The 72089-nt window shown below is 36.4% G+C and overlaps 1 protein-coding gene across 1 annotated transcript; it reads left to right on the top strand.

Moving 5' to 3' along the window:
• The first annotated feature begins 12913 nt into the window (after positions 1-12913).
• CRISP2 (cysteine rich secretory protein 2) lies at positions 12914-41922 on the top strand. The gene is made up of 10 exons (XM_059176372.1): positions 12914-13037; positions 14118-14218; positions 16947-16977; positions 19072-19142; positions 30268-30384; positions 31432-31519; positions 35535-35680; positions 36099-36196; positions 38751-38839; positions 41350-41922. The coding sequence occupies exons 4-10, from the start codon at positions 19074-19076 to the stop codon at positions 41475-41477; spliced, it is 735 nt and encodes a 244-aa protein (XP_059032355.1). The 5' UTR covers positions 12914-13037; positions 14118-14218; positions 16947-16977; positions 19072-19073; the 3' UTR covers positions 41478-41922.
• The last annotated feature ends 30167 nt before the right edge of the window (positions 41923-72089 follow it).

The raw sequence follows: 72089 nt of genomic DNA, 5'->3' as shown, positions 1-72089 counted from the left end.
AGTTGATACTGACCCTTTACCTGATAAGGTATTTTGCAAATATCTTCTCCCATTCCGTAGATTACCTTTTAGTTTTGCTCTTTCCTTTTTCATGCAAAAGCTTTTGATCTTGATGAAGTTCCAATAATTCACTTTTGCTGCTTTCCCTTGCCTTTAGAGACATATGTAGCAAGAAGTTGCTGTGGCTGAAGGTCACAGAGGTTGCTGCCTGTGTTCTCTAGGATTTTTTTTTTTTTAATTCAATCCCTTTATTTCAATATATTGTTCTCCAGCATTTTGATGGATTCTTGTCTCACATTTAGGTCTTTCACCCATTTTGAGTCTATTTTTGTTTATGGTGAAAGGAGTTAGTCCAGTTTCATCCTTCCATATGTAGCCATCCAATTATCCCAGCACCATTTTTTTTAAAAGATTTTATTTATTTATTTGACAGAGATCACAAGTAGGCAGAAATGCAGGCAGAGAGAGAGAGAGGAGGAAACAGGCTCCCTGCTGAGCAGAGAGCCCGACGCGGGACTCGATCCCAGGACCCTGAGATCATGACCTGAGCCGAAGGCAGTGGCTTAACCCACTGAGCCATCCAGGCACCCCCCAGCACCATTTTTTGAAGAGACTTTCTTTTTTTCCATTGGATATTCTTTCCTGCTTTGTCAAAGATCAGCTAACCATAGAGTAGATGGTCCATTTCTGGGTTGTTTATTCAGTTTCATTGATCTAGGTGTGTGTTTCTGTGCCAGTACCATACTGTCTTGATGATTATAGCTTTGTAATAGACCTTAATGTTTGCCACTGTGATGCCACCAACTTTGGTTTTCTTTTTCAACATTTTTTTTTTTTTTTGGTTATTCAGGGCCTTTTCTCATTCCATACAAATTTTAAGATCATTTGTTCCAGCTCTGTGAACAATGTTGATAGTGTTTTCATAGGGATTGCATTGAATGTGTAGATTTTTCTGGGCAGTATAAATATTTTAAAAATATTTGTTCTTCTAATCCATGAGCACAGATTTTCTTTCATAAGTGTTCTATAGTTTTTAGAGTAAAGAAACTTTACCTCTTCAGTTAGGTTTATTCCCATGTGTTTTATGGTTTTTAGTGCAATTTTAAGTGAGATCGATTCCTTAATTTCTCTATCTTCTCTCTTATTGTTACTGTATAAACATGCAACTTATTTCTGTGCATTGATTTTATATATTGCCACTTTGCTGAATTCTTGTATGAGTTCTGACAATTTTAGGGTGGAGTCTTTTGGGGATTCCACATTCCTGAGGGTAGGACTTCTAGTAGTACTTGAACAACAGTGGTGGTGGTGGGCATGGCATCCCTGTCATGTTCCTGACCTTAGGGGAAAAGCTGTCAGTTTTTGTCCATTGAGCATGATATTCACTGTGAGCTTTTTATAGATGGCTTTTATGATATTGAGGTATGTGCCCTCTATCCCTACACTGTGGGGAGTTTTAAGCAGGGAATTATGCTGTATTTTATCAAATGTTTTTTCAACATGTATTGTATCGTATGGTTTTTGTCCTTTCTTTTATTAATGTGATGTGTTGTTTATTAATGTTGATTGATCTGTGAATGTTGAACAATCCTTGCAGCCAGGAATAAATCCCATTTGATCTTGGTGAATAATACTTTTAATGTACTGGTGGATACTATTGGCTACTCTCTTGGTGAGTATTCTGGCATCCATGTTCATCAGGGTTATTGGTCTGTAATTCTTCTTTTTGATGGGATCCATCTGGTTTTGGGATCATAGTGATTCTGGCTTCATAGAACAAGTTTGTTAACTTTCTATTCTATTTCTCTTTTTTGGAAATAGCTTCAGAATAATAGGTATTAGTTCTTCTTTAAATGTTTGGTAGAATTCCTCTGGGAAGACATCTGGCCCTGGATTGTTTTTTGGGCAGTTTATGATTACTGTTTCACTTTCCTTGCTGGTCATGAGTCTGTTCAGATTTTTTGTTTCTTCCTCTTTCAGTTTCGGTAGGCTATAAGCTTCCAGGCATGCATCCATTTTTTTTCTATATTGCCTAGTTTGTTGACAAATAGTTGTTCATAACATGTTCTGAAAATTGTTTGTATTTTCTTGGTGTTAGTCATGATCTCTCATTTTTCATTCATGATTTTATTGATTTGGGTCCTTTCTCTTTTCTTTTTCACAAGTCTGGCCAGGGATTTATTGATCTTATTAATTCTTTCAAAGAATGAGCTCCTAGTTTCATTGATCTGTTCTACTGTACTTCTGATTTCTATTTTATTGATTTCTGTTCTAATCTTCATTATTTCTCTTCACCTGCTTGGCTTGGGCTTTACTTGCTCTTCTTTCTCCAGCTCCTTTACGTGTAAGGTTAAGTTGTATATTTGAGATTTTTCTAATTTTTTGAGAGAGGGTTGTATTGCAATGCACTTCCCTCTTAGGACCACTTTTGCTGTATCCCAAAGGTTTTCAACAGTTGTGTTTTCATTTTCATTACTTTCCATGAATTTTTAAATTCTTTAATTTCATGATTAACCCATTCATTCTTTAGTGGGGTGTTTTTAAGTCCAAGTGTTTGAGTTCTTTCCAAATTTCCTCTTGTGACTGAGTTCAAATTTCAAAGTATTGCAGTCTAGAAATATGCAGGGAATAATCCCAATCTTTTGTTATTGGTTGAGACCTGATTTGAAACCCAGTATGTGATCTATTCTGGGGAAAGTTTGAAGTGCACCCAAGAAGAATATGTATTCTGTTGCTTTCGAATGGAATGCTCTCTATATATCTGTGAAGTCCTTCTGGTCCAGTGTGTTATTCAAAGCCCTTGTTTCCTTGCTGATCTTCTGCTTAGTTGATCTGTCCATTGGTGTGATTGGGGTTTTGAAGTCCCCTACTATTATTATAAATATGTTTCTTTAATTTGGTTATTAATTAGTTGAAAAAATTAGCTGCTCCCAAAAATAGGAGCACAAATACTTATAATTGTTAGATCTTCTAGTTGGGTAGACCCTTTAAGTACGATACAGTGGCCCTCTTCATTCCTTACTATAGTCTTTGGTTTAAAGTCTAATTTGTCTGATATAAGGATTTTTTTTAAAGATTTTATTTATTTATTGGACAGACAGAGATCACAAGTAGGCAGAGAGGCAGGTGGGGGTGGGGGGAAGCAAGCTCTCTGTGGAGCAGAGAGCCTAAAGTGGGGCTCAATCCCAGGACCCTGAGATCATGACCCAAGCAGAAGGCAGAGGCTTAACCCACTGAGCCGCCTAGGCATCCCTGATAAAAGGATTTCTACCCCAGCTTTCTTTGGATGTCCATTAGCATGATAAATATTTCCCCACCCCCACTTTCAGTCTGCAGATATCTTTAGGTCTAAAATGAGTTTCCTGAGAGTGCATATGGATCAGTCTTCCCTTTTTAACCAATCTGATATCCTGTGTCTTTTGGTTGGAACATTTAGTCAATTTACATTTAGAGTAACTATTGGAAGATATGAATCGAGTGCCATTATATTACCTGTTATGTCCCTTTTTCTGTAGATTATCTGTTTCTTTCTGCTCTCTGTTACTCTTGGGCTTTCCCTTTGCTTGCAGGACTCCCTTCATATTTTTTCCAAGTTTGGCATGGTGGTTGTATATTGTTTCAGGTACTCTGGTAGCTCTTTATCTCTCCTTCCATTCTGAATGACAACCTTGCTGCATGTTTTTCTCATTTAATACCCTGAATATATCATGCCAGCCTTTTTTGGCCTGCCAGGTCTCTGTGAATAGGTCTGATACCAGTCTGATGTTCCTGCCCCTGCAGGTTAGGAATATCTTATCTCAAGGTACTTTCAGGATTTTCTCTTTCTCTTTGAAATTTCCAAGCTTCACTATTATATGTCAGTAAGTTGATCTATTTTTATTGATTTGGGGAGCCTGTTTCCTTACCCAGATTAGGGAAATTCTCAGCTATGATTTTCTCAAATATACGTTCTGGCCCTCTAAACTTTCTTTTCCTTGGGTACCCCAATAATTCTGGTATTGTTTTGTTTTGTAGAATCGCTAATTTCTCAAAACATCCCCTCATGAACAATTAGAATTTTTCCTCTTCTCCTCAGTTTCCCTCCTTTCCATCAATTTGTCTTCTATGTCACTTATTCTCTCTTTTGCCTCATTTACCTGAGCTGTTAGAGCATCCAATTCAGACTGCATCTCAGTTAGAGCATTTTTAATTCTGACCTGATTAGATCTCTTTTCTGTACTAGGAGATTCTCTAGTGTCTTTTATGCTTTTTTCAAGCCCAGCTACTAACTTTATAATTGTTATCTAAATTCCAGCTCTGACATTTACTTATATCTATATTGCTTAGATCTGTAGCAGACAGTATTACCACTGTTTGCTGCTGTTGTTGTCGTTGTTGTTCTTAATTCCTCCTTCTAGTCATTTTTCCCAGAAAAGAATGGAATGAGTGAACAGAATCAAATAATATCAACCACGACCCAAAGATATACACAGTAGACAAGCCAAAGAGGTCAGAAACAAATAAACACAAACAAAAAACAAAGAAAAGAAAGAAAGTACGGAAAAGAAAAGAAAACAGAAAGAAAAAAAAAGAAAAAGAAAAAACAAAGAAAGAAAAAAAAAGGGGGGATGGAGAGAGAATATAATCTCACAGAGTGGATAAAATAGGGTGATCTGCTTGGTCCTGGATGTATTTTGGTCTCTGTGTTAGAAGACACTAAATCTCAAAGTTGTAAAGAAAGCAAAACCATATATATATATATATATATATATATATATATATATGCATATATAATAGAATAGAGTGCAAGTCACAAATGAAAACTATATCTATAAAATGTAAATGTAAAAAATGAAAGTTAAAAAAAGACTTAAAACCCAAGAGTTGATAGAGAAACTAGTTGAAAAGGGGAAAAAACGATGGAAAATTTTAAATTGGAAGGTAAACGAATCAGGAGAAAAAACATCAAACTATATAGATTATTTTCCCATAGTACTGGAATTTTGTAGTCCTGTGAGGTCCGTAAACTTGCTGTTCACCTCTTCTTCCAGCTGCTTTTCTGGGGATGGGGCCTGTTGTGCTGATTCTTAGGTGTTTTTGCCTGGGCAGAATTGCATCACCCTTGTTAGGCAGCCAGGCTCTGTGTAAACTCTTTCTGGTTGCTCTCTGTGGATTTTGTTCCTTGAGGGTTTTGTGCCACACCTCTTTAGAGGACCAAAATTTAAATGGCCATGCCCCCAATCTCCAGCCCCAGAGTTAAAAGATTGTTCTTCAACAAACCCTCAGGGATAAGCAGTCTTCCCTTTCATGAGTGCCAAACTCTGCAGGTTTCTGTGGTGCACAACCACTCCCTCCCTCCCTGGGAGAAAGTTGGGGGTCACAATATTCCTGTATTTTTGAAGGGCTCCCACACTGAGAGCTTTCTTCCAATGGTGTACGCAACTGCCCCATGTCTCCCAGGGGAAGTTGGAGGGTCCCCACATTCCTATCCTCTACTAGGTCCCCACACAGAGACTGGTCACCTTCGTCCCAGCTCACAGTTTATGGCAAACTGAGCTGAGATCGCCTCTTCCCAGTTTCACTAACCATAACCAGTTTCCCTGCTTCAATGTTTGGGAACTCCACCAGCTCAGACACCCATGTTCTTTCCATGATGCCAGGGATCCTGAGATAACACTGTCTCACCTAGAAATCCCCCCCATTTCACACCTGAACACCTTTTAGGCAAGAATGTCTCTGTCACTGGGCAGATTTCTGAGTGTTCACATTTTGGACTCTGGCTATATCACTTTCCAGTGCCACCTTTTGAAGCCTTCCTTCCCCCACAGCTTTTCTTCTGGTTTATCCCCTCAGATTCACAGCTCCACACTTCCTAACTTGCCAAAAAGTGGTCTCTTTTCTACTCGTAGTGTTCCAGATATTTTTCTTACATTTCAGGTTGAATTCATGGGTATTCAGAATAATTTGATAGTTATCTAACTAGATTCAAGGGACCAGATGAAACAAGGTCCCCTCCTATTCTTCCACCATCTTGTTCTCTTCCAAAATAGACTTTCATTTTTTTATTTTCTTAAAGATTTTATTATTGACTTATTTGGCAGAGAGAGAGAGACAGTGAGAGAGGGAACACAAGCAGGGGGAGTTGGAGAGGGAGAAGCAGGTTTCCTTCCAATCAGGAAGCCTGACACAGAGCTCAATCCCAGGACTCTGGGATCATGACCTCAGCCGAAGGCAGATGCTTACTGACTGAGCCCCCAGATGCCCCCAAAATAGACTTTTAAACAAAGAGTGTAACAAAAGACAAAGGACACTATACAATAATAAAAAGGACAATCCAAAAAAGGATATAACAATTGTAAATATTTATGCAGCAAACATGGAAAACCTACATTCATAAAATAGTTAATAATAAACATAAAGGAATGAGTTGGTAGTAGTATAATAATAATAAGGGATGATAACACCCCACTTGCATTGATAGAACATCCAAACAGAAAATCAACAAGGAAATCAGTGGCTTTGAATGACAACAAAATCCAGATGGATTTAACAGATATATTCAGAGCATTCTATCCTAAAACATCAGAATACACATTCTTTTCAAGTATAGATGGAATTTTTTTCAGAATAGATCACATATTAGTCCACAAAACATGTCTTAACAAATTCAAAAAGATCAAGCTCACAACATGTATCTTTTTTTACCACAACATTATTAAACTAGAAATTAACCACAAGAAAAAAAATCTGGAAAATCCACAAAGACATGCAGATTAAATAACATGCGACTAATGAATTGATAAACCAAGAAATCAAAGAAGAAAATCTTTGGGATGCAATAAAAGTGCTCCTAAGAAGGAAATTTATAAGAATACAGGCCTATCTCAAGAAGAAACAATAAAAATTTCAAATAAACAACATAACCTTACACCTAAAGGAGCTACAAAAGAAGAAGAACAACAACAACAACTAAAAACCATCAGAAGAAAGAAAATTAAAAATATCAGAGGAGAAATAAGTGATAGAGAATCCAGAAAAACTATTAAGCAGATCAAGGAAACTAGGAGGTATTTCTTTGAAAAAATCCAAAATTGATAAACTTGTAGCCAGATGTATCAAAAACACAGAAAGGACTCAAATAGATAAAATCACTAATGAAAGAGGAGAAATAACAACTAATACCATGGAAATGCAAATAACTGTAAGAAAGTATTATGAAAATCTATATGCCAACAAATTGTACAATCTATGAGGAACGACTAAATTCCTAGAAACATAAAACTTACAAAAACTAAAATTAGAATAAGTAGAAAATGTGAACAAACCAATAACCAGCAATGAAATTGAATCAGTAAGCAAAAAATCTCCCCCCAAAAAACAAAATCCAGGACCAAATTGCTTCACAGGAGAATTCTACCAAACAATTAGAGAGAAGTTAATACCTATTTTTCCCAAACTATTCCCAAAAACAGAAGAGGAAAGAAAACTTCTAAATTCATCCTATGAGACTAATATCACCCTGATACCAAAATTAGATAAAGACACCAGAAAGAAAGACAGAAGAAAGAAAGAGAGAGAAATAACTACAGGCCAATATCTCTTATGAATATATATGCAAAAATCCCCCAACAAATACTAACAAACCAAATCCAAAAATACATCTAAAAAACCATACACCATGAAAAAGTAGGATTTGAATCCAAGATACAAGGGTGGTTCAATATTGACAAAATCATCAACATGAATCATCACATGAATAAGAGAAAGGATAAAAAACATACAATCATTTCAATAGATACAGAAAAAAATTGACAAAGAACATCTATTCATCCTAAAAAGCCTCTGCAAAGTAGGTCTGGAGGGAACATACCTCAACATAATAAAAGACTTATGTGAAAAATTCACAGTTTTGGTGAAAATGGTGAGAGCTTTCCTCCTTAGCTCAGGTATAAGAGAAGGATGTCCACTCTCACTACATTTACTCAACAGACACCTAGAAGTGCTAGCCACAGTGGTTAGAAAGCATAAAGAAATAAAAGCCAAATGGGTAGGGAAGAAATAAAACTCTGATAATACTCTATATAGAAAACCCTAAAGACTCCTCCATAGAACTATAAGCACTGACACATGAATTCAGTAAACTCATAGGATACAAAATCAATGCACAGAAATCTGTTGCATTCCTATATGCTAATAATGAAGCAGCACAAAGTCAAAATAAGAAAAGAATTCCATTTATAATTGCACCCAAAACAGGAAAATATCTAGGAATAAACTTAACCAGAGAGGTGAAAGGGCCAGTACTCTGAAAACCATAAAACACTGGTGAAAAAAATTCATGATGATGCCAAGAAATGGAAAGACATTCCATGCTCCTGGGTTGGAAGAACAAATGTCTATACTACCCAAAGCAATCTACAGATTGCATGCAATCCTTATCAAAATACTAACAGCATTTTTCACAGAACTAGAACAAAGAATCCTAAAAGTTGCATGGAACCACAAAAGACCTCAAATACCCAAAGCAGTCTTGAAAACAAAGGGAAAAAAAAAAAGGCAAAACTGGAGGTATCACAATTCATTACATTACAAAGTATATTACAAAATTATAGTAATGAAAGCAGTACGGTACTGGCATAAAAACAGGCACACAGATCAGTAGAACTGAACAGAAAATCCAGAAATAAATCCACAATTATATGGTCAATTAATCCTCAACAAAGGAGGAATGAATATACAATGGGAAAAAGGCAGTCTCTTCAGCAAATTGTATTAGGAAAATCCATTGCAGCCACATGCAAGAGAATGAAACTGGACCACTTTCTTGTACCATATGCAAAAGCAGACTCCAAAAGGGTTAAAGACCTAAATGTGAGACCTGAAACCATAAAAACCCTAGGAGAGAGCACAGGAGGTAATGTCTCTGACATTGGGTGTAGGAACATTTTCCTAGATCTGTCTCAAGGTAAGGGAAATAAAAACAAAAATAAACTATTGGGACTACAACAGAATAAAAAGCTTCTGTACAGCAAAGGAAACAATCAAAACAGTAAAAGGCAGCCTCCTGGATGAGCAAAGATATTTGCAAATGACATATCTGATAAAGAGTTAGTCAAAATATTTAAAGAACTGGTACAACTCAACATCCAAAAACAAATAATTTAATTAAAAATGAACAGAAGACATGAACAAACATTTCTCAAAAGAGGACGAGAATGGCCAAGGGATACATGAGAGGATGCTCACTGGCACTCATAATCAGCAAATGCAAGTCAAAACCACAATGAGATATCATCTCCTGTCAGAATGGTTTTAAAACATGGCAACTTGTTGGCAAGAATGTGGGAGAAAAGGACCCTCTTGCACTGTTGGTGGAAATGCAAACAGTATAGCTCCTGTGGAAAACAGTGCAGAAGTTCCTCAAAAAGTTAAAAGTGGAGCTATTCTAGGATTCAGTGATTGCACTATTCAGTATTTACCCAAAAACACTAATTCGAAGGGACGAACACAAACTTACGCTTATAGCAAAATTAGCCAAACTATTTATAGCCAAACTATGGAAGCAGCCCAAGCATCCACTGGAAGATGATGGGATATAAAAGATGTGCCATATATATACAATGAAATATCATTCAGCCATAACAAGAATGAAATCTTGCCATTTGCAACAACATGGATGGTGCTAGAGAGTATAAGGCTTGGTGAAATAAGTAAAAAACAAATAACACATGATTTCACTCAAATTTGGAATTTAAGAAATAAAACAAATGAGCAAGGGGAAAAAGAGAGAGACAACCGAGAAACACATTCTTAAATGTAGAGAACAAACTAATGGGTACCTGGGGAAAGGTGGGTGGGGAGAATGGGTGAAATAGATGATGGGGATTAAAGAGTTCACTGACCGAGATGAAAAAAATAAAGTGATTTAAAAAAAAAAAAAAAGAAGAGAAAAGAAAGGAAGAAACTGTCTTTACAACTCTAAAATGATTTTTGTAGAAAATCCAAAGGAATCTACTAAAAAAGCTACAAGAACTAATAAGCAAATTTAGTAAGGTCACTTGTTTATGGGTGGAGGGCGAGGGGAGCATCTTACATATAAAGTAATAAGGTAAGAATTAGAGTGGACTTCTCTGCAGAATCATGCAAGACCCTAGCCCTTAGCTCTCAGGCATTTTCAACACTGTGCCTCTCAGCTCAGCACATTGCTAACCTTTGGTTTTACATGAATATTTAGAAATACCCATACTGTTCCTTTCAGTAGATGGGGATATGTTTTCAAGTGACTCAAAACCTACAAGCTGTTTTCTGTTCCAGATTTGCCCTCCATACCAACTTCATCATCAACACTTTTTTTTTTAATCTCTTCACATCCCAACTTTTGTTCTATTTCTGCTGTTCTAAAATTAATATGGAAAATTGCCACCACGTTCTTATTTTTTCTGTCACCAATTTCTCTACTCTGCAAATCACCCTATATAGAGTTATTGGGTAGAATTTTCTTTGTTTTTATTTAAGTTCCAGTTAGTTAACATACAGTGTAATATTAGCTTCAGGGATACAATATAGTGATTCAGCACTTTCATACAATAGCCAGTGCTCATCACAAGTGCGATCCTTCATTCACGTCTCCTATTTCATACTTCCCCCAACTCACCTCCCCTCCGATAACCATCAGTTTGTTCTCTGTAGTTAAGGGTCTTCTTCTTGGTTTGCCTTCCTCTTTTTTTTTTTTTTTTTTCCTTTTGCACTTATTAGTATAACTAAGTAATATTCCATTTGGTAGTTTTTATAAAATAATATTTGATCATAAATTTTCCCAGTTATCTAAACATCAGTGAATTTACTTTCCCATGTTATACAAAGAAGCAAATCTCCTCAGATTTCTATGCAAAATTATCCCAACATTTTAAATAGAGTATCATTCTGACTTACATACACCTTGTGATACATTGATTTGTCTGTTTTGCCCTTCCAAACAAGTGTTAAAACTTTTTTTCTGATAAAGTCATATGCATTTTTCAAAGGAATTTTTTTATCCAGATAATATTTTTACCCAGATTTTTACCAAGATAATATTAACTCGGAATTTTTACCCAGATAATGTTAACTCAGATAATTTTTATTCAGATATTATTAACCCAGAATTCCCAATTGTTGTAGATATTCCCTGTTCCAACTACTTAGCACTAAACTACACTACCTGAGAATGTTCGTATGTATGCATTTTTCCTATATTACTGTAAGTCTTAGAGGAAAGAGATGATGCGTGTTTTTCTCTGCATTCCCTAAGAATCTAGGTCAACTCAATATTTATTCTCTCAACAAATATTTATAAATTATTACTTAGATAATTTGGATCATGCTAGGCTTTTGACATATAGCAATAATCAAAGGAGATATAATCCGTTTCTCAAATATATATTTACTCACAATATCTATCACTACAACACTCAAGTTGCTCTCATTCTGACATCATCTATGGAAACAAGTAATAATTATAGGTATGGTGGCTCCCAGAATGAAAAATAAGATATCCATGGTAATTTATAGACTATTACAGGATGACAATTGATTGTGTTGCACTAATTTTTAAAAAAAAAATGTACTATGAAATTCTATTTATAAATAAGTGAGTAGCAACTTTGTAAATATAAGAATTTGAACTGTTAAATTAGTAGTCTAAGCAAGATACAGTGAAAACATAAATACAGCAGTGAGAAAGATCCAGGGATGGATTTTGTAAACATTCAGAAAAGAAAACTGTCAAAAGTTAACTTTGATTGAACGGAACCATAAGATTAAAGCAGGTTACTATAACCTCTAAATTCCATTTTTTTTTTTTTTTAGTTAATGGTATTTGAACTGAAATAGCAGTAAAAGAGAACTAAAATAATGTTTGTGCATTGGTCTCTTGGAATTTTAACATTGCCAGGGGAAAATGACACTCAATATTAGAAGATAGCGTTACAGTTAATAATTGTGCATAGATGAGTCTCAAAGGTGGGAATGAAAAGTTCAAGCCTCTTTGCAGGGGTAGAGTCAGTTAATATGTGATGGGTGTTGATCCTCGGTTTGTCATCCAAACCTATCTTCTATGTGATGAGTTAATTCATTCCTTTAAATCTTGAAAACAACTAAGCATAGGGGGAAATGCATCCATTACTCATCTGCCCTCTGTGAAGAAAAGGGCAACACATCTTCAACCAGTGCCAGATATACCTACTGAACTTGAAGCCACCAGCCTTGGATTAGGAATTCTGGGCATTTTCCTAAGACTTGCTCTTGTTACTCTTAATTGAATTTCTTTTCTTTTTTTTTTTTTAAAGATTTTATTTATTTATTTGACAGGCATATCACAAGTAGGCAGAGAGACAGGCAGGTAGAGAAGTGGGAGGAAGCAGGCTCTCCGCTGAGCAGAGAGCCCCATGTGGGGCTCCATTCAAAGACCCTGAGATCACAACCCCAGCTGAAGGCAGAGGCTTTAACCCACTGAGCTACCCAGGTGCCTCTTAATTGAATTTCTTAACCACAAAACTGTTCTGGAAGGGAAGAGAGGCATCAAGAACACTAGGTGTTTATGAGCAAATCTACAAAATGCCAACTTTATGTAACCCTGAATGCACTTAGGGGACTACACTAGTATTGTATTGCAAACTTAATTGTCTGTGGATTTTTACCAATCTGCTCTTTAAATTCTGACCTGTGTTAATTCAGGAATTCTTATCTCTACAAGAACGCGGCCTTTTTCAACCACCCCCTGTGCATTTCGAATCCTAGTATTATCTCCATCTTCTTCCTCCTGTTCAAGTGGGCGAACAGACATTTCCTTTCCTCAAGGGAAGCTGTGCAGGATTTTGTCAGCGCTGCGTCACAGGGAGACGGGGCAGTCGTGAGAATTCAGTAAGCTGACGACTGCGCTGAAGGCACAAAGCCTCGTGACGTCGCTCGTCGCTCACACCTGCTTGGATGGGTATTTTACTCTCTCTGTCCGACAGCGAGCAGCCACCAGTCTCTGGCTCCGGTCCCCACTGTGGGAAGATCGGGGCTCTGGAGCCAGGGTAAGAATTGGAGCAGTCTGGGAAAGGAAATGACCAGGGCCTGGGAGGTGGGGTGAAAATGATAGAAAAAGATCGGTGAGCTGAGGGGTGCTGTGGTCCTCCGGGCCTTTTCTGACACTCTGGTGGACATATCTGCTGATTCAGTGCATATGGACAGCTTTAAGTTTTGTTGATTATCTCCATTCCACCAAAGACTTCCAATATGCCTCTCATAGATGTTTATCCTATTGAAACTCTGTCTTAAAATAATAATCATTACATTTCCATGAAATGCTTGGATTCATAGCAGAAGACAAGTCTTGTAAATGAGGAGTTCATGAGGTCATATTAAGAACTTTAGTTCTTACTTGTGTTTTGAACCCACAGTTATAAGAAACTGTGTATTGCAAATTATTAGACTTATAGCTGTTGACTCTACTGGATTGTATGTCATCTACTGGCTTCCAGGAAAATACATGAAGACATATAGGGGTGATTCCAAATCCTTGTAGTAAATGCTTATTATGTGGGTGACTACTTATAGATATTATCTTATAAAGAGTGTATATGTATATATGGGGACCACCTGGGTGGCTCAGTTCCTTAAGTGGGGACTTCACTTTTATTTCACTCAGGACATGATTTCAGGGTTATGGGATAGAACCCATAACTCCATGTGGGCTCCATGCTCAGTACTAGGAATCTGTCCCTTTCCCTCTGCTCTCCACCTAAGCCATGGTGCTCATTCTCTCTCTCTCCCTTTCTCCTCAGATAGATAGAAAAACAAAATATTTTAAAATTTTTTCTAAAAAAGAGTGTATAAGGATTTAGGAGTCTGGAAAATATGCTGATAATCTAAGGAAGTCAAGTGAATTTCCTTAAGAAGGTCACTTTTTGTTATTTGAAGGAAATACCGAGACATCAAAACATAATCTGATCTCAGAAGTATATTATGGTCTTAATGGGTGACATCAAATAAATACAGGAAAATATTGGGGTAATACTAAAAACATAGTGTTTTAAGTTTGTGACAGAGGTTATTGATACTACCTGTTTATTCGTCCCATCTTTATTTTAAATATCATTTTTTCCTTGTTCTAGGATTATCAAACTGAACACCATGATCTTCCTACAGACACCTTAGAACTATGTCATCTCAGTCTTAAAACACCTGCAAAAAAGTGCACAGTACTTTTCCATTAGTAAGTAGCAAGGAAAAAAATGGCTGCAAACTTTTCAACTATGTATGAATGTGGGTTTTGTCATTGTTTTCACTGATGCAATAAAGATGATTATAGTTTGGGTAATGAGGGTGGGGGAAAGGAGAGTGGTAGGGAGGAATATGTGGGATCTTGGCCTACTGAATTATGTAATTGTGGGTCATCGAACGCAATCCCATTGAAGGATTGAGCCATACAATATTATCAGGCCAATCTATATGTCTGTAAGTGAGCTGATAAGGATACAAATGTTAGATCCTTTTTCTTAAAGTTAGCCAGAAGATTTCCAGTAGAAGTGGGCCTTGAACATTTGAATCTCTGATTAGATTATGCTGATTTTTCCCTATGATACCCAGAAATAAAACAAGTCTTATAAACACTTCTAAAATTAGCAACTTAAAATCAAACACCATGCATTCATGGAAAGATCTTATGAACATAGCAAACTACTGCATATTGTAAAGGATTATGATAAAAATATTAATAACTTACATATGTTATTATTTGTCAGTCATTGTATTAGGGGCCTTATGTATATTATTCCATTCACTTTTTCAAAGCAAAGTTTTTGATATGATAGTTCACATTTTACAGAAGAGAAAATTGAAGATCAGGATTTTCCAAAACTGATGGTTTCCAAAGACTATGCTCTTAAGCAGTATGTCATAAAAAGTTGGTAACTGGGATGTAAAAGAAAGCGGAGCCTTTAGCTATAAGGTAGCATCCTGGTTAACTTCACAGTGATTAACCAGTCTTCAGTAGTTATTATAAAAATGCTAAGCCAAATCCAGAATCTTCAGTAGTTATTATAAAAATGCTAAGCAGAATCCAGATTTTTGTGTGCTTGGTAAAAGAAGAGGGCTGATTAGGGAGGGAAATCATGTTGTATTAACTCATGTTAAAGAGATACCACCTCACGCAGGTCAGAATGGCTAGAATGAACAACTCAGGAAACAGCAGGTATTGGTGAAGATGAGAGAAAGAGGAACACTTTCACACTCTTGGTAGGAATGCAAACTGGTGCAACCACTCTGGAAAATAATATGGAGGTTCCTCAAAAAGTTAAAAATAGAGCTACCATATGACCCCGCAGTTGTACTACTAAGTATTTATCCAAAGGTTACACAGTGATCTGAAGGGGAATGTGTGCCCCAATATATATACCAGCAATGTCCTCAACTGCCAAAATATGGAAAGAGCCCAGATGTCCATTGACAGATGAATGGATAAAGAAGATGTGCATATAGGGACGCCTGAGTGGCTCAGTTGGTTAAGCAGCTGCCTTCAGCTCAGGTCATCATCCCAACGTCATGGGATCGAGTCCCACATCGGGCTCCTTGCTTCCCAGGGAGCCTGCTTCTCCCTCTGACTCTACCTGCCACTCTGTCTGCCTGTGCTTGCTCTCGCTCGCTCTCTCTCTGACAAATAAATAAATAATCTTAAAAAAAAAAGATGTGCATATATATGTACACATGTATATATATATATACATGTGTATAAGTAATGTGTATATTGTAATATATATACATGTGCACATATATATACATGTGTACATATATATGCACATCTTCTTTATCCATTTATATGTCCATATGTATATATATATATATATATACATAGATGTGGACTATAATATATATATATCCATATGTGTGTATATATATATATACATATATATGGACTATTACTCCATATTATGGAAAATTACATATATATATAGGAGTATTACTCAGCCATCAAAAAGAAGGATATTATGCCATTTGCAATGACATGGGTGGGACCAGAAGGTATTACACTAAGCAAAATAAGCCAGTCAGAGAAAAACAAATATCCTATGATTTCATTCCTACTTGGAATTTAAGAAAAAAAAATGAACATAAGGGAAGGGGAGGAAAAATAAATACAAACAGAGAGGGAGACAAACTGTAAGAAACTCTTAACTACAGGAAACAAATCGAAGGTTGCTGAAAGAGAGGTGAGTGGGGAATGGGGTGACTGGGTGATGGGCATTAAGGAGGGCACATGATGGACTGAGTGTTATATGCAGCTAATGAATCACTAAATTCAACCTCTGAAACTAATAATACCATATATTTAATTAAATTGAATTTAAATAAAAAGATTTTTTTTAAAGTGGTATGTGTACCAGTCTTTGGAAATGCTTTCCTAAAGGATAAAAAAGAACCTGCCAGTGCTGTGAAAAGAAGTAAACCGTAGTTGAGACTAAGTTAAACAAATGTGAAGAATAAAGCTGAATATAATTGATGAAATCTGTTGCCACTTTGACATCACAATTTCAAATTATTTTCATAGTATGTTCTAAAATTATTGCTTGTTCTTTTACTTGTATTTTAATACAGTGATTGAATAAACAGGTAATCCAGTTTCATTAAAAAGACAGTTTATAACAATGTAATATGCAAAAACTATTGAATCATGCACTTTAAATGACTGAATTGTATGGTATGTAAATTAGATCTCAATAAAGTTTGTCTTATTAAAAACTTTTTTAAAATACTGTATGGAAGCAAGGTAATGTCAAAAGCCATGTCAGACAGCTAGCAATGAAATTTGAATATACTGGTGTGAAAAATTCTGTTTCAGAAATTTACTGACTTAGATTTACTTGCACAAACAGAAATTGCTAAAACAGAATAGATGTAAGATATATTGTGCTCTAACCTCTTCTCCACTTTCCTTCTTTCTACAGATAAAGCAAATTCCTACTTTGAGAACCAACAGTAAGTGATAACTCATTTATTTTAATGTGAACACTTTGTGTCAGTCATTTTTGTTTTGCAAATGGCAAAATTATATACTTAATACATTTATCCATAATTTCCAAAACTTTATGGATAATTTTTTATTAAAAGAATCGAGCTAATTTTACTCTTTTCTCACTTTATCAATTTGAAACTTCCTTACATTTAATCTTGAGAGATAATAAAAATAATTCTCAGGTTTATGACTTTGAAACAATTATTCTAGAACTATCTTTACTAGAAGAAATGTAAAAGTATGACAATTTGTGTATATTATTAATGATTTTTACTATAAACATGTATGGTTATGTATTAATACAGGGGTTTTTAAAATAAGGATAAGAGTGCCTCCAGTGACTACGAAATGATTTTGCTTTTCTCCGTTGAAACTATGTTCCTTTTTATGTGTATTGACTTTGACATTATGCTGATGGAAGGCTAATTTCTGAAGTTACTTAAGAACTTACTATTGGAATAGGTAAATTAACTGTTTAACACTCAATTTCTTCAGCTGTAAAATATAGTCATACCCACTATAGTATGATGATGACATTAGACGCAAATTTTGCTTTGCATGGTCAACAAATGGTCAGTTTTTCCCTTTTATGAGCACATTATTGAGGATAAAGGGAATACATGGAGCAGGTGTCAATTGTCTACTATTTACAAATCAATAAGGCCTAGGAAGTACCATAAATAAATTGTTTAAGATATTCTTTCTCTTCAAGAATTTGGAAATACTAAACTCAAACAAACAAACAAAAAACGATCAATGCATTATTCCTTTAGTTTACAAAGTGAGTAACTTAGACGACTAATAGCCAGAAGATAAGTGTTTTTTTTTTTTTTTTTAAACTTAGTGGACTTGTTGCTTCATCTAAAGGACCAAGAATTTTTTTTGGAAACATTGAGAAATGACAACATAGACAACCCAAAATGAGTGTCTTTTAAAAAGTTAGTGAGGATATTAAATAACTTTTGTACCAAATCATGGATTCAGCAAATTTGAACGGGCTTGATTTTCAATAAAATATTTGTGTTTTATTTTTTTATACTGGGAAATTTGAGATACAGACAAGTATAAGTAATAAAATCAAAATAAATTTTAATCCCTTTACCAGGGAAATAACCACTAATGAAGTGTTTGTATATTTATTTTTTTATTTTAGAGAGAGAGAGAGTGAGAATGCATGTGAACATGCACCTGTAGGGTGGAGGGGCAGGGGGGAGGTATAGAGACAAAGAGGTTCCATGCTTAGCACAGAGCCCCACATGGGGCTCAGTCTCATGACCCTGAGATCATGACCCAAGTTGAAATCAAGAGTTGGATCCTTAACTGACTCAGGCACCCAGGCTCCCTATATATTTATTTCTGTGTAATTATAATTTTGGAGTCTTGATTAGAATCATGTGTAAATAAAAGAACAAACAGTTTTACTTTTTTTTTAAGATTTTATTTATTTATTTGACAGACAGAGATCACAACCAGGCAGAAAGGCAGGCAGAGAGAAGGAAGAAGCAGGCTCCCCACTGAGCAGAGAGCCGGATGCAGGGCTCTATCTCAGGACCCTGGGATCATGACCTGAGCTGAAGGCAGAGGCTTTAACCCACTGAGCCACCCAGGCGCCCCCAAACAATTCTTTTTATAGAGCAGAGCAAACCAAGAGACTGTGCATACAGAAAATAATGTTTTCCCCAAAATTGTGATTAATAATCAATGCAGTATCATAATTAACTCAAGAAATCTGTATTTTCCACATTTTTAATGAACTTAGGAGGAATAGAGTTGGTCAGAAATATAATGACATGTCCCTAGCCTTTATATGTATACTTTAAGAGCATCAGTCAAGTGTTTCAGTTTATTTTTTATTGCCCCTATCAATAACAAAGTTGATTCTACTATGATTCTACTGCAACCAAATAAAAATATTCTCTTGTTACATTTTTTTAAATGAATTTGGGAATTACAGTTCCTTTGAACTAACCAAGATCACTATATTGGCTTTTACTCATAGTTAGAGGTCCATGTGCTATATGTTTTAATGCAGAATTTTCTTCTCTTTGACTTCCCAGAAATGGCTTTATTCCCAGTAGTGTTGTTTCTGGCCATTCTGCTGCTTCCATCTCTACCCACAGAAGGAAAGGTAAACTTAAACAAGAAAATCTTTCTAAATCTATCCACGCAACTTTGTGGGATGGTTGGGTCCTTTGAGAGGAGAAAGGGAAAAGTGTCTGATATATCACAAAGTACTCACTGGTGGCTCAGATCACTTAACACAATATCTTGATGAGAGTCTATGCTGAGCTCTCCAGTACCCACTGGTCACATGTGACTATTGAACACTTACAGTGCAGCTAATCCAGAACAAAATATACTGTAGTACACATGCTAGATTTTAAAGATTTAGTGAAGAAAAAGAAGAAGAAGGAGGAGGAGGTGGAGGAGGAGAACAGGAAGAAGAAGGAGAAGAAGAAAAAATGTCATTAATAACTTAGATATTCAGTACATGATGAAATGATATTTTGGATAAATAATTCAGTAATGTATTAGGTTCTCAAGATTGTTGTAAGAAATGAGTGCAAATTGGGTGACTTAGAACAACAGAAATTTATTTTCTTACAGTTCTGGTGGCCAGAAGCCTAAAATCTTTGTGTCAGCAAAGCCACACTCCCTCTGGAGGATATAGGAAGGAATGTGTTCCATGTCTGTCTTTTAACTTATGCTGGCTTTGACCAATCATTGTGATAACTAGGCTTGTAGCTACATCACATATTCTCTGCCTCCCCTTTCACATCACCTTCTCCTCTCTGTGTCTTTCATATGGATACTTGTCAATGGATTTTGGTCTTACTTAGATAATCCAGGATGGTTGAATCTTGAGATTCTTAACTATATCCAGAGAAGGTCACATTGACAGATTCTGAGGATTAGGATGTAGACATAATATTTTTGTAGACTATTAGTCAATCCATTAAAAGTAAAATTTATTGCTTAAAATAATGTCAATATTTTTTAAAAATCATACATTATGATAAAATAGGATTTACTCCCAAAATACAACAGTAGTTCTATATTTACAAAATAATCAATGCAATATGTCACATGAATAAGAGAAAGGATAAAAAACATACAATCCTGTCAATATATACAGAAAAAGCATTTGACAAAGTGCAACATCCATTCATCATAAAAAGCCTCTTCAAAGTAGGTATAGAGAAAACATACCACAACATAATAAGGGCCTTATGTGAAAGACTCAGAACCAACATCATATTCAATGGTGGAAAATTTGAGAGCTTTCCCCCTTAGATTAGCGACAAGACAAGGATGTCCATCCTTACTACATTTACTCAACAGAGTCCTAGAAGTCCTAGCCATGGCATTTAGAAAACATAAAGAAATAAAAACCATCCAAATTGGTAAGGAAGAAGTAAAACCCTCACTATTTGCACATGACATGATACTATATATAGAAAACCCCAAAGACTTCTCCAAAGAACTATTAGCACTGACACATGAATTTGGTAAACTCATAGAATACAAAATCAATGTGCAGAAATCTGTTGCATTCCTATATGCTAATAATGAAGCAGCACAAAGTCAAAATAAGAAAAGAATTCCATTTATAATTGCACCCAAAACAGGAAAATATCTAGTAATAAACTTAACCAGAGAGGTGAAAGACCAGTACTCTGAAAACCATAAAACACTGGTGAAAGAAATTCATGACCCATGCCAAGAAATGGAAAGGCATTCCATGCTCCTGAGTAGGAAGAACAAATGTCTGTACTACCAAAAGCAATCTATACATTTCATGCAATCCCTATCAAAATAATAACAGCATTTTTCACAGAACTAGAGCAGATAATCCTAAAAGTTGCATGGAACCACAGAAGACCTCAAATACCAAAAGCAGTCTTGAAAACAAAGGAAAAAAAAAAGGCAAAACTGGAGGTATCAAAATTCATTATAAGTTATATGACAAAATTATAGTAATGAGGGGAGTATGGTCCTGGCATAAAAGCAGACACACAGATCAGTAGAACTGAACAGAAAATCCAGAAATAAATCCACAATTATATGGTCAATTAATCCTCAACAAAGGAGGAATGAATATACAATGGGGAAAAGGCAGTCTCTTCAACAAATGGTGTTAGGAAAATAATCCATTGCAGCCACAAGCAAGAGAATGAAACTGGACCACTTTTTTTTGCATATTCACAAAAGTGGTCTCCAAATGGGTTAAAGACCTAAATGTGAGACCTGAAACCATTAAAAAAAAAATCCTAGGAGAGAGCACAGCAGGTAATATCTCTGACATCGGCTCTAGGAACATTTTTCTAGATTTGTCTCTTGAAGCAAAGGACACAAAAGCAAAAATAAACTATTGGGACTACAACAGAACAAAAAGTTTCTGCACAGCAAGAAAAATAAAAGAAAAAGAAAATAAAAACACTAAAAAACAATGTCCTGGATGCGCAAAGATATTTGCGTATGACATATTTGATAAAGGGTAAATATCCAAAGTATTTAAAGAACTGATTCAACTCAACACAAACACAAAACTAATTCAATTAAAAATGGATAGAAGAAAAGATGGCGGAGAAGTAGCAGGCTGAGACTACTTCAACTAGCAGGAGATCGGCTAGATAGCTCATCTAAAGATTGCAAACACCTGCAAATCCATCGGCAGATCGAAGAGAAGAAGAACAGCAATTCTGGAAACAGAAAAACAACCACTTTCTAAAAGGTAGGACTGGCGGAGACGTGAATCCAAAGCGAGGGGAAGATAGACCCCGGGGGGAGGGGCCTGCTCCCGGCAAGAGGCGGAGCAACGGAGCACAAAATCAGGAATTTTAAAAGTCTGTTCCACTGAGGGACATCGTGCCAGAGGCTAAACCAGGGCGAAGCCCACATGGGGTCAGCGTGGCTTCAGGTCCTGCAGGGTCACAGAAGGATCGGCGGTGTCTGAGTGTCGCAGAGCTTGCGGGTATTGGAACAGGAAAGCCGGCTACAGAGACAGAGCCGACAATAAGCTCGCAGCTCTGGCTTACCTTGAAAAACAGCCACAGGCTCGGTGAGCTCGGAGCACAGAGGTCAGGCAGACGGGAGTAACTGGGCGCTGTTCTCTGAGGGCGCACTGAGGAGTGGGGCCCCGAGCTCTCAGCTCCTCTGGGCCCGGAGACCAGGAGGCTGCCATTTGTATTCCCGTCCTCTGGAACTCTATGAAAAGCGCTCCGGGAACAAAAGCAGCTGAAAGCAAACCCGAGCGGATTACTCTGCCCGGCCCCTGGTAAGGGCAGTGCCATTCCGCCTGGGGCAAAGACAATTGAGAATCACTACACAAGGCCCCTCCCCCAGAATATCAACAAGAAATCCAGCCAAGACCAAGTTAACCTATGAAGAAGTGTGATTTTAATACCAAGGAGAGCAGCAGAATTCCAGAGGAGGAGAAAGCAAAGCACGGAACTCACGGCTTTCTCCCTGTGAGTTTTTTTAGTCTTGCAGTTAATTTAATTTTTTTCTTTTTCATTTTTTTTTTATCTCGCCTTCTGTTAATTTTTTTTTAACTTTAACCCTGTTCTTTTTTAACGTTTTTTAACTAGTTTATCTAATATATATATTTTTTCTTTTTTATATTTTTCTTTATTCATTTTCTTTTTTTAAATTCTTTTCTTTTCTTTTTTTTTCTTTTTTCTTTTTTTTTTTTTCTTTCTTCCTTTTTGAACCTCTTTTTATCCCCTTTCTCCCCCCTCACGATTTGGGATCTCTTCTCATTTGGTTAAAGCATATTTTCCTGGGGCTGTTGCCACCCTTTTAGTATTTTAATTACCCCTTCATATACTCTTATCTGGACAAAATGACAAGACGGAAAAATTCAACACAAAAAAAAGAACAAGAGGCAGTACCGAAGGCTAAGGACCTAATCAATACAGACATTGGTAATATGTCATATCTAGAGTTCAGAATGACAATTCTCAAGGTTCTAGCTGGGCTCGAAAAAGGCATGGAAGATACTAGAGAAACCGTCTCGGGAGATATAAAAGCCCTTTCTGGAGAAATAAAAGAACTAAAATCTAACCAAGTTGAAATAAAAAATGCTATTAATGAGGTGCAATCAAAAATGGAGGCTCTCACTGCTAGGATAAATGAGGCAGAAGAAAGAATCAGTGATATAGAAGATGAAATGACAGAGAATAAAGAAGCTGAGCAAAAGAGGGACAAACAGCTACTGGACCACGAGGGGAGAATTTGAGAGATAAGTGACACCATAAGACGAAACAACATTAGAATAATTGGGATTCCAGAAGAAGCAGAAAGAGAGAGGGGAGCAGAGGTATACTGGAGAGAATTATTGGGGAGAATTTCCCCAATATGGCAAAGGGAACGAGCATCAAAATTTAGGAGGTTCAGAGAACGCCCCTCAAAATCAATAAGAATAGGCCCACACCCCGTCACCTAATAGTAAAATTTACAAGTCTCAGTGACAAAGAGAAAATCCTGAAAGCAGCCTGGGAAAAGAAGTCTGTAACATACAATGGTAAAAATATTAGATTGGCAGCTGACTTATCCACAGAGACCTGGCAGGCCAGAAAGAGCTGGCATGATATTTTCAGAGCACAAAACGAGAAAAACATGCAGCCAAGAATACTATATCCAGCTAGGCTATCATTGAAGATAGAAGGAGAGATTAAAAGCTTCCAGGACAAACAAAAACTGTAAGAATTTGCAAACACCAAACCAGCTCTACAGGAAATATTGAAAGGGGTCCTCTAAGCAAAGAGAGAGCCTACAAGTGTTAGATCAGAAAGGAACAGAGACATTACACAGTAACAGTCACTCTAAAGGCAATACAATGGCACTAAATTCATATCTCCCAATAGTTACCCTGAATGTTAATGGGCTACTTGCCCCTGTCAAAAGACACAGGGTATCAGAATGGATAAAAAACCAAAACCCATCTATATGTTGCCTCCAAGAAACTCATTTTAAGCCTGAAGACACCTCCAGATTTAAAGTGAGGGGGTGGAAAAGAATTTACCATGCTAATGGACATCAGAAGAAAGCAGGAGTGGCAATCCTTATATCAGATCAATTAGATTTTAAGCCAAAGACTATAATAAGAGATGAGGAAGGACACTATATCATACTCAAAGGTTCTGTCCAACAAGAAGATGTAACAATTTTAAATATCTATGCCCCCAACGTGGGAGCAGCCAACTATATAAACCAATTAATAACAAAATCAAAGAAACACATCCACAATAATACAATAATGGTAGGGGACTTTAACACTCCCCTCACTGAAATGGACAGATCATCCAAGCAAAAGATCAGCAAGGAAATAAAGGCCTTAAATGACACACTAGACCAGATGGACATCACAGATATATTCAGAACATTTCATCCCAAAGCGACAAAATACACATTCCTCCCTAGTGCACATGGAACATTCTCCAGAATAGATCACATCCTCGGTCCTAAATAAGGACTCAACCAGTATCAAAAGATTGGGATCATTCCCTGCATATTTTCAGACCACAATGCTCTAAAGCTAGAACTCAACCACAAAAGGAAGTTTGGAAAGAACCCAAATACATGGAGATAAACAGCATCCTTCTAAAGAACGAGTGGGTCAATCGGGAAATTAAAGAAGAATTGAAAAATATCATGGAAAAAAATGATAATGAAAATACAATGGTTCAAAATCTGTGGGACACAACAAAGGCAGTCCTGAGAGGAAAATATATAGCGGTACAAACCTTTCTCAAGAAACAAGAAAGGTCTCAGGTACACAACCTAACCCTACACCTAAAGGAGCTGGAGAAAGAACAAGAAAGAAACCCTAAGCCCAGCAGGAGAAGAGAAATCATAAAGATCAGAGCAGAAATCAATGAAATAGAAACCAGAAAAACAATAGAACAAATCAATGAAACTAGGAGCTGGTTCTTTGAAAGAATTAATAAAATTGATAAACCCCTGGCCCGACTTATCAAAAAGAAAAGAGAAAGGACCCAAATAAATAAAATCATGAATGAAAGAGGAGAGATCACAACTAACACCAAAGAAATACAAACTATTATAAGATCATACTATGAGAAACTCTACGCCAACAAATTTGACAATCTGGAAGAAATGGATGCATTCCTAGAAACATATAAACGACCAAAACTGAAGCAGGAAGAAATAAAAAGCCTGAACAGACCCATAACCAGTAAGGAGATTGAAACAGTCATTAAAAATCTCCAAACAAACAAAAGCCCAGGGCCAGATGGCTTCCCAGGGGAATTCTACCAAACATTTAAAGAAGAACTAATTCCTATTCTCCTGAAACTGTTCCAAAAAATAGAAATGGAAGGAAAACTTCCAAACTCTTTTTATGAGGCCAGCATCACCTTGATCACAAAACCAGACAAGGATCCCATAAAAAAGGAGAGCTATAGACCAATATCCTTGATGAACACAGATGCGAAAATTCTCACCAAAATACTAGCCAATAGGATTCAACAGTACATTAAAAGGATTATTCACCACGACCAAGTGGGATTTATTCCAGGGTTGCAAGGTTAGTTCAACATCCGCAAATCAGTGTATGAGATACAACACATCAATAGAAGAAAGAACAAGAACCATATGCTACTCTCAATAGATGCTGAAAAAGCATTTGACAAAGTACAGCATCCCTTCCTGATCAAAACTCTTCAAAGTGTAGGGATAGAGGGAACATACCTCAATATCATCAAAGCCATCTATGAAAAACTCACTGCAAATATCATTCTCAATGGAGAAAAACTGAACGCTTTTCCGCTAAGGTCAGGAACACGGCAGGGATGTCCATTATCACCACTGCTATTCAACATAGTACTAGAGGTCCTAGCCTCAGCAATCAGACAACAAAAGGAAATTAAAGGCATCCAAATCAGCAAAGAAGAAGTCAAATTATCACTCTTCGCAGGTGATATGATACTATATGTGGAAAACCCAAAAGACTCCACTCCAAAACTGCTAGAACTTGTACAGGAATTCAGTAAAGTGTCAGGGTATAAAAATCAATGCACAGAAATCAGTTGCATTTCTCTACACCAATAACAAGACAGAAGAAAGAAAATTAATGAGTCCATCCCATTTACAATTACACCCAAAACCATAAGATACCTAGGAATAAACCTAACCAAAGAGGCACAGAATCTATACTCAGAAAACTATAAAGTACTCATGAAAGAAATTGAGGAAGACACAAAGAAATGGAAAAAAGTTCCATGCTCCTGTATTGGAAGAATAAATATTGTGAAAATGTCTATGCTACCTAAAGCAATCTACACATTTAATGCAATTCCTATCAAAGTACCATCCATCTTTTTCAAAGAAATGGAACAAATAATTCTAAAATTTATGGAACCAGAAAAGACCTCGAATAGCCAGAGGGATATTGAAAAAGAAAGCCAACGTTGGTGGCATCACAATTCCAGACTTCAAGCTCTATTACAAAGCTGTCATCATCAAGACAGCATGGTACTGGCACAAAAACAGACACATAGATCAATGGAACAGAATAGAGAGCCCACAAATAGACCCTCAACTCTATGGTCAACTAATCTTCGACAAAGCAGGAAAGAATGTCCAATGGAAAAAAAGACAGCCTCTTCAATAAATGGTGCTGGGAAAATTGGACAGCCACATGCATAAAAATGAAATTGGACCATTTCCTTACACCACACACAAAAATAGACTCAAAATGGATGAAGGACCTCAATGTGCAAAAGGAATCCATCAAAATCCTTGAGGAGAACACAGGCAGCAACCTCTTCGACCTCTGCCGCAGCAACATCTTCCTAGGAACAACGCCAAAGGCAAGGGAAGCAAGGGCAAAAATGAACTATTGGGATTTCATCAAGATCAAAAGCTTTTGCACAGCAAAGGAAACAGTTAACAAAATCAAAAGACAACTGACAGAATGGGAGAAGATATTTGCAAACGACATATCAGATAAAGGACTAGTGTCCAGAATCTATAAAGAACTTAGCAAACTCAACACCCAAAGAACAAATAATCTAATCAAGAAATGGGCAGAGGTCATGAACAGACATTTCTGCAAAGAAGACATCCAGATGGCCAACAGACACATGAAAAAGTGCTCCATATCACTCGGCATCGAGGAAATCCAAACCAAAACCACAATGAGATATCACCTCACACCAATCAGAATGGCTAAAATCAACAAGTCAGGAAATGACAGATGCTGGCGAGGATGCGGAGAAAGGGGAACCCTCCTACAGTGTTGGTGGGAATGCAAGCTGGTGTAGCCACTCTGGAAAACAGCATGGAGGTTCCTCAAAATGTTCAAAATAGAACTGCCCTATGACCTAGCAATTGCACTACTGGGTATTTACCCTAAAGATACAAGCGTAGTGATCCAAAGGGGCACGTGCACCTGAATGTTTATAGCAGCAATGTCCACAATCGCCAAACTATGGAAAGAATCTAGGTGTCCATCAACAGATGAATGGATCAAGAAGATGTGGTATATATACACAATGGAATACTTTGCAGCCATCAAAAGAAATGGAATCTTGCCATTTGCGACAACATGGATGGAACTAGAGCATATCGTGCTTAGCGAAATAAGTCAAGCAGAGAAAGACAACTATCATATGATCTCCCTGATATGAGGAAGTGGTGATGCAACACGGGGTCTTAAATGGGTAGAAGACGAATCAATGAAACAAGATGGGATTGGGAGGGAGACAAACCATAAGTGACTCTTAATCTCACAAAACAAACTGAGGGTTGCTGGGGGAGGGGGGTTGGGAGAAGGGGGTGGGATTATGGACATTGGGGAGTGTATGTGCATTGGTGAGTTCTGTGAAGTGTGTAAACCTGGTGATTCAGAGACGTGTACCCCTGGGGATAAAAATATATGTTTATAAAAAATAAAAAATTTTAAAAAATGGATAGAAGACATGAACAAACATTTTCCAAAGAAGGCCTACAGATGGCCAATGGACAGGTGAAAAGATGCTCAGCAGCACTCATCATCATGGGAATAGAAATCAAAATCACAATGAGATGTCACCTCACACCTGTCAAAATGTCTAAAATCAATAGCACAAAAAACAACTTAGTGGCAAAGATTTAGAGAAAAAGAAACAATTGTGCACCATTGTTGGGAATGCAAACTGGTACAGCCACTGTGGAAAATTATATGGAGGTTTCCCCAAAAAATTAAAAATAGAATTTCCATATGATTCGGTAATTTCATTACTGGATATTTACACAAAGTATATCAAAACAATAGTTAGAAAAGATATATGCTCCTCTATGTTTCTTGCAGCATCATTTACAATAGCCAAACTATGGAAGCAGCCCACATGTCCGCTGATAGATGAGTGGATTAAGATGTGATATATGTGGATGGTAGTTAGGTAGATAGCTAGATGATAGATAGAATAATGTGTATGTGTATATATGTATATATAATGTATATACTGTGTACATATATAATGAAATATTATTCAGCCATAAAAAGAATGAAATCTTGCCATTTGCAACAATACAGATACAGCTAGAGAGTACAATGCTAAGCAAAATAAGACAGAGAAAGACAAATAGTATATGATCTCACTTATATGTGGAATTTAAGAAGCAAAACAAATGTGAAGAGAAAAAGAGAGAAAAAACAAGAAATAGACTATTAACTATACAGAACAAATAGATTGTTACCAGAGGGATGTGGGTGAGGGGATGGTGGAAATAGGTGACGGGGATTAAAGAGTGCACTTATCATGATGAAACAACATTTTTAAAAATTATAAAATAAATTAATATCACTTGATTCTTTTACTTTTTTAATTTGACCACCAAAAAGTTAAAAATACATGTTATGCTTGAGTTATTTTTCTAATGAATGCAATGGTCTGTGATTTAAGAAGCTAATGATAGTCCTCTCTCCACAAGATCGTTTCCCATTTCTTTTAATATGCTTCAGTGCGATCTTAAGGAGAACTAACAAAACATAACTTTAAATTAGCACTACTTCATATATCACCACATTTAATTTTCATCCTTACTGCATGATAAAGTTATACTTATTTTTTACATTAAAAAAATCTACCTCTAAAAGTCTTAGTGTTTGTTTTGCTTTCTTATTCATGCTCAAAAATGCTTGATATGTGAAGCCTACCTCTTGAATTCAAACCTTTTAAATTGAATAAACTACATTGCTTAAATAATCCCAAGACCAAGATCAGTCATCCTTTCAACGACTGGAGGGTAGGTTCCCGTATAAAATGTTTATCTCTTGATCAGAAAATCTCTTGAATGTGAGGAACTCTGGTCATTGCTGTTTCCCTATCTGTAATTCCGGGCATACAGGAAGATATCCCAGGACCAGAGACTAGTAGGACTAGAACTCATCAGACCAGAGAATTCTGCCACTGGGTGAAAACTTATTTGGTATTCAGAAATACAGATTATAATAAAATAGATAATAATATCTACTGTAATAGGAATAAGTTTACTAGGGTATTGAATGAAATTTGAACTCCTGAACATTCTTTCTCTAAATACATTCCAAAAAAAATATTTCTTTAAAGGGGCGCCTGGGTGGCTCAGTGGGTTAAGCCGCTGCCTTCGGCTCAGGTCGTGATCTCAGGGTCCTGGGATCGAGTCCCGCGTCGGGCTCTCTGCTCAGCAGGGGCCTGCTTCCTTCCCTTCCCCTCTTTCTTCCTGCCTCTCTACCTACTGTGATCTCTCTCTGTCAAATAAATAAATAAAATCTTTAAAAAAAAATATTTCTTTAAATACAGACTATATCAGGTCAAAGTTCACTTAAAGTCTAGGGTGAATCTTGAACTCCACTCTGATCCCACCTGCTGCAACCTGATCAAATATGAATGAATATGTCTTAAAGTCCCTGTTGTGTGCCTTTGTGGTTATAAAATATTATCACTCATATGTCTACAAGAATCATAGAGAAGGTCCAGGAAACCATATAAGGTAGAAAGTAGAGAATCTGATTAACAATCTGTAGCTTCAGAGGAGATTTTAATTTGTTATGCCATGAATTTCACCCTCCTTCTCAAAGCTTCAAATGATTTCTTTTCTATTTGTCATAGCTTTGGCTCAGGTTCATTGGCAATGCTTAACAACTAATATTGACTTGAACTGAATGCTCTTAAAATCTTTGTTCCTTTGAATTTGCTTATTCATTCTTAAATGCAACTTTAATAAATGTTAAGAAGATAACCTTAATTTTTATTTCCTTTTAGGATCCATCCTTTACTGCTTTGCTAACCACTCAAACGCAAATCCAAAAAGATATTGTAAATAAACACAATGAACTAAGGAAATCAGTCTCTCCACCTGCCAGCAACATGCTAAAGATGGTAAGAGGCAATGATAAGGGCTAATGGTGTGAGCTAGCAGTGATAAGAGCAGGGATTTCTTTTCTTTTTTATTTTTTTAAAATTTATTTATTTGATAGACAGAGATCACAAGTAGGCAGAGAGATAGGCAGAGATAGAGGGGGAGGCAGGCTCCCCACCAAGCAGAGAGCCTGATGCGGGACTCCATCCCAGGATTCTGGGATCATGACCTGAACCGAAGGCAGAGGCTTTAACTCACTGAGCCACTCAGGTGCCCCAGAGCAGGGATTTCTTACGAACTTTGTGCTTACAAAGTTTTTCTTCTATTCTGCTATTTCATCTGAGCTGTGTTATGGGCATGGCAGAAAAATTTTCCTTTTTACTGGTTAAATAATCTGTCAAATTTGTAGGGATATTCAGTCAGGAAGGCAACATTAGAGCCAGATCTTCAGACATCAAATGTGAGGCCATTGTACTTTTTGTCACTATCTGCCCTAGTCTAAAATAAAGGAGGTCCCTTTCTTTCATGTATTTTATTCTTTTTAATTAATCTCTATGCCCAATGTGAGGCTCAGACTCAGGCTCTGAAGAGTCCTGTGGGTAAATAAGAGCCCACTTTCCACAGCATGGTTCATAAATGCTAGACTATCTCCCATTTGAAACCAATGGGCTACAACTGAAATTGGGAATAATCTAGGCCCGCTTATTACTAAGGAAATATAATTCAAAGACTTCACAAGTTGAGTATTTAGAGTAACCCCATTACTAAAAATCTTGCATGTTGTTCCTGTACTATAATAAATTGCCAGATATTATGTTAGATATTTATCTATCTCTATCTATTCATCATTTATGAACTTCTCTTCATGTGGAAATTGGCACCGGAGCAAATAAATGCACACACGCCTATATACCCCTACCAAAAAGGTCTTTGCATACCACTGATGATCAGATAATTATCTATAGAAGTTTAAAGTAGTGCAAATCAACCTACCAATCAGATTATAAACGATATGCTTCATAGGAGTTGAATTTTTAAGTGTATATTTTTTTTCTTGTGACATTTAGGAATGGAACAGAGAAGCAGCAGCAAATGCACAAAAGTGGGCAAACAAGTGCACTTTGGAACACAGTGTGCCAGAGGATCGAAAAACCAGTATGTAAATGAGTAAATTTTTTTTGAATAGATGAACAAATAAAATAATATTGAAAAAATCAGATAGAATGGAACATTCCGGGATGTTATAAGAAGACTTAGAGAACAAACATTGTTTATACTGCTCTATTTATATACTTTTATTTTTGTTCTGAGAAAGAGAGAGAATATGAGTAAGGGAGGAGGGGCAGAGGAAAAGGCAGAGGAAAAGCAGGTTCCATGCCAAGTGTGGAGGCTTACATGGGGCTTGATTTCATGACCCTGAGATCATGACCTGAGTGGAAATCAAGAGTTGGATGCTTAACCAACTGAGCCACCCAAGTGTCCCTATGTTCTTAAGAACTATCAAAGTATCTGTAGAAGGAGTATCTGTAGAAGGAGAGAGAATTATAGGTACCATTTTGTGCTTGTTGATTATTTACATTATGCAAATGATATTTGAAACAATACTCCACTTTTTTGTTTCAACCAGCTCATGAGTCAATAAGTCATGTATCATTTCTCCAAATTTAAAGATGAGAAGATGAGGACAGGGGAAGAATGACTTCCCCAAGTCACAATCTGAAGTGTGTCATATATTGGAAAGTTAACCAGCCTTAATTATTTCTAATCCACTGCTCCTTTTTGTAATCCTGTGTAGCTATCTGATGTTTTCATAACTCTTCTTTTGTATTCATAAAATATACTGAATTATGGTGATTTGTTCCTGAATTTTGTGAATATTGCTCTAAAAATTCTTAAATTTTAAAAAATTATGATATTTTGGTATGTTGATTCATTTTTAATTTTTGAATTCTTGTCAAATATTATAAACACCATAAAAGAAAAAATGTTTTATGCATAAACCTTACAATAAAATATTTGTTTATATTTTCAATCATAATATACATATAGGCAGGCTCAATTTGAAAGCAACAAATTTTTACCTGTAATTTAATCACATTATTTACTTATACGGTTGATGCTGCTCTGTTAATGAAATTATGAAAAGAATGACTGCATTCAGTAGAAGATTAAAACAAATGGTCTTAGAGATGCAAGTCTACTATTAAATTCTTAGTTTCTTTTTGACATAGACAAAAATATTTTATATTCTCTTTAAGCAACACATAGACATTATATTTTAAGCTACCAAAATGTAATTCATAATTGAGAGGTTGAAAAGATCAAGAAAAGTTTCTGGGCAACAAGTTATTTTCTTTATTGTGGTAAGAACACTTCATGAGACTTACACTTTTAACAAATAAGTGTACTGTATGATATTACTGACATTAGGTACAATGTCCTGCAGCAGAAGTTATTAATCTAGAACTTATTCATCTTTATGAATGAACCTTTATTCCCATTGATTGGCAATTTTCCATTTCTCCTTCCCCCCATCCTTATCTATTACTGTTCTACTCTTTGGTTCTATGAATTTCGTTATTTTATGTGCTTCATATAAAGGGAATCATGTGGTAGTTGTGTTTCTGTGACTGGATTTTTTCACTTAATATCATGTTTTCAAGATTCATCCATAGTGTCTCACGCAAGTGTTGCAGAATTTCCTTCTTTTTTAAAGAGAAATGAAAGCCGTTGTGTATATATGGGTGTCATTTTGTCCATCCACTCATCTGTCCGCAGATTTTATGTTTCCATATATAGGCTATTGTGAAGAATGCTGCAATGAATATGAAGAATGCTAATATTGCTGCAAAACCCTGATTTCAATTTTTTTGGATAAATACCCAGAAGTAGTATTACTGGATCATTGGCAGTTCTAAATTTAATTTTTTGAGGAACCTCTGTTTTTTTCCACAAGAACTATCCCATTTTTTATGCCCAACAAAAGTATACAGCATTCCAATTTTTTTCACATCTTTATCATCACTTGTTGTCAGGTTTTTTTTTTTCCTCCAGAAAAGACTTCTTGAAAGGTCTCATTGTGGTTTTCATTTGTATTTCCCTATGTTTAGCAGCACTGAGCACCTTTTCACATACCAGTTGGCCATTTGTGCATCTTTGGAGAATGTCCAATCAAACTGTGGTCAGAAAAGATCTGTAATCAATTTCTCAGGCAGCCTCCTGAAAGAGATGGATCTTTAGGCATTCCATCCAACTCTTTCTCTACTCAGGAAGAGGCTAGAAGTTTGGATTTTTTAATCTGCTTATTCTGTGCTGAACAAGGAAGGGAAGCTTTAGCATTTATGAACCCAAATCTCTATGCTCATCTTGGTTATGCTAGATCTGATAACATTTTCAGAGAGGCAAGTCAGAAGTCAATTTTCTGGGCATCTGGAATGTTTGTGGCACTGGATGCCCAGGCCAACTTTTTCTCACTCCAGGGAGAAACAGGTAGATATGGCACTTGCTCACAGTGTGCTGTGCTGAGGAGCTGAGAAATGGCATCTACCAATCCAAACCACCATCTCTGTTCTCCCCCATGGAGTAACACTGAAACTATGCCAAACCCTTCAGAGCTTTAAGACAAGCAAGGCTGATGTCAGTTCTTTAGGCATAAATTGGAGCAATGGGCACACCAATCAACTCTTTGCTTCCCCAGGAGGAAGCTGAGAACTAAGAACTAAGCCAAGGGGAGGAGATATGGTAACTACCAGCTAAAGCCAGCATCTCCATTCTCCTCCAGATGACTAGCCCGTGCCTGACTGTCAGAACTCCAAGACTACCAAGAGAGAAGCCAGCCATCTCTGGGGAATTTCCTTAGGGAAGGTTGGGATGCTGGACACAAGAACCAACACCTACCTTCCCCTAGGAGAAGATGAGAGCTAAGAGACCTCTTCCTGATCATAGGGGAAGCACTGTGCTGAGGGTAGGCATTCTAGCGAAAGGGTGTCCCAGTTTCCCTACAGACTTCAGTGAGTCTGGGTTCATATTCTCCGATGATCTAGGAGTCTCTCGGTTAGTTTTCCCACAAAGGGCAATTTGTTTGGAAATTGTTTCTGAATATGTGTATTTGTTAGGGAAATGAGAGTCTGGGGCTCCCTACCTCCCCATCTTTCTAATGTCACCTGCAAGGCTCTTGGCTAATTCTCTGAGGAAGACTGGCCTATGACATTCTGATTTAGTGATTAAGAAAGACTCCAAAAGCTTTGAAATCTGCCATTCCTCCTGATGTCAGATGCCTATAAATTGAGGCTCTTACAGACTGCCTGTAGAACTCTTTTTACCAATTTCACACAAAATCATAATTATAAACATTTAGAACAGGGTCCAATATGTGAAAAATCTCTGGTGAAGATGGATGAGAGGAGGAGAAAAGGAATAAAAGTTGTTCACTACCTTTCACGAATTTATGATACAAAGCTGAGAGCATAGGAGTCAATACAATGTGAAGAATTTAGCCTGAAAAAAAAATGCATTCTGAAACTCCAGAAGATTTTTGAAGCATAAAGTCTTCTTAACCTGTGCAAAGTTTTGCATGTTGATGCCAGCCTCAGTGTCCTAAAGAGGTTTTTTTTAAAGATTTATTTGTTCATTTTAGATAGAATGGTGAAGGTGGACGGAGAGAATTCTCAAGAAGACTCCCTGCTGAGTGGAGAGCCTGATGCAAGACTAGATCTCAAGACCTGAGATCATGGCCTGAGCACATCAAGAGTCAGCCTCTTAACCTAGTAGCCTACCCAGGTGTCCCTAGATAGATCTGTCTTCTATTCAGCTTTAGAGCTGAGAAGAATGGAATACTTTAACTAAGTATTATGAGTTATAAGTATAGGCACTGTGTTTGAAGGGCAACACCCTTGTGTTTTGCTTTGTTTTGTTTTAAGATTTTATTTTATTTGACAGACAGAGATCACAAGTAGGCAGGCAGAGAAAGAGAAGGAAGCAGGCTCTCTGCGGAGCAGAGAGCCCAATGCGGGGGTTCGATCCCAGGATGCTGGGATCATGACCTGAGCTGAAGGCAGAGGCTTTAACCCACTGAACCACCTAGGCGCCCCCATCCTTGTGTTCATATAGTTGATTTCTTTTGCCATTGAATACTTTATTGCTTCCTCAAGAATGATCCATTTATCTTTAGGTACAAAATGTGGTGAGAATCTCTATATGTCAAGTTACCCTGCTCCGTGGTCAGATGCAATCCAAAGCTGGTATGATGAGCGCCATAATTTTGTCTATGGTGTAGGACCTAAGAGTTCCAATGCAGTTGTTGGACATTACACCCAGGTAAGACAAGCAAATGAAAATACTTTGACCACAAATGCTCTAATATGAAAGCATCTCTAAATTATCACCAAGTCCAATGTTCAATTTGGGTAAGAGCATGAATAGATATTACAGTCCTGACGTTAGCTGGTACCTCATCTAGAGTTGTCTTTTTTTTTTTCCATCACTTGCAAAACTCTTGGTAAGGAAGCATACTCCGTACTTTCTCAAAATTAGAAATGGATAAAATAGTGAAGGCATGTTAAGATTTAATATCTTAAAATTTGTGATTTTCTTCAATAATTGTAAATATTTTCAAAAGGTACTTGGCTACAAGCTATAATAGTATCATTTTTTTCAGTTTTATAGTTGCTACTATTCTTTTAATATTTTCCCTCATCTTGAATGTACTCTCATATATTCCCTTTTGGAATTGTAGCTCGTTTGGTACTCTACTTACCATGTTGGATGTGGAATTGCCTATTGTCCCAATCAAGAGAATCTAAAATACTACTATGTTTGCCAATATTGTCCTGCGTAAGTATACACTTTAGAGTTTCATGCAATAATCCTATGTGCAATTTAGTATTTTAAAATTCTTTTATAGTAAAAAAAATTAGAACATAAAACATATTTCAGTAAAGGGAAAGAATAATTTTTTTTCATTTTTTAAAATTAATGCATAGTCCATATACAATGTCACATTAGTTTTAGGTGTATAACATAGTGACAGGTCTATACTTTATACTATGCTCACTGCAAGAGTAGCTATCAGCAGTCACCATACGATGCTATTATAGCTACTTTTTAATTTTTTTAAGTATTTGTCAGAGAGAGAGCACAGGCAAGGGGAGTGGCAGGCAGAGGGAGAAGCAGTCTCCCCACTGACCCTGGGATAATGACCTGAGCCAAACGCAGATGCTTAACCAACTGAGCCACCCAGGTGTCCCATGTTATTATGACTATTTCAGTCCTATTGACTATTATCCCTATGCTGTACTTTTTATCCCCATGACTTACTTTTTCCATAACTGGGAGCCTGTATCACCCCTACCTTTCAACTATTTTGTCCATCCTATGGTGTCTGTATTTCTCTAACTTGCTTCACTTAACATAATACCCTTTTAGGTCCATCCAAAAGGAATACATCTTTGAAAATGCCCTTTTTTTTTTTAAAGATTTTATTTATTTATTTGATAGACAGAGATCACAAGTAGGCAGAGAGGCAGGCAGAGAGAGAGGAAAGGAAGCAGGCTTCCTGTTGAGCAGAGAGCCCGATGTGGGGCCCAATCCCAGGACTCTGGGATCATGGAAATGCCTTTTAAGTTGAGATACATTCAACTTCTCAGGGAAGAGACCAAGTTCTCAACTCCCAAATATAAAATCTGAAACTCTCTTTCCTTAGTTACAAAGTAGCATCTTTTTTCTCAGTCACCTTTGCCTTGGGCTCACTACTCTAGATTTGATATCATCAGTTCTCACTAACTTTACACTACCTTGCAGCCTGATGGCTAAGCAAGGGATGGTCGTGGAGTGGCAAGAAGGGGATGGAAGATTGTGATTTCCATTTCTCCTGCTAAAATATCCCTTATCCTATTAATTTAAAAAATCACCCACATTATTTCCTCACAGATTACTCATTCTTTTGCATCTCAAAGGTTTTTCAAGAGATCGTTAATATACTTCAGAGTCCAGAAAAAAAAAAAATCTTCAGTCTTTGTTTTTCAGTTTTCACAAAATCTCCACAATGAACCATTTTTTAAGGTCTTGACCTATAGCAGAAAATATGTTCTTTCTATCAAGGATTATGTCTGAATTTACCCATAATAAATTCTGTGGATATACTGAAGATCTAATCTCAATTTACCTGTTAATCTTAAATTCTTTTAATGCTTGAACTTTCGTGCCACTGGAGACAGGGAGATCCCTAGAACCAAGGCTCCTACAGGATTTGTTTTGAGACTGTAGATAATCCAAGCATGTGATTCTACAGAGTGAGAGGTATGACCTCCAACATCATTTTCCTCCAAGCCCTAAGGTTTAGTAGAAAGAATTGAGAGGTCCTAAAAAAATGCACGCAAACTCATTGGCTGGCTCTGAGAGAGGAGAGTATGGAGCCAGTCATCTGAAGTGAGAGTTGGAGTGAATAATGAGGAAAAGCAGGGGTGAGAGAACTTCCAGAGCATGTTTGTGTCTTATTTCACATTTTTCCAGGGGCTCACACATGGTCGTTATGTTCTGTGCATGGAGAGATTCAGATGCATGACCTTGTGTTCTTGGCCCACTTGACACTACTGAGATTTGGACTCACTTGTAATTCAAATAAATTAAATGGCTCAGAGGTAATGATCATCAGCAAGTTGTAAGTTAGTCACTGTAATGTTATTACACCCTGGATATCCATGCTTGTCAAAATTTTTGAGTGAACATTCCCTGTTTGGTAAGTTTAAAAATGTCTCACATACCTCTAGAAATTCACAAATTTCCTTCTCTCTCTCTGCCTGTCCCAGAAACACACACCAATAACTTAACTCAAATATCCCTGCCCTCATCTAGAAGGTGAAGTACATTTATATATGTATATATATACTGGAGTTTCCTGTTTTTAGATTATATCTAAGAAATTTGGTATTTTATTATCTTTCAAATATAAAATGATATTGTAACATTAAATATTCTTTTCCAAACTGCAACTACCTGCCTCCCAAGAGCTCTTTTGTCTTCCTAGGGGATATATTCTACCTCTAGCTAACACATTGGGCTATACTGCCTTGCCAGTTTGACCAAGTCTGCTAGGACATGAAGAAAGTGGGACCACGTTGAAATATACTTTGAAAACTTTAGACTCTAATTACTCTAATTTAGTTGCTCAATCTGAAGAATTATAGTCAAGGAAATTGGTCAATATGTGAAGCAGTTTCTTAATTTGAATGTTACCTGAATTACTCACTGGGCATTATAATTTTTAAGTTTTTTAACATAACTGAAAACATCTGTAGTCATGTATGTTTGGTAATTTATACTGCCCTCGAGGAGTATAAATTAAATTATAAAGTGAAAAGTATTTGACATTATGTATTTTAAATTTCAGTGGCAATAACGTGAGTAAAAAGAATACCCCTTATCAACAAGGGACACCTTGTGCCAGTTGCCCTGGTAACTGTGACAATGGACTATGCAGTAAGTTTGAAGTGATCACCTTGCTATTATAATAAAAAGTTGATATTTTATTTTCTTTTTGTGGGTTGAGAAATCTCCTAAAGTAATCAGTTTAAATAATATCATTATGCAGAAGACAAATATGTTACTCAACACAGCATGTTTATGTAAACATTTTACACACTTTAGTAACCTACATATTATTTGTAATGAAAAGAATATTGCCATATGTAAGATAATGAAAGATCTACCATTCACATATTTTTGTTACTAGGCATAGCTATTAATATTAATTATACATATTTCTGGCAAATAGTTCAGATAAAGTTAGTATGATTGTGTCAAAAGTCCTATTATGAAAAGCAAATCTATGCATATAAGATCACATTATATCTGAATTTAGACAGGCAAATCAAATATTATACTACTTTTGTGCTAATGAGTTTATTATGCTAACTACCTCTTTTTTTCTATAGTAAAATTGGAATCATAGTGTTTAATTTAATAATCACTTTCTTTATAATTTGATAGTAGTCTACTGCATTTTTTTTTCCTCAGTCAACAACATTGTCATTACTGCACATTTTTAATGACAAAATCAAATCCGTATATAGTGGTACATATATACAGAGACCACAAAAATACTGTTGCAAAAAGGGAGAAAATAAATTTTGCATACATAATTTCTAAAGTTGCAATGAATACAGGTAAAAATAGATCAGCTTTTTTTTTTATATATAATTTTTTATTTTTTATAAACATATATTTTTATTCCCAGGGGTACAGGTCTGTGAATCACCAGGTTTACACACTTCACAGCACTCACCAAAGCACATACCCTCCCCAATGTCCATAATCCCACCCCCTTCTCCCAAACCTCCTCCCCCCAGCAACCCTCAGTTTGTTTTGTGAGATTAAGAGTCACTTATGGTTTGTCTCCCTCCCAATCCCATTATCTTTCATTTATTCTTCTCGTACCCACTTAAGCCCCCAAAGGGGCACGTGTACCCGAATGTTTATAGCAGCAATGTCCACAATAGCCAAACTATGGAAAGAACCTAGATGTCCATCAACAGATGAATGGATCAAGAAGATGTGGTATATATACACAATGGAATACTATGCAGCCATCAAAAGAAATGAAATCTTGCCATTTGCGACAACATGGATGGAACTAGAGCGTATCATGCATGGCTCAGCGTTTTATAGCTGGGATACTTGTATTAAAATTATTGTGAATAATAGAATTGAATGAAGCTCATTCACTGAGATTTTTAACTTTCAAATGCATTCAACTTTAGTTATCATTCTTACTGACTGAATTATATAGCTATTATTCAGAATATTATTTAGAATATAAATCAGCTAAAGAAGGAAAAAAAATTTATATATTAATAGCTCTGCTGAATGCTATTTGGGAATAAGCTTATAATTTATCCTATTATCAATATTTTAAACAAAAGAGTGACAGGGTTGTAACCATGTTTTATAAAGAGCTTTCTAGCAATAGTATAGAAAAACAATTAGATGGAAGTCAGCTAGAAAACTGTTTGACTATGGGTTTAAAAAAAAATCTCTCTACCACATTACTGACAAAATAATGAAGAGAATTGGATGGGGTTGGAATATAAGGAATAGAATAGCCAATGTTTGTTACCTGTGCTGATTGAGTGCTGTAGGGAGAAGTACTCCTTAGGGAAATATGGAAGTAGGGAAGTAGGGAAGAAGTAGGGAAGAAGGACGTCCAACTGATCCAGTTTGTGGTCTAAATTACTGAGTAGTTAGAGAGCCATTTCTCTGATATTGTTGGTGGGGATGTGGAGAGATGGGGGTGAAGGGGTTTACAGGAAGAACATACCCAAGAATTGTCAGTCATACAGGTAGTATGATGAGTTTAGTTTGAGATTTGTTGAGTTTGTGGGCTCTGGGGAGGATCCAGAAAGAAATACCAGAAGGAAAGGGGACATGTTATCATTGTTTTGCATCTTTATCTTCCCATTGAAATTCCTTTCTCCAGGAAGCAAACATTGGAGTCTAAACCAGTGCTGTTCAATAGTATGAAATAAAGAAAAAGTCCTGTATCAGCATGTGTCTTAAAAGTAAACTAGTCACATGTGGCCTTTGAATATTGAAATGTGGCTAGTAAGATTAAGGAACTAAATTTTTTACTTTATCTAATATAGAATAATTTAAATTTAAATATCTATATTGAACTAGTGGTTCTGATATTAGACACTGAAGGTGTAGAGAGATTTATTTATATTTATTTAACTTTATTGGCTAAAGAAGAGAAATAGGTCAATTTATTTTGGAAACATATCACCAAGTTCAAAATAAAAAGTGATAGTTTAATCAGTGAGCTCAACTCATGCTCACAAGATATTTCTCACAAGAAACGGAAAGCCCATCATTGTGTAAGTGATATTGACTTGATTTGTCCAAACTTTATGGTCTCATGCACTTTTGAATGTACAGCATTATTTTGCTGCTATTGAGGAAAATGATAATGAACTCATTTATTTTTGTCACAGCCAACAGTTGCGAGTTTGAAGATCTCCTTAGTAACTGTGATTCCTTGAAGAAAACAGCTGGTTGTGGACATGAATTGCTTAAGGAAAAGTGCAAGGCAACTTGCCTATGTGAAAACAAAATTTACTGAGACGCCCAGTGTGCATTGCACAGGACTAAGTGAAGAGAGCTGCAACATTTTATTGAAACATACCACAGGAGAAATTGTAGGCATGTTAGTTACAAATATCGTTCCACTCAGTAATTCATCTTTTTTTCCTCTCTATAGAAATCTCTTTTCATGCAGATATTTATACAAGCAGCATAGTCTATAAGGACAACTTTGGACTTTGATAGAAATTTGGTACTTTAAACTTAACAAATTGAATTAAGTTGACAATTTTGTAAACTGTATAACCATAGACCTTAGGTCACTAGAACATTGGATTAAAATGGAGAAGTACATGTTTCCTTAAACAACATGCAAAAAAAAAAAAAAAAAAGAAAGAAAGAAAGAAAAGAAAAAAGACTGAAACATCATTGTTATTCCTGTGAAATGACTTTTTACTTGAATAAAGAATAAATTCAAAGATTGACACCTACCTTTGTCTCATGACCTCCTCTTTAAACAAAAGTAATTATCTTTTAGAGTAAAAAAATTATGTAAGCAACCACATGAGAGATTCTTGTGTAATATTTTCTAGTATTTATAATTTATCCCAGCTAGATTCAGCCCATATAAATAATAATATAGTACAAAATTTCCAAAATATTTTCCTATAAAATTAAATTTTAACAAAAATAGGAATCAACTCAGTTCTTATTTTTTGATATTTTAATCTCCTCATAGATTTGGTTGATATATTAAAAGAGTGCATATATACATAGCATACATACATAGCCTTCTATAAAAAAATAATGATATTTCAGAGAGATTTATCATTTATAAATTTTTGCATACATTCTCATTTAAGACTGATTTCAACAGGGTGAAGTAGGCCCATTTTATAGGTGAGAAAACACACACACACACATCTAAAAAAGATGGAGGTGTTGAAAGTAGTTAAGAAATGTCTGGCCAGGGTTGGGAGAAGGGGGGTGGGGTTATGGACATTGGGGAGGGTATGTGCTATGGTGAGTGCTGTGAAGTGTGTAAACCTGGTGATTCACAGACCTGTACCCCGGGGGATAAAAATATATGATTATAAAAAAAATTTTAAAAATGTCTGGCCAGACAGATGGAGCGCAAGCATTAACTACTGATGCCTCCAAGATGAGAGTATATGTATCATCCTATACTTATTGAAGAGATTGAATTCACAATTTTAAAGCTTCCCAAAGGGAAATTTCCCGGTCCAGATGATTTCAGTGAAGCCTTACACCAAACATTTAAAGAACTAATACTAAGTTTACACAATCTCATCTAGAAAATTATATAGGAGGAAATGCTCCTCAATTTATTCTTTGACACCAGTATTATCCTACTCCTAAAACCAAAGACAGTGCAAGAGGGGGAAAAAAAGTGTGAATCTATAGCTGTCATGAGCATGAATGAAAATATTCCAAATAAAAATTTAATAAATTAATCCAGCAATATAGTAAAAGGATAATATACCCTAACTAACTGGGATTTTCCCTATGGATGCAGGTTTGAGCTAACACTTAAAATCAAACTGTGTTCTACTATATAAGCAAACTAGTTTACTTCAGTAGATAAAAAGAACAAGCACTTGACAAAATCTAATATCCAATCCTGATAAAACTCTCATCAAATCAAAAAGAGAAGGGAAATTTCTCAACTTGATAAACAGAAGCTAACACTGTAATGGTAAAAGACTTGATTTTTTCCCCTCTAAGATCAGAAAAAAATGGAGGAGGCTAAGATGTCTACCCTCATCACCAAGCATTGTACTAGATCTGGCTTGTCAATCAGATAAGACAGAAGGCATCTAATTAGAAAAGAAGGAGTAAAACTATCCTTATGCACAGAAGAAATGACACACAAAATCACCAGTCTGGAAATACAGTTGACCCTTGAACAACACGGAGGGTTTAGGGGGACTGACACCTGCACAATTGAAAATCAGTGTATAACTTTTGGCTCCCCCAAAGCTTAACTATCAATAGCCTACTATTGATCAGAAGCCTTACTGATAACATAAGTAGTGAATTAATATATTTTGCATATATATATATATATATATATATAAATTGGATTGGATATTAGATTTATATATATATATATATAAATGCAAAATATGTGTGTGTATATATATATGTGTGTGTGTGTGTGTGTGTGTGTACTGTGTTCTTACAATAGAGCAAGCTAGAGAAAAACCTTTGTTAAGAAAATCATTTTTGTATAGTACTGTGCTGTGCAACCCTGCAAATGTATTTATCAAAAAATATGTTGTGGGTGGAGGAGCAAGGTGGTGGAGGATTAGGAGATCTAAATATCATTATGTCCTAGGAGTACAGTTAGATAGTTATCAAACCATTTCAAACAACTACAAACTCAACAGGAGATCAAAGAGAAGAAGAGCAGCAATTCTAGGAACAGAAAAGCAACCACTTTCTGGAAGATAGGATGTACAGAGACGTGAATCCAAGGCAATATACTGGAAGATAGACCATAGGAAGAGGGCTCAGCTCCTGGCAGTGGTAGAGCAGCGGAGCACAAAATTGAAAATTTAGAATTCTGCTCCACTGAGGGATGTCACTCCAAAGGCTAAGCAGGGGGTGGAGACCTCAAGGGGACAGTGTAGTCTCAATACCCGCACAGTCATAAAAAGACCAGGGATGCCTGAGTGCAGCAGAGCTCTCAGGTATCAAAGCAGGGAAGCCAGCAGCAGAGATGGAGCTGAAGAGTGGGCTCTCAGCTTGGGGTTACTTTAAACTGTGATCCAAGACACAGTCGGGCCACTTCTCTTCAAGCAGAAACCCCACAAGTGACAGACTGGGGAGACTGCCCCCCTTCCTCCTATGGAAGGAATGGCATGGGAGTGCGCTACAGGAATCTGCTGGGTTTGGAGACCAAATGGGGCCATGTGCCAGAGATAGAAATGCTTGACGACAGGCTGGGTGAGCAGGGAGCTTACCAGAGACCAGAGAGATGGGAGTGATTGGCTGCTTTTCTCTGAGGACACACTGGAGAGTGGGGCCCCGAGCTCTAGGCTCCCCTGGGCTGGAGATTGGGAGGCCACCATTTTCATTCTCCTCCTCCCAAGCTGTATGGAAAATGTTCAGAGAACAAAATCTCCCAAGAGGGAACCCGAGCAGAGCAGATTACTGAGCCTGGTCCCAGCAAAGGCGGTGAATTCTGCCTCAGGCAAAGACATTTTAGAATCACGGCAACAGTTCCCTCAGCCAGAAAATCAGCAAGAACATCCAGCCAAGAACAAGTTCACCAATCAATGAGAACTGCAAAACTTCAGAGCTATGGGAATACACCACATAGAATTCAGGGCTTCTTTCCCATGATTCTTTAGTCTTTCAAAGTTAAATTTTTTAAATTTTACTTTTTTCTTATTCTATTTTTTATTTTCCCCTCAATCCCATTTTAGCGTTTTTTAACTATTTTATCAATACCTTTTTAAAGACCTTTTTTCATTTTCATTGTTATACTCATATGTTATCCCTTCATTGTATTTAATCTTATTTTTTGTTTATATATAGATTTTTCTTTCTTTAAAATTTAGGATACAATTTCTTCTAACAAATCAAAGTATATCTTAAATCTAGCATGGCTTTGTTCTAGTCTCCAGTCTGATCACATTCTTTCCTTTTTTTTTATTCTTTTCTTTTTCAACAAACTACTTAGCAATTCCTTTTTTAGAATCTTTTTAAATTTTCATCTTTAAAGTCATATTCCATCCCTTCATCATGTTTACCCTTATTTTTGTATATTTGTATTTTTGTGTATTTTATTTGTATATATATGTACATATATATAGTGTGCACATGTATATGTCTGTGTACACACACACACACACATATGGTTTTCTTTAAATTTTTGGAAGATTTGGGAGATCTTCTAACAAATCAAAATACACCCAAAATCAAGTGACCAAGTGTGTGGCCCTGTTTGATTCATCAGTCTAAAATATATATATAATTTTTCTATTATTTTTTTCTTTTTTCTTCCCCTAGTTTTGGCTATTTTCTGATTTGGTTAGTGTACAACTTTCTGGGGTCATTGTTACCCTTTTGGTATTTTGTTCTCTCATTCATCTACTCTTATCTGGATAAGAGGACAAAGCAGAAAAACTCACCTCAAAAGAAAACAAGAGGCAGAACTGATCTAATCAATATGGACATTAGTAAAATGTCAGAACTAGAGCTCAGAATGAGGATTATCAAGGTGCCAGCTGGGCTTCACAAAAAGCATGGAAGATACTAGAGAATCCCTTTCTGGAGAAATGAAAGAACTAAAATCTAACTAAGTTGAAATAAAAAAAAAAAAAACTCTTAATGAGGTGCAATTAAAAAAAAAAAGAGAGACTCTTACTACTAGGATAAATGAGACAGAAGAGAGAATTAGTGATATAGAAGATCAAATGATGGAGAATAAAGAAACTGAGAAAAAGAGAGATAAACAATTACTGGACCACGAAGGGAGAATTCAAGAGATGAGTGATACCATGAGAAAAAACAATATGGATCAGAAAAATTAACCAGGAAATTAAAGAATCATTTTAAAAATTCATGGGAACAAATGAAAATGAAAACATAACTGTTCAAAATACTTGGGACACAGCAAAAGCGGTTCTGAGAGGAAAGTATGTAGCAATACAAGACTTTCTCAAGAAACAAGAAAGGTCTCAAGTGCACAACCTAACCCTACATCTAAAGGAGCTGGGCAAAGAACAGCAAAGAGAACCTAAACCCAACAGGAGAAGAGAAACAAATATTAAGATCAGAGCAGAAATTAATGAAATAGAAACCAAAAGAACTGTAGAACAAATCAACGAAAGTAGAAGATGGTTCTTTGAAAGAATTAATAAGATTGATAAACCCCTGGCCAGATTTATCAAAATCATCAGAGAAAGGACCCAAATTGATAAAATAATGAATGAAAGAGGAGAGACCACAACCAACACCAAAGAAATACAAACAATTATAAGAACCCATTATGAACAACTATAGGCCAGCAAATTTGACAATCTGGAAGAAATGGATGCATTCCTAGAGACATATAAACTACCACAACTGAACCAGGAAGAAATAGAAAATCTGAACAGACCCATAATTAGTTAGGAGTCATCAAAAATTTCCCAACAAACAAGAGGCCAGGGCCAGACGGCTTCCCGGGGAAATTCTATCAAACATTTAAAGAGGAACTAATTCTTATTCTCCTGAAACTGTTCCATAAAATAGAAATGGAAAGAAAACTTCCAAACTCTTTTTATGAGACCAGCATTACCTTGATCCAAAACCAGACAAAGACCCCATCAAAAAGGAGAGCTACAGACCAATATCCTTGATAAATATGGCTGCAAAAATTCTCACCAAAATCCTAGCCAATAGGATCCAACAGTACATTAAAAGGATTATTCAGGGAGGAGGAGTCAAGATGGCGGAGAAGTAGCAAGCTGAGACTGCTTCAGCTAGCCGGAGATCAGCTAGATAGCTTATCTAAAGATTGCAAACACCTGAAAATCCATCGGCAGATCGAAGAGAAGAAGAACAGCAATCCTGGAAACAGAAAAACAACCACTTTCTGAAAGGTGTTTTCTTTTTTTAAAAAAAATTCTTTTTTTTTTTTTTTTTTTTCTTTTTTCTTTCTTCCTTTTTGAACCTCTTTTTATCCCCTTTCTCCCCACTCACGATTTTGGATCTCTTCTAATTTGGCTAAAGCATATTTTCCTGGGGTTGTTGCCACCCTTTTAGTATTTTACTTGCCCCTTCATTTACTCTTATCTGGACAAAATGACAAGACGTAAAAATTCACCACAAAAAAAAGAACAAGAGGCAGTACCGAAGGCTAGGGACCTAATCAATACAGACATCGGTAATATGTCAGATCTAGAGTTCAGAATGACAATTCTCAAGGTTCTAGCCGGGCTCGAAAAAGGCATGGAAGATATTAGAGAAACCCTCTCGAGAGATATAAAAGCCCTTTCTGGAGAAATAAAAGAACTAAAATCTAACCAAGTTGAAATCAAAAAAGCTATTAATGAGGTGCAATCAAAAATGGAGGCTCTCACTGCTAGGATAAATGAGGCAGAAGAAAGAATTAGTGATATAGAAGACCAAATGACAGAGAATAAAGAAGCTGATCAAAAGAGGGACAAACAGCTACTGGACCACGAGGGGAGAATTCGAGAAATAAGTGACACCATAAGACGAAACAACATTAGAATAATTGGGATTCCAGAAGAAGAAGAAAGTGAGAGGGGAGCAGAAGGTATACTGGAGAGAATCATTGGGGAGAATTTCCCCAATATGGCAAAGGGAACAAGCATCAAAATTCAGGAGGTTCAGAGAATGCCCCTCAAAATAAATAAGAATAGGCCCACACCCCGTCACATAATAGTAAAATTTACAAGTCTCAATGACAAAGAGAAAATCCTGAAAGCAGCCCGGGAAAAGAAGTCTGTAACATACAATGGTAAAAATATTAGATTGGCAGCTGACTTATCCACAGAGACCTGGCAGGCCAGAAAGAGCTGGCATGATATTTTCAGAGCACTAAACGAGAAAAACATGCAGCCAAGAATACTATATCCAGCTAGGCTATCATTGAAAATAGAAGGAGAGATTAAAAGCTTCCAGGACAAACAACAACTGAAAGAATTTGCAAATACCAAACCAGCTCTACAGGAAATATTGAAAGGGGTCCTCTAAGCAAAGAGAGAGCCTACAAGTGGTAGATCAGAAAGGAACAGAGACCATATACAGTAACAGTCACCTTACAGGCAATACAATGGCACTAAATTCATATCTCTCAATAGTTACCCTGAATGTGAATGGGCTAAATGCCCCTGTCAAAAGACACAGGGTATCAGAATGGATAAAAAAACAAAACCCATCTATATGTTGCCTCCAAGAAACACATTTTAAGCCCGAAGACACCTCCAGATTTAAAGTGAGGGGGTGGAAAAGAATTTACCATGCTAATGGACATCAGAAGAAAGCAGGAGTGGCAATCCTTATATCAGATCAATTAGATTTTAAGCCAAAGACTGTAATAAGAGATGAGGAAGGACACTATATCATACTCAAAGGGTCTGTCCAACAAGAAGATTTAACAATTTTAAATATCTATGCCCCCAACGTGGGAGCAGCCAACTATATAAACCAATTAATAACAAAATCAAAGAAACACATAAACAACAATACAATAATAGTAGGGGACTTTAATATTCCCCTCACTGAAATGGACAGGTCATCCAAGCAAAAGATCAGCAAGGAAATAAAGGCCTTAAATGACACACTGGACCAGATGGACATCACAGATATATTCAGAATATTTCATCCCAAAGCAACAGAATACACATTCTTCTCTAGTGCACATGGTACATTCTCCAGAATAGATCACATCCTCGGTCCTAAATCAGGACTCAACCGGTATCAAAAGATTGGGATCATTCCCTGCATATTTTCAGACCACAATGCTCTAAAGCTAGAACTCAACCACAAAAGGAAGTTTGGAAAGAACCCAAATACATGGAGACTAAACAGTATCCTTCTAAAGAATGAATGGGTCAACCGGGAAATTAAAGAAGAATTGAAAAAAATCATGGAAACAAATGATAATGAAAATACAACGGTTCAAAATCTGTGGGACACAACAAAGGCAGTCCTGAGAGGAAAATATATAGCGGTACAAGCCTTTCTCAAGAAACAAGAAAGGTCTCAGGTACACAACCTAACCCTACACCTAAAGGAGCTGGAGAAGGAACAAGAAAGAAACCCTAAGCCCAGCAGGAGAAGAGAAATCATAAAGATCAGAGCAGAAATCAATGAAATAGAAACCAAAAAAACAATAGAACAAATCAACGAAACTAGGAGCTGGTTCTTTGAAAGAATTAATAAAATTGATAAACCCCTGGCCCGACTTATCAAAAAGAAAAGAGAAAGGACCCAAATAAATAAAATCATGAATGAAAGAGGAGAGATCACAACTAACACCAAGGAAATACAAACTATTATAAGAACATACTATGAGCAACTCTACGGCAATAAATTTGACAATCTGGAAGAAATGGATGCATTCCTAGAAACATATAAACTACCACAACTGAACCATGAAGAAATAGAAAGCCTGAACAGACCCATAACCAGTAAGGAGATTGAAACAGTCATTAAAAATCTCCAAACAAACAAAAGCCCAGGGCCAGACGGCTTCCCGGGGGAATTCTACCAAACATTTAAAGAAGAACTAATTCCTATTCTCCTGAAACTGTTCCAAAAAATAGAAATGGAAGGAAAACTTCCAAACTCATTTTATGAGGCCAGCATCACCTTGATCCCAAAACCAGACAAGGATCCCACCAAAAAAGAGAGCTATAGACCGATATCCTTGATGAACACAGATGCGAAAATACTCAACAAAATACTAGCCAATCGGATTCAACAGTACATTAAAAAGATTATTCACCACGACCAAGTGGGATTTATTCCAGGGCTGCAAGGTTGGTTCAACATCCGCAAATCAGTCAATGTGATACAACACATCAATAAAAGTAAGAACAAGAACCATATGATACTCTCAATAGATGCTGAAAAAGCATTTGACAAAGTACAACATCCCTTCCTGATCAAAACTCTTCAAAGTGTAGGGATAGAGGGCACATACCTCAATATCATCAAAGCCATCTATGAAAAACCCACCGCAAATATCATTCTCAATGGAGAAAAACTGAAAGCTTTTCCGCTAAGGTCAGGAACACGGCAGGGATGTCCATTATCACCACTGCTATTCAACATCGTACTAGAGGTCCTAGCCTCAGCAATCAGACAACAAAAGGAAATTAAAGGCATCCAAATCGGCAAAGAAGAAGTCAAATTATCACTCTTCGCAGATGATATGATACTATATGTGGAAAACCCAAAAGACTCCACTCCAAAACTGCTAGAACTTATACAGGAATTCAGTAAAGTGTCAGGATATAAAATCAATGCACAGAAATCAGTTGCATTTCTCTACACCAACAGCAAGACAGAAGAAAGAGATATTAAGGAGTCAATCCCATTTACAATTGCATCCAAAACCATAAGATACCTAGGAATAAACCTAACCAAAGAGACACAGAATCTATACTCAGAAAACTATAAAGTACTCATGAAAGAAATTGAGGAAGACACAAAGAAATGGAAAAATGTTCCATGCTCCTGGATTGGAAGAATAAATATTGTGAAAATGTCTATGCTACCTAAAGCAATCTACACATTTAATGCAATTCCTATCAAAGTACCATCCATCTTTTTCAAAGAAATGGAACAAATAATTCTAAAATTTATATGGAACCAGAAAAGACCTCGAATAGCCAAAGGGATATTGAAAAAGAAAGCCAACGTTGGTGGCATCACAATTCCGGACTTCAAGCTCTATTACAAAGCTGTCATCATCAAGACAGCATGGTACTGGCACAAAAACAGACACATAGATCAATGGAACAGAATAGAGAGCCCAGAAATAGACCCTCAACTCTATGGTCAACTAATCTTCGACAAAGCAGGAAAGAATGTCCAATGGAAAAAAGACAGCCTTTTCAATAAATGGTGCTGGGAAAATTGGACAGCCACATGCAGAAAAATGAAATTGGACCATTTCCTTACACCACACACAAAAATAGACTCAAAATGGATGAAGGACCTCAATGTACGAAAGGAATCCATCAAAATCCTTGAGGAGAACACGGGCAGCAACCTCTTCGACCTCTGCCGCAGCAACATCTTCCTAGGAACAACGCAAAAGGCAAGGGAAGCAAGGGAAAAAATGAACTACTGGGATTTCATCAAGATCAAAAGCTTTTGCACAGCAAAGGAAACAGTTAACAAAATCAAAAGACAACTGACAGAATGGGAGAAGATATTTGCAAACGACATATCAGATAAAGGACTAGTGTCCAGAATCTATAAAGAACTTAGCAAACTCAACACCCAAAGAACAAATAATCCAATCAAGAAATGGGCAGAAGACATGAACAGACATTTCTGCAAAGAAGACATCCAGATGGCCAACAGACACATGAAAAAGTGCTCCATATCACTTGGCATCAGGGAAATACAAATCAAAACCACAATGAGATATCACCTCACACCAGTCAGAATGGCTAAAATCAACAAGTCAGGAAATGACAGATGCTGGCGAGGATGCGGAGAAAGGGGAACCCTCCTACACTGTTGGTGGGAATGCAAGCTGGTGCAGCCACTCTGGAAAACAGCATGGAGGTTCCTCAAAATGTTGAAAATAGAACTGCCCTATGACCCAGCAATTGCACTATTGGGTATTTACCCTAAAGATACAAATGTAGTGATCCAAAGGGACACATGCACCCGAATGTTTATAGCAGCAATGTCCACAATAGCCAAACTATGGAAAGAACCTAGATGTCCATCAACAGATGAATGGATCAAGAAGATGTGGTATATATACACAATGGAATACTATGCAGCCATCAAAAGAAATGAAATCTTGCCATTTGCAACAACATGGATGGAACTAGAGCGTATCATGCTTAGCGAAATAAGTCAAGCAGAGAAAGACAACTATCATATGATCTCCCTGATATGAGGAAGTGGTGATGCAACATGGAGGCTTAAGTGGGTAGAAGAATAAATGAAACAAGATGGGATTGGGAGGGAGACAAACCATAAGTGACTCTTAATCTCACAAAACAAACTGAGGGTTGCCGGGGGGAGGGGGTTGGGGAGAAGGGGGTGGGATTATGGACATTGGGGAGGGTATGTGATTTGGTGAGTACTGTGAAGTGTGTAAACCTGGTGATTCACAGACCTGGGGATAAAAATATATGTATATAAAAAATATATGTTTATAAAAAAAAAAAAAAAAAAAAAAAAAAAAAAAAAAAGAATCCAGATAATAAAGTGTAGCTACAAAAGGGAAAAAAAAAAAAAAAAAAAAAAAAAAAAAAAAAAAAAAAAAAAAAAAAGGATTATTCAGCACGACCAAGTGGGATTTATTCCTGGGCTGCAAGGTTGGTATAACATCCGCAAATCAAATCAATGTGAGATAATACATTAATAAAAGAAAGAACAAAACCATATGATACTCTCAATAGATGTTGAAATAGCATTTGACAAAGTACAGCATCCTTTCTTGATCAAAACTCTTCACAGTGTAGTGAAGAGGGTACATACCTCAATATCATCAAAGCCATCTATGAAAAACCCACAGTGAATATCATTCTCAATGAGGAAAAACTGAGAGTTTTTCCCTAAAGGTCAGGAACACAGCAGTGCTGTCCACTATTACCACTGCTATTGAACATAGTACTAGAAGTCCTAGCTTCAGCAATCAGACAACAAAAAGAAAAGTCATCCAAATTGACAAAGAAGTCAAACTCTCACTCTTTGCAGATGTTATGTTACTTTATGTGGCAAACCCAAAAGACTCCACTCCAAAACTTCTAGAACTCATACAGGAATTCAATAAAGTGTCAGGATATAAGATCAATGCACATAAATCAGTTGCATTTCTATACAACAACAGCAAGAAAAAGAAATTAAGGAGTTGATCCCATTTACAATTGCAATCAAAACCATAAGATACCTAATAAACTTCACTGAAGAGGCAAAGAATCTGTGCTCAGAAAACTATAAAGTACTCATGAAAGAAATTGAGGAAGGCACAAAGAAATGGAAAAACATTCCATGCTAATGGATTAGAAAAACAAATATTGTGAAAATGTCTATGCTACCTAAAGCAATCTACACATTTAATGCAAACCCTATCAAAATACCATCATTTTTTTAAATAAATGGAATAAATAATCCTAAAATATATATGGTACCAGAAAGACCCAGAATAGCCAAAAGAATGTTGAAAAAAAAAAAAAAAAGAAAGAAGGAAGGAAAAGAAAAAAGAACAAAGTTGGTCACATCACAATTGCAGACTTCAAGTTCTATTACAATACTATAATCAACAAGGCAGTATCATACTGGCACAAAAACAGACACACAGATCAATGGAACAAAATAGAAATCCCAGAAATGGACCCTCAACTCTATGGTCAACTAAGCTTCAACAAAGCAAGAAAGAATGTCCAAAGGAGAAAAGACAATAACTTCAACAAATGGTGTTGGGAAAATTGGACAGCCACATGCAGGAGAATGAAACTGGACCATTTCCTTACACCACACACAAAAATAAACTCTTACTGGATGAAAGACCTCAATTTGAGATAGGAATCCATCAAAATCCTTGAGAACACAGGCAGCAACCTCTTCAACCTTAGCTGCAGCAACTTCTTCCTAGAAACATTGCCAAAGGCAAAGGAAGCAAGGGCAAAAATGAAGTATTGGGACTTCATCAAGATCAAAAGCATTTGCACAGTAAAGCAAACAGTCAACAAAACCAAAAGACAACTGACAGAATGGGAGAAGATATCGGCAAATGACATAAGAGATAAAGGGCTAGTATCCAGAATCTATAAAGAACTTATCAAACTCAACACCCAAAGAACAAATAACCTAGCTGATAAACGAGCAGAAGACATAAACAGACATTTCTGCAAAGAAGACATCCAAATGGCCAACAGACACATGAAAAAGTGTTCAACATCATTCGGCATCAGGGAAATGCAAATCAAAACCACAGCAAGACACCACCTCACACCAGTCAGAATGATTAAAATTAACAAGTCAGGAAATGACAGATGTTGATGAGGATGCAGAAAAAAAGGGAACCCTCCTACACTGTTGGTGGGAATACAAGATGGTGCAGCCACTCTGGAAAACAGGAAGTTCCTCAAAAAGTTGAAAATAAAGCTACCCTATGACCCAGCAATTGTACTACTGGGTATTTACCCTAAAGGCGCACATGCACCTGAATGTTTATAGAAGCAATGTCCACAATAGCCAAACTATGGAAAGAACCTAGATGTCCTTCAACAGATAAATGGATTAAAAAAATGTGGTCTATATATACAATGGAATACTATGAAGTCATCAAAAAACGAAATCTTGCCATTTGCAATGATGTGGATAGAACTAGAAGGTATTATGGTGAGTGAAATAAATCAATCAGAGAAAGAAAATTATCATATGATCTCTCTGATATGAGGAATTTGAGAGGTAGGGCAGGGGGGTCATGGGTAATCGGGATAGAAGAAATGAGACAAGATAGGACTAGGGAGAGAGACAAATCATAAGACACTCTTAATCTCAGGAAACAAACTGAGGGTTGCTGGGGGCATGGGGTAGGGATAGGGTGGCTGGGTGATGGACATTGGGGAGGGTATGTGCTATGGTGAGTGCTGTGAACTGTGTAAGACTGAGGACTAACAGACCTGTACCCCTGAAGCAAATAATATATTATATGTTAATTAAAAAGTCCATGTATAAGTGGATTCACAAAAGCTGAAACCTGTATTTTTTGTCAGTTGTATATGGAAAGCTTATTTTTGACAGTGCTGGAGAGGCAATTCAAAGGAGAAAAAATAATCTTATCAGCAAATGGTAGTGGAAAAATTGATGTCCATATATTAACAAAAAAAAAAAAAAGAAGTTTGAGCCAGACTTTTGCAGTGTATACAAGAAGTAATTCTCCATTTTATCACATACCCAAATAAAGAAATTATAAAATGTTTAGAGGATGTAAGAGAATCTGCAGACTTATTAAAAAGTTATACACCTATCTCATGATCCAGGCTTTCCATTTCCAAATGCCCATGAGAAAAGAAAACATTTATCTCTTCAAGACTTACACCTGAGCATCCATAGAAGACTTATGTGTAATACTAAAACAGAGGGGCACCTGGGTGGCTCAGTGGGTTAAAGCCTCTGCCTTCAGCTCAGGCCATGATCCCAGGGTCCTGGGATCGAGCCCTGCATCGGGCTCTCTGCTCTGAAAAGAGCCTGCTTCCTCCTCTCTCTTTCTCTGCCTGACTCTCTCCCTATTTGTGATCTCTGTCTGTCAAATAAATAAATAAAATCTTTAAAAAAAATAGCTAAAACTTAGAAACAATCCAAGTGCTCATCCACATGTAACTGGATAAACCAACAGCATTGATCTCAAAGTTATTAGACTGAGTGAAAGAAGACATAGAGGTGTACTCACTGTGAGATTCTATTCATATAAATTTGGAAAATGCAAACTAATCTATAAAGACAAAGAGATCAAACTTCAGCTTCCTCTTTTATAAAATCAGTGTAATCGTGTGTGTGTGTATGTGTGTGTGTGTGTGTATAATATGAGGATATTTAGTAAAAAAAATAATAATGAGATAAGCACTTAAAATCTCATAGCGGTGATTGCAGGGTGATGTCAGCAAAATAGAAGCATAAGAATTTCTAGCACTTATTTTCCACCTAAAAACATCACTCACAAAAATAGCCACGGATTCTAGGTGAGGGATCCAGCAACTTGGTAAAACACAGAAATAAAAAAAGTCAAGCAGAGAAAGACAAGTATCATATGATCTCCCTGATATGAGGAAGTGGTGATGCAACATGGGGGCTTAAGTGGGTAGGAGAAGAATCAATGAAACAAGATGGGATTGGGAGGGAGACAAACCATAAGTGACTCTTAATCTTACAAAACAAACTGAGGGTTGCTGGGGGGAGGGGGGTTGAGAGAAGGAGGGGTGGGGTTATGGACATTGGGGAGGGTATGTGCTTTGGTGAGTGCTGATTCACAGACCTGTACCCCTGGGGATAAAAATATATGTTTATAAAAAATAATAAATAAATAAACAAACAAACAAACAAACAAAGAACAGTAGATTCACACTCAATCTCCTTCACCTCCCCTAGTCCTAGGCAGCCCAGCATGGACCACGAGGAAAGTAGAACGAAGTGACTACCTGATGTCACCACAGATTTCAGAGTTGGCCCACCTCAGCACCAGGCAACCTCCTGAGCACTAGGGAGCTCCTTAGGGACTCTTGCAAACACAGCCCCCAGCTCACCACAGTGTTGCTGGCTCCAGAGGCCAGCTAGGGGCTGGGTTTGCAAAGCTCAAGGCTGCTTCCTCGGCTCCAGTTTCCCAAGAGGGACCCATGTACCAAGTCTGCCGATCCTGCCTGACTTCTGTTGGCTTTCACAGCTCCAGGCAGCTTCTATGGCCTGGCATGCTCCTTTGACCACAGGCAGCTCCTGGGGCACCAATCTTTCAGCAAGCTCCCATGAATTTAGGCTTCCAGCTTATCCCAACAGCAGCTTCTCCTGAGGTCTGGACACCTCCTTTGGTACCAGGTTCCCTGCCATCCTGGCTAACCCCAGCTCCAAGCCTTGTCTTCAAGGAGTTCACATTCTAATGGGATCTTGCCCCTCTTGTGCACTTCACAATTGTATTCCCAGCACCTGACAGAGTGTTTCACACATAGGTGACCCTCAAAAAATATTTGTGTCATAAATGAATTATATCAAAGAACAGGCCAACAAGGAAACTATGTATTATACACTATAAGTGTCATAGAGAAATCAAGCAGAAACATGTAATGGAAAAAAGAGAAAGGGGGGCTTTTTATATATCATTCTGTCTTTGCAGGCTTAAGAAGCAGTGTAGGTTTCATAATTTCGTTTATGGAATGAATATACTTCATGTACACTCCAGCTACCTGTATTGTTGTCCTACCACATACTAAAACAGATAACTGAGAATGAGGGGGAGAGATAAATGTTATTAAAGATAATTTATTAAATTTAATAATTATTATTACTAAATAAAGATAAATTAATTTTTGTTGGAATTAATAGGCTATGTAGACATATAATGAAAATATTGGAAGTACAAACATTAATTAAATATACAAAATATGTAAATATGTAAAATGCTTTACCTGATTTTGCAAAATTATTTAAGTGAAAAAATTCCAAAGGCATGAATCTGAACCCATTGAGTTTAATTAAAAAAAAAAAAAAAAAACTGTTAAACTGATGGTTACAGGGCAGGGAGAGGGATGGGTAAAGTAGGTGATGGGGATGAAGGAGGGCATTTATCCTGATGTACCCTGGGTGATTTATGAAGCATTGAATCACTGTATTGTACACCTGAAATTAACAACACTCTATGTTAACTAACTAGGATTAAAATTTAAAAAGTTGTTCAAAAATTTTAAAAATTGGGCATGTGGGTGGCTCAGGGGTTAAGCCTCTGTCTTCAGCTCAGGTCATGATCCCAGGGTCCTGAGATCAAGCCCCGCATGGGGCTCTCTGATCAGCAGGGAGCCTGCTTCCCCCTCTCTCTCTGCCTGCTTCCCTGCCTACTTGTGATTTCTCTCTCTGTCAAATAAATAAAATCTTTAAAAAAAAATAAAGAAATTAAAATTTTTTTAAAATCCATTAAATAAATAAGCGTTTTAAAAGAGATAAATTAGCTAGTTATATAGAAACTAGACTGGAAATGCATAACTAATAAATACTAGTCTCTAGGGGTACCTGAGTGGCTCAGTCATTTAAGTGTCTGTGTTTGGCTCCGGTCATGATCTCAGAGTCCCAGATGGAGACCCTTGTCTGGCTCCCTAATCCACAGGGAGTCCGCTTCTCCCTCTGCCCCTCACCTATCTCTTGCTCTCTCACACACAAGCTTTCTTTTCTTTCAAATAAATGAATAAAAATCTTTTAAAAATTCTATGCTCTATAAATATGAGGCCATACAATCAACATTTAAAATAGCAACATATCAGGTCTGTAAAAACAAGTTAGATTTCTTATTTTCAGCTAAATTAGATTTGTGGTTTCAAAAGACAGTGAAAAAGAACAAACCATTGTATATTCTACTGGAAATTCCCAGGTCAAAAGTTAATTTTAATTTTATTTGTAGTTAAATATTTAGAGAACACTAAGAACAAAAATAGATGCCTGCAAAATTAAAAAGCAAATATATACATTACACACTTAAATAAGCAAAATTACATACATGGATCCACAAAATATGCACAAGTTGCTGAAAATGCATCACATTGATGCCTCCAGTATTGTAATGTAAAAACAAACAGAAAAAGACAGACAATATTACCTCTGGCAGAAAACTACATAGGCAAAAACAATATTAGCAGAACCACAAAGATTCATGGTTTTCAGGTTTTATTGCATATACATTATTCAATACATTTATTGAACATATTCAATATTTTATGCATTATATTTTCATTAAATATAAGTTTTAGACTTATAGTCAGTACTGATAATTGCATTTATAAATGAGATAAAGGCTTTTATTGCTATTTTCACTTTGAAAGCAGGGAGAGGCTAGCAAATTAAAATTATGTAGATTCTAAAATTATGTAGATTCAGAATGGAGAAAGAAAAAAAGTAGGAAATGGGTGCCTAGGTGGCTCAGTTGGTTGAGCATCTGACTCTTGATTCCAGCTCAGGTCATGATCTCTGGGTGATGAGGGAGAATGCTGCCTTGGGCTCCACAGAGCGTCTGCTTGAGATTCTCTCCCTCTGTCCATCCCTTTAAATAGAAAGAAAGAAAGAAAGAAAGGAAGGAAGGAAGGAAGGAAGGAAGGAAGGAAGGAAGGAAGAAAGAAAGAAAGAAAGAAAGAAAGAAAGAAAGAAAGAAAGAAAGAAAGAAAGAAGTTAGGATATTAGATCAACAACAACAAAAATCTGTAAGTTCCATAAAACAAAGGTATAAAAATATTTAATGAAACCACAAATTATGAATAAAATAAAAACTCCAAAGGCTTTTCTACCTGAAAATTTAAAAATCCTCCACTAAACAGATCTTGGGTGACAGGGAGCATATAAATATAAATTATGGAATTTCTATAAACAAGTGGTAATAAAAATGTTATCTATTTACATTTGTGGGTTATACTTAGCACAGTGATAAGAAAATTCATTGCCTGAAACATTTTGACCAAAAATTTAAAATAATTAATTCCCCAATTCAAAATACTGAAAGTATATGTGCATTCCCCCTTTAATCCGGAATCCTTCTAGGATGTATCCTTCAATCATTTCTAGGAATTTCATGTTGTTCTTCCAACAATATAAAAATAGATGTATGCATATACTGAGGTCTTAGGACTCCAGATCTGTGAGAAGCTGAAGAGGAGTAGGAAAAGAGACATACTTTCCGGGAGGTGACACGATTGGTAAGACATGAGAAAATCCCTAGAGGTCTAGGGCCACCCAGTAGTAATTGGGTATAAAGTTTAGGCTTTATGGCTCTTCCAATAGCAGGGTGAAGGGAACACTACCTCTATCAGTCACACATACGCATGCTTAGGCATACATGAAAACAGTCAAAGGGAACTGTCTGAAAATAAAAACTCCTAGGATTGGGAAATAGGGCTATAAATGCACTCTTGTTTTGCATATAGTGTTTTAAAATGTCATGAGTTATTATTTTAAAGTGAGATGGTTTTTCTCTTGTTTTTGATTAAGTGAAATAATGGATGCAAGCTATTTAGAAGTAAGAGATACCAGGATGCTTAAGTTCTAAATTCCTTCTTGGTTTCTCTTTAGAGCTACCAAAGTTAATTAGAAAACATACTACGTTTCAAATACTGCGCTGTGTTTTTTTATGTACATTTTTGCATTTTATCCACACAAAAGTCCTTTGTCTGCACTTCACAGAAGAGGAAACAGGGATAGGAGGGTTAAGTACCTTTTCCAGATATAATCAGTTGGCAAAGGTCAGAGCATGGACTCAACCCAGATAGAGCCTGACAAAAGCCTGATGCTTTTAAGCACTGCACAATGCTGCTTCCTATTCTGTTAGAATTAACTGACAGTTTAGATTAAAAATGTATTCACGGTGAGTATTTATTTGAAAAGAAAAATTTCCGTTCTATAAAGTTCTAAGATTGCTTGTTCTCTACTCATGAAGGTTTTGTTTTGTTTTTGACAAGGTGACATTTAAGACTTGCAGTTCCACGGTAATCAGGCACAGGATACCTTCCCATAACTTCAAAAAATTGCATAGTGACTCAATCCTACTGACTTGCCCTGTTATTATCTTAAAGACCTATTCTGTAATTATAAAAAATGTGACAAGAGATAGACTAAATGTGGCATAGATGGGTGAGGAGATGAGGGAGTCCTCTGGAGTCCTGGTTACGTAACTATAAACATATGTAAAGGTTAAGTTGGCTATGTACCCTTAAGATTATTACCATATTGTAGGTAAGTTATGCCTCAATGTAAACAGATGCAGAAAAGAAGGAAGGATAAAGAAAAAGAAACAAAGAAGGGAAGAATAAAGGAAGGGAGAAAAAAAGGAAGTCAAGAGGAGAGGAAAAAGAATAGATTATCATGACACGACATGGAGACACAGGTTTGGGCAGAAAGTAGGTACTGCGTTTGAGGCGGATCACAGGTAGAAGTATGGAGTGGTAGTGGAGTCTGGAACTTAGTCTAATATGGAAATAAGAATTGGGGGATCATCGTCACTGCGTATACGGCATTTAAAGTCACAATACTACATAGATTCCTAGGGAGTAAGGAAAGTAATGTGCTAAATCCCAGAATATTCGGAAGTTTGTGAAAATAAGATGTAAAGGTCCACCAGAAGTGTCAAAAACAGAAGAATGAGAAAGGATTAAAGAACATAATAAAGAGTATAGTGTAAATGAATGCCACGAAATCAGAGTACTGTATAACTCTGTTATTTTTTCTATCAAGTGATAAATCTTTATAACTCCCTGCAATTATCTGAAGGAGGAAAAGAATAATTTAATCCGTGAGGGGAAAGTAACAAATCATCTAATGCTTGGGGGATATTGAAAAGCTTTTCCAAGTGACTATAGTACCACTCTAAGTTAGCCTTGAAAAATGATGAAGGAGATGAATATAAGATGAAGGAGAACAATATAAGGTGACTGACATATGGCAAATTGAAAGGACAAAAATAATCTTGAAAGCGTGACGCCAACCTGTGGGAAATTCTTATTATTCAAAATATTTTTATTTTATATTTTAGCATCTTGACCCATGGTTTAATATATAGAGTAACAAATAAATACATGTTTAAAAATTTTGTTAAACTAAATTTGTTTCTCTTTTTGATAGTTTGTACATATAAATCAGGATTGATTCCATTTATAGAACCAAGTTGTGTGTGTACCCACAGGTCACCTAAATGTTCAGCAGAATTTCATTAAATTCTTATTAAAGCATTGTCACTATTTGCAAATACTATTGCAGATATCTGGAAATGGTTGAAAAAATGCTTATTAGAGAGAAAATATCAATGTCTAGTTCTCTGTATTTGTTTAGCACAAGATTCTCACCTTGACTTGATGCTACTAATCAATGCTTCCAGTAACTTCTAGGCAAGGAACCAATTAGGCAGTTCATTGAATCAGAAATGACCAACCCCTTAGGAATTTATAAAGATAATTTTATTTCTTAGTCAAACTAAGTGAACTTGGTTAAACCAAATTAAACCAATTCCAGTTCAAGTGTTTTTGGGAAGTCCCAAAACTCTAGTCAAGATAACCCAGATTTACTCTCCTGAAGATAAGATTAGAGTGAAATTATAGTTTATCAAATTACAACTTAATAGGGAAAGACTATCATTAGACAGGGTAGGTCAGTGAAAGGCAGTGGCCCTTAATGAGTCAACCTCCCAGTCAATTTCACCTGGAAGCTGTGGACTGTATTTTGTGATATTGACGTATATCATTTTTAAGAAGGATGTATTGCCAAAGAAATCCTTAATGTATTTCCTGTTATATTCAAAAGAACACTACCTTTATAAAAAATAAAGAATAGTTGACATCTCCACCTCTTTGGTAAACATGGAACATCCCTTCTATTTCTATGAAAAGGAAGGAATAAGGGCCAACTTCCTTTTGAGACATAATAAATATATGCAAGGAAGGAATATTTTTAAAGGAATCATGAAAGTTTATTCTGAAGTTCATTCTCTCTCTTTAATATCGTGTTTATTATTTTAAAATGGTATGCCGATATATTGGTTGTTTGGTGCACGTAAAATTGAAATAAAAAAGAAAAATAGCTATAAATGTATTTTAAAGGAATATACCACAATATATTTGATTTTATAAGAACACTGAAATTAAAAGGCAACTAAGGGTATTGATACATATCAAGATATATTTGTCATGAAATATCCACTGGGAATCCAGCACCATTTGCATATATCTGGCAAGCAAAAGCTAACTGCTAGTCTTTCATTCATATATATATATTATATATATATATATATATATGTGCATATATAATATATAATGATATATGTAATATATTATATATTATTATATATAAATATATAATATAAATATATATATAATGTATAATTTACATTGAAGATTTACTATGTCCTATATGTGCTGACTAGTTGCACTGGGAAATCCTAACTTCATGGAAAGTATGGATTTCCTACATCTTAAAACAATGTCAGCAAATTTTATATTATTTATTAAATATGAAGAACTCCATTACTGTGTGGGTCATCATTATTATCAGGGATGCAAATTTGATTCAACTCTTTTATTTGGCAATTTGGAGTTAAGAGTTAGGGTACTGACTGGCAAACTTTGGGCTGAACTACAGCTTGCAAGGATAACAAATAAATCGAAAAGAAAGTGATCAATGAGATGAAGCCCACCCACTCTACCAAAGAAAGAAAGAGTTAAAGAAAGGAAGGATGGAAGAAGAGAAAAGCAAGCAAAAGGACTTTGATTCTGATATACTCTTGGATCACTGAATCAAGGTGATCAAGAGGCAGCTAAGAATTTGAATTAACTTCAATCCCCTTTGGTGGAGTAAAGAAAGTATTAACCCATTCTGCTGCCTGCAATGAAGCTGTGTGGAGAAATGAGAAGCTAAGAATCTCCAGAGAATGATCTGCCCCTGCTCACACTCTCTGAACTCCTACATCACACAATTACTTAACTCTCTGAACTGCACTTTTTCAAGGTGTCAAATAAAAATTCTTGCCCAATTACTTCTCAGTGTTGTTCTAATATCACAACGTAATATGCATAAACATTTCATGACAGTAAAAAACCAGTATACAAACATTACATATTATTATCGTTCTGCCCATACTACAGGAGGAGCTTTATTTTCTAGTGTATGATTCTGTATAAGAACCTTCAGTAAAGGAGAACTTAAAGGAAAAAAAATCTCTGAAAAACAATGACTTATTATAAACTCTTGAAACAACAAGGAAAAAAACCGAGATTGTGAGGATGGGATACCACCCTTAAATATCAGGAAAGCCCATTGCCTGGGCTATTAATTTTGAGTGTGCTAACTTATCAAAATCAGTTCACCATGTACACTGCTACCAGACTATACTTTCCAGAGCATACTTATCATGTATTTCCCTTCCACTTAAAAATCTTCCAACAGGGACGCCTGGGTGGCTCAGTTGGTTAAGCAGCTGCCTTTGGCTCAGGTCATGATCCCGGCATCCTGGGATCGAGTCCCACATCGGGCTCCTTGCTCCGCGGAGAGCCTGCTTCTCCCTCTGCCTCTGCCTGCCATTCTGTCTGCCTGTGCTCGCTCTCTCCCCCCCCCTCTCTCTCTGATAAATAAATAAAATCTTTAAAAAAAAAAAAAAACTCTTCCAACAGATGCTCTTTCCTATAAATTAAAGCATTTAATCGAAATGTTATGACCTTTTGTAAATTGGCTATAAACTCAATTCCCAAACCCATTACTTTCCCATAGTAGGATAATGTAGCTATTTTCAAATCCCTAGAAAATAATATGGTAAGAATAAGTAGAGTTGCTTCCCAAGGCACATCTCCCTCATCTATAAAAGGAAGGACGTGATGCTTACTCTTCTGTTTATGGCACCAGTATCACCAGTATTTAGAACAGAACCTGCATTTAACGCATTCGTGCTAAATCCCCATATATGGATCTGACAGTCTATGAATCTTGACTCTTATTCATCAGAGTGCACAATTTCAACGCATCTGCTCTTACTTATATCCCTAATTAACTGCATAGATATAGTAGTACTCTTTTGTTGCAAAAATACGAAAACTCAGTCCAAACTAACATAAACAATACAGGAGGTTTTTCTTAATTATATGACTAAATAAACCCAAAAGTGAACACACTACTGGAGTCAAAGTCTTTCAATGTCTTTAAGTTACCAGATTCATTTCTCTGCAGTCCTCTCTATTCTGTTCTCCCCCATGTATTGACTTTACCTACAGGTTATGTCACAATCCTATTAAAAATCAAGCTATAGTTTAAACATGGCACTAAAAAAAGGTATTTATCTCCTCAGTGGATGAATTTTTAACAGCAGGGAATGAATATAAAAGTAAGATTTAATGTCACCTCCCAGCTTCCTAAGGCAAAATTTCAAGAAATAAGCATATATGTTACTCAAGGAGAAATAATGAGATACAGCTTCTTCCCACTCCAGGGCAGGGCACAGAACTGATGGAAGACAACCAGGTAGGTTGGTGAGTATTTGTACTGGTTTTGAGAAACTGGGGCTTCTCTGTCAAGTCAAGGGACAAGAAGAAATTTCATTAGTGGATGTTAGCAAATGTAACAGTACAGGCATGGGACTGAGAGTTCTTTCTGCATCTCAGACCTCCTAGAAATGATAGTCATAGGGCCATGGGGGCCAATGAATAAAGGGGCAATATCATCTAATCACTAATTACATATACTCACAGCTCTTACAAAGAATGGCTTGTTTGGCATTAACAAAGTAGGCTGTCCATGAACATAAGACCCCTTCATTCTTCCAAATTATTTTGAAGAATCACATCACATTACAAACAGTTTTTGATCATCAATTGTCAAATTATAATGAGTATGTTGGCCTCTATTCGATTTAAGAACTAGCAATTTCAAATAATTGAGGGGACACATTGGTTAATCAAGTGGAAGTTGTTTCCTACTGAAGCTATACATAATAAACAAAGCCAAGAGTCATAAGCAGGCTTCTATTGTTTTATATTTGCTTTGCTTTAGCCTCATCTTCATTTCATTCACTCAATAAATACATATTGGTATTTACTATGTATCAGGCACTATTCCCAGTGTTAAAAATTTATTTAAAAAAATACAAAAATCCTTGCCCTGGTGGAACGTATATTGTGATGGGGGAAGACAGACAATTCTGAGGATAAAATTAGGAAAATATATAATATGAGTCATAGTAATAAACCGAGAGCTGAGAAAACAGAGTGGAAAATACTGGAAAATGGGACCAGAGAAGCAAAGGACAGGAAGCCAATCACGCAGGGCCTCGTGGGCTATTGTAAGGACTATGTCTTATTTTCAGAGTGAGAAATAAGTTGTTTGGAGAGCTCCTGCAGAAGCTGCTAGAGGGTGCAAACAGAAAAATGACATAATTTGATTGATGTTTTAACAAGATTTTTCTACTGCTGTGGGGTTGACTAAATGTGGATAGTTATGAAGCTATGATAAATATTAAGGACAGAAGGTGAAGGTAGTTAAGCCAAAATGGTTGCTGTGTGATGCTGAGAAAGTGTAAGATTCTGGGTGTATTTTGAATGGAAAGCTTATCAAGATTTGCTGATGGATCTGAGGTACGAGTAAGAGAGAGAGAGAGGAATCAAGAGTATCTATGAGGTTGGGAACTGAACAACTAGAATTTGGGTATTGCTATTTCATGAGATGGAGATGTTTTAGGAGGATCATGTTTCAGTAGAAAGATTGGGAATTTAGTTTTGGATAAGTTGTACATGCTTTTTTTTTTTTTTTTTTTTTTTTTTTTTTTTTTTTTTTTTTTGGTACATGCCTTTTTTTTTTTTTTTTAAGATTTTATTTATTTATTTATTTGTCAGGCATAGAGGGAGAGTGAGCGAGTGAGCACAGGCAGACAGAGGCAGAGGGAGAAGCAGGCTCCCTGCCGAGCAAGGAGCCCCATGCGGGACTCGATCCCAGGATGCTGGGATCATGACCTGAGCCGAAGGCAGCCGCTTAACCAACTGAGCCACCCAGGCGTCCCTTGGTACATGCCTTTTGTGTAACCAAGTAGGAATGTTGAGTAGGTAGTAGGATATTTGAGTCTGGAATTTAGCAGACAGCTCCAGAGTAGGATATAAAGTTGGGAATCCCCAGAATGTAAAAATAGATTTTTTTTTATTTTTTTTTAAAAGATTTTTATTTATTTATTTGACAGAGAGAAATCACAAGTAGATGGAGAGGCAGGCAGAGAGAAAGAGAGGGAAGGAGGCTCTCTGCTGAGCAGAGAGCCCGATGCGGGACTCGATCCCAGGACTCTGAGATCATGACCTGAGCCGAAGGCAGCGGCTTAACCCACTGAGCCACCCAGGCGCCCAAAAATAGATATTTAAAGACATTAGATTGGATGAGATCATGGAGTGAGTGTAAATAGGAATGATAAAATGTCTAAAGATAGTCCTGGGATACCAATACATTAACAGTTCTGGGGAGGGGAAAAAAAAAAAGAGTGGATCTTTCAGGTAAGAATGAATTTTACTTCCTCATATCAGGGAGATCATATATAGTTGTCTTTCTCCGCTTGACTTATTTCGCTAAGCATGATACGCTCTAGTTCCATCCATGAGGAAGTGGTGATGCAACATGGGGGCTTAAGTGGGTACGAGAAGAATAAATGAAAGAAAATGGGATTGGGAGGGAGACAAACCATAAGTGACTCTTAATCTCACAAAACAAACTGAGGGTTGTTGGGGGGAGGGGGTTTGGGAGAAGGGGGTGGTATTATGGACATTGGGGAGGGTATGTGTTTTGGTGAGTGCTGTGAAGTGTGTAAACCTGGTGATTCACAGACCTGTACCCCTGGGGATAAAAATATACGTTTATAAAAAATAAAAAATTATATTAAAAATCTTTAAAAAAAAAAAAAAAAGAATGAATTTTACTCCATAAGAAGCCATGTGGAAAAAAATGTTTTAAAGATGAGGGATAAGCTGTCAATATATCAAATAAGGGAGAAAGACCAAGAATTGAGCCCTTGATGCCCTTGAGAAGGGTAGTTTTCATGGAGTCATGGAGGCAAAATTTTTATTAGAAACAATTTAAAAAAAAACAAAAACCTGAAGAGTGTGGTTATAACAGTGACAACCATGACCATAGATATTCAAACTACAGATCCAGATAACACAGCATCCAAGGGAGGGAAAAGTAAGTAAATTCTTTATACTAGCATATAAACATCTATCCTGAAGTTTATTTGAACTGGGCCAGGTTAGGTCACATTTTTTTTTTTTTTTTTTTAAATCACTACGAAATAAGGTGGCCTGAATCGTGTTCTGAATTAGTTTAGCTGAAGTCACATGTTCTCTCCTCCTGTGTCAGAAGCCTGGTGTAGAGTCCTATTTCTCAGAACCACAAGAATCTGTAAATAGAAATGAGTACTGATGGGAAGGAAGGCAAACATGATGTTTTCAAACATTTCAAACTCAGAATCCAGTGGTCTTGTTTTTGGCTTTGTACTGACCAGATACTTCACAAAAAGGAAATAAAGTCCCAATCTTTAATCTCAAGGATCTTAATGTTTTTAGTGCTATAATAGAAGAATAAGGTAAAGATAGTCTGAGAAGGAAATTCTAACTCTGCTCAGGGAGCTTGGGGAACATGTCACAGCTAGTATTTATAATTAATTCCCTTGCTTTATGTAGCCATTAGTATAGAATTCTTCCTAATTAAACCAATCAAATTAGAGTTCCTTAAGTAAATATCTCTTATAAGCTGATAAATTCACTTTCTGTAACCTAATATTTTCATATCAATTTAACAAAAATGAAGTTCATGTAAACATTGTTAACACCGAAAATCTTCTCAAATAGTTAAAAATTCAGTTTGAAAATGTCTATTTCCCCTGTTATATTTTTTTCTTTTGAAGTATCTTATTTTAAAAACCAACTAAAGAGGGGTGGGGAGGAATAACCCAACACGTGTCTAGAGAGACAGAGATGTAGAAAGTAAAAAGGCTTGAGTCCAAAGGAACTCTCAGAATCACATCTCAGAAACATAATGGATGAGTCAGTTTCCCAGAAGTGTGTTGTGATTTATTAAAAACCCTCTCCTTCTATCTCCTCTCTGCCAATAATCATAAAGTTTCAGCAAACTCAAAATACATTCTCATCAGAAAAAAAGAATGGCAGACATTTTTGATCTCATGGTGACCCGTGCCTTTCTCCCTAAATTAGGCATTATATCTTCCAGAAATTTCCCCATCACCTAAGCCTAGGCAAATCCTCCCTTCTAGATGTTCTCCAGCACACTGGTATCCATCTGGCAGGATAGCATGGCCTTTTTATTGCTCTGTGTCTCCCACACATCTCTAAACTCCTGAAAAGAGTCTGTGTGCTATCATAAGCATTATAGTCACAGGACCTCATTCCGTGTAAGGCCCCCTAAAAGTTTGATAAATATTTGTTAAATACAGAATAAATAGGTGAATGTGAACAAGAGTGGGTTTGATTTTGCTTTTTGAGATATTTCTGTCTTTATTCCTCACTAATAAGCAAATTACTAAACTTAAAAATAAAATTAAAATAAAAACCGATTAGATCTTCACATGTATAGAAAACCCAAAGAGAAAAAAACCTTATTGCCTCTATAATATCTCCATCCAGAAATAACCTTTGATATTCTCTTAATCTATACTGTGTCATAAATTGCTCTATGGCTTTATTTATATTTAATGACTTTTAGTTGTATATTTGGGATCCCTCCATTCTTGTTTATCCCAATGTTCACAAAATTTTAATAACTAACTAAATTATAATGAGATATCTTTTAATAATGTTTTAGTGGCATTACTGAACTAGACATTTGAGCTTTTTAAATAGTGGATTAATTTTTTTTTAATTTTTTATTTATTTTCAGCATAACAGTATTCATTATTTTTTCACCACACCCAGTGCTCCATGCAATCCATGCCCCCTATAATACCCACCACCTGGTACCTCAACCTCCCACCAACCTCCGCCACTTCAAACCCCTCAAATTGTTTTTCAGAGTCCATAGTCTCTCATGGTTCACCTCCCCTTCCAATTTCCCCCAACTCCCTTCTCCTCTCTAACTCCCCATGTCCTCCATGCTATTAATTTAATTTAAATTTAATTCATTATTTATATAATTTATTATTTTTAATATTGGATTAATGTTTATTATCCATCAAGTAATATATTCAGTACCTTAAATAAAATGGTGATCAAACACAAATGCAATTTTTTTCTCATTGAATTACTGTTGCACAGAACAGAAAGCCATAAATCAGATAGACACACAAGTGGAGATTGTAACTGTGATAAATGTTAGTATATCAGGATGTTGAATCAGACTTTTCATTTTGCTATAAATAGGAGACCAAATCCTTAGTCAAAAACAAGTGGGATTGAGTATTCCTCTTTCTAAAGAGATTTGCCAGTAGCTAAGACTGGGCATTAACTTTTTAACTTTTAACTTCTTAAGAGAGGCAAAACTTATCTTGATGTTGTTAGCCGTCACATAAAATTCTGGGTTTGCTTCCTTTGGGGTCTGAGAAGGAGCAAGGTAGTAAAAGGGTCAGAAGACATCCGTTTTGTGGAAGATTAATGCTTGTGGGGAGAAGCTTCCTCCAACAACCCCATCACCCTCCCCCAGTCCACCGCCACACCCCTTGAGCCATGATAAGGGGAGAAATTCCAGAGATTGGAAATAAGGATGGTGTAGGGATGTAAGGCTGGTGATGGCATTACAGATTCCCTGGTTAGACATTACCAAGCGAGTGGATGTGCTGATCTTCCTGTAAGCTCATCTGAGCAGGAAGAAAGAATTGGAAAAGTGGGCTGGCAGATAATAGCCTGAATTGGAATCATTTGGCATGATAATGATGCATGAGTTTCTTTGGGGATCAGCTGGACTCAGGAAAGGTAGTTTAGGCTTCAAGTATCTTTTTTTTTTTTTTTTGAATTTTAGTATTATACAATTCCAACACACAACCCTGAGATCAAGAGTCTCATGCTCCACCAACTTAGCCAGCCAGACACCCCTACGCTTGAAGCATCTTATGAAAACTCCCAATCAAAAGGTCTGTCTCTGAGGCCAGGGTAAACCAGAAACAGGAAGCTATAAACTGTATCTACTGAAAAGGGTTGTCATAACAATAAGTATAAAATGTCCAACATCTAGAAAATTGTGTTATTGGAACTCAATACCTCTCTAAAATCACCATCATTTCTGTCAAGGATAGCCAGATCAAGATTAATTTGTAAAACAAATAGCTTTAACAATGTGGCCTTATTATTTACATTAGCACAGCATAAATAACAATTGATCATATAGATTCTTTTAAAACAGCTTTACTAGAACTTGTTATAAGGGATTTTATATTGAACATTTACTAGCCTCTCAAGATCAGAAACCAAGCCAAATGCTTGTCATCAGACTTGCTTATAATACCTGTAAGTTTGGGCTCCTCTCTTCCTAATGTCCCCCAAATATCCTGAAGTTATTGCACCTGCCAGGAAACAATATTCTTTACTTAACTGGTAAAGCTGCTTGGAACTCTGTAAGCAAGTCATCAGGCCAACATTTCCAAGGGACTCTATTGGTTCCATAAAGTCAGTCTTAGTTCCCTAAAGCTGTCTGGTCATGTCTGAGTCCATGCATATCTCTGTCAAATATGACATTCCAGTCAAAGACTTGGTAAATTAACCAATATTTCTAATTATGTCCTGTTACAAGGAGAACAGATTCTTACTGAACATAAGCAAATAGTAATTGCTGTGAAAATACCCACTGAGAGTTTCTAAATTCTTGAGGGATCAGTTAGGGAGAAAGATAAATGCTCCAATTCATTTACAAAGGAATACCTTATCAGATTTCTGTAAGTCATAGATAGCTTAAGGACAAAGTTTCCTCAAATCTGGAAGAACAAACATTAGAGAACCAGCAAAGTTTTAAACAAGAGTCATTAAAACTATAATCATCTTTTTCAGTTCATTTAATCCCATCTTATTCATTCGTGTTCTGCTCCATTAGTTCTAGAAGTTCTTATCCAGTTCAGTTTCATAATCTTAAAGATATCAGAAATCTGTATTTCTCAAAAGTCCTTTTCATGAATCTCCCTGATGTTGCAAGAGCCTCAAGATAATGACTGTAAATAGCAGAAGACTCAGAAATGGCCATGGTTAAAAATCAGATGAGAGGTCATTATGTGCAAGGCTATTCAGGTATTTTTGTGACACAAATTTCAATATTTCAAATTTCAAATGATTACATTATACCAGGACATAGTAAGACTTTAAAAATATTATATAATTTCTAGAACAGTTATAGCATTCACCCATACAATATAACCTAAGAATGTTTAACATCCCTTACCTGGGAATGCTTCTCATGTAGTTTAACATACTGAATAAACATCCAAAAGACCTCACTTAAAATTTGAGTATTTGGGAAGTTCATTAAAAACCTCAGATGATTCTAAAGCACATGCCTAAATAGGGTTACAGATCATTATGAAATTTAGAACTTAATTATTTGTTTAACCCAGGTACCATAAGAGATTCTACAGAAGGTTGGGGCACGTGGGGGCTCAGTGGGTTAAGCATCTGCCTTTGGCTCAGATTGTGATCTCAGGGTCCTGAGATGGAGCCCATATTGGGCTTCCTGCTCAGTAGGAAGCCCGCTTCTCCCTCTCTCTCTGCCCCTCCTCCACACCCCGTTGTTT

The sequence above is a fragment of the Mustela lutreola genome, chromosome 6 (assembly GCF_030435805.1).
Source record: "Mustela lutreola isolate mMusLut2 chromosome 6, mMusLut2.pri, whole genome shotgun sequence".
Classification (NCBI taxonomy): domain Eukaryota; kingdom Metazoa; phylum Chordata; class Mammalia; order Carnivora; family Mustelidae; genus Mustela; species Mustela lutreola.
The sequence above is the reverse complement of the archived record's forward strand: the minus strand, read 5'-3'. Positions and strand labels throughout refer to the sequence as shown.

Excerpts from the sequence above, each read along its gene's own strand:
- CRISP2 (XM_059176372.1), top strand. The coding sequence starts at position 19,074 with ATGGCTTTATTCCCAGTAGTGTTGTTTCTGGCCATTCTGCTGCTTCCA. Across the intron at positions 31,520-35,534 it reads GCCAGAGGATCGAAAAACCA|GTACAAAATGTGGTGAGAAT; the intron begins GTATGTAAATGA and ends ATTTATCTTTAG. Across the intron at positions 35,681-36,098 it reads TTGTTGGACATTACACCCAG|CTCGTTTGGTACTCTACTTA; the intron begins GTAAGACAAGCA and ends TTGGAATTGTAG.